At 36.9% G+C, this 72089-nt stretch overlaps 2 protein-coding genes across 3 annotated transcripts in view; both read right to left on the bottom strand.

The window, feature by feature from the left end:
- Positions 1-17914: 17914 nt before the first annotated feature.
- LOC114463668 (lysine-specific demethylase phf2) lies at positions 17915-58617 on the bottom strand. Of its 2 annotated transcripts, none has more exons than XM_028447366.1 (22): positions 58265-58617; positions 40870-40955; positions 37681-37795; positions 36520-36680; positions 35336-35477; positions 35076-35262; positions 34141-34303; positions 33980-34067; positions 32644-32750; positions 31603-31694; positions 31415-31504; positions 30067-30420; positions 28303-28419; positions 26664-26779; positions 25663-25841; positions 25519-25586; positions 24121-24287; positions 22831-23123; positions 22607-22702; positions 22404-22513; positions 22008-22335; positions 17915-19737 (listed from the first exon to the last, which is right to left on the bottom strand). In XM_028447366.1, the coding sequence occupies exons 1-22, from the start codon at positions 58360-58362 to the stop codon at positions 19649-19651; spliced, it is 3246 nt and encodes a 1081-aa protein (XP_028303167.1). In that variant the 5' UTR covers positions 58363-58617; the 3' UTR covers positions 17915-19648. The 2 variants fall into 2 exon arrangements, with proteins under 2 accessions (XP_028303167.1, XP_028303166.1); XM_028447365.1 differs by having other exon boundaries at positions 17916-19737; positions 22831-23144; positions 58265-58615.
- Positions 58618-68594: 9977 nt separating this feature from the next.
- LOC114463697 (cas scaffolding protein family member 4-like) overlaps positions 68595-72089 on the bottom strand; it is a 13644-nt gene continuing 10149 nt past the window's right edge. Inside the window, exons 5-7 of the mRNA XM_028447413.1 lie at positions 71303-72089; positions 70779-70859; positions 68595-69220 (exon numbers count right to left, since the gene is read on the bottom strand). The exon at positions 71303-72089 is cut by the window's right edge and continues 452 nt beyond it. Of these exons, the coding sequence (XP_028303214.1) occupies positions 68834-69220; positions 70779-70859; positions 71303-72089 (1255 nt within the window). The 3' untranslated portion in view covers positions 68595-68833. The remainder of the gene's footprint in view (positions 69221-70778; positions 70860-71302) is intronic.

The raw sequence follows: 72089 nt of genomic DNA, 5'->3' as shown, positions 1-72089 counted from the left end.
AGAACAACTGATGAAGATGATGAATTTAGTCTGAAATAGTTTTTCTACATAACAGTTGATAAGTTTGGTCAGACGATGCTATCTGTAGCAGCGCTTCTAGCCCCGCCCACATCCTCTACCACAGAGTGGTCGACTGTCACTACAATCATTTATCACTGACTTTGTTCATTTGTCACTCATGGATTTATTATTGGTTCTGAACCCTGTCTGAGTGTCAGTGTGGATTGGAGACACTGTCTGCTCCACTAGGACCATTGTCCCTGCTAGCTGCTACATGTTAGCATTGAGGTGCTAGCTGCTACATGTTAGCATTGATGTGTTAGCTGCTACATGTTAGCATTGAGGTGCTAGCTGCTACATGTTAGCATTGAGGTGTTAGCTGCTACATGTTAGCATTGAGGTGCTAGCTGCTACATGTTAGCATTGATGTGTTAGCTGCTACATGTTAGCATTGAGGTGCTAGCTGCTACATGTTATCATTGAGGTGCTAGCTGCTACATGTTAGCATTGAGGTGATAGTTGCTATATGTTAGCATTAAGGTGATAGTTGCTACATGTTTACATTGATGTGCTAGCTGCTACACGTTAGCATTGAGGTGATAGTTGCTACATGTTAGCATTGAGGTGATAGTTGCTACATGTTTACATTGATGTGCTAGCTGCTACATGTTAGCATTGATGTGTTAGCTGCTACATGTTAGCATTTAGGTGATAGCTGCTACATGTTAACATTGAGGTGATAGCTGCTACATGTTAGCATTGAGATGATAGCTGCTACATGTTTACATTGAGGTGCTAGCTGCTACATGTTAGCATTGAGATGTTAGCTGCTATATGTTAGCATTGAGGTGTTAGCTGCTACATGTTAGCATTGAGGTGGTAGATGCTACATGTTAGCATTGAGGTGATAGCTGCTACATGTTTGCATTGAGGTGGTAGTTGCTACATGTTAGCATTGAGGTGATAGCTGCTACATGTTAGCATTGAGGTGTTAACTGCAACATGTTTGCATTGAGATGCTAGCTGCTACATGTTAGCATTGAGGTAACATGTAGCAGCTACAAGTTAGCATTGAGGTGCTAGCTGCTCCATGTTAACATTGAGGTGCTAGCTGCTACATGTTTAGCATTGGGGTGATAGCTGCTACATGTTTAGCATTGAGAAGTTAGTTGCTACAAGTTTAGCATTTCCATCATTATTTTACGAGGATCAATGACGTATAAGGATTTTCACAGCATGATATTTCCAAAAATGTCCATCATTGGCCAAGGTTTGCATGATTATTATGATGGAAATAAAAATGCTTATACAGGACTATAATAGAACTACAATAGGACAGAAATTACATCGTAATAGTATTATATTGCACTAGAAATATGAACTTAGTTACATTTGAAGCCACACGGACTCGTGCGTCGTGCAGCAGCAGCTGTGATCACTCAGCTGCTGCTGCACGATGAATTAAAACTGACAGACACAGACTTCTGTCCACGTTGGTCACAGTGATTCAACTATTTTCATACTATGTCCAACGTAAAGTCACAGTTTGATCCACTACAGAGTGAAACATGCTGTCATATGCAGATGAGGATGGATCATAAACTGTTCCCACACATATTTAATGAGGCTCAGCTCAGGTCACTTTAAACTTTTTATATTTAAAACTGTGTATTATGGAAGTTAATAGTTCTGTTTCACTGTAAACATCCCTCTGTATTAAAGCAGGACGCTCTGTGGCCGGTGTCACACACTGAGTTTACCTCCGTACTGAGATTATAACTCTAACATAATCCAATAAACAAGTCAAACACGTGTCCGTTCACTTTAAAACAGAAACAAACAAAAAAATATATATATATTATTTAAGCAAAACTGTATTTTTCCGTAGTGGGCATGTGCCCACCGATGATGATGTTGTTGATGATAATCATGATGGAGTGAGATTTTAATTGTGACTCAGTCACACTGCAATAATCTGATCAATAATCTGATCAAATCAACCTGTTACATTGTTTATCAATGAAGGTGTTTCAAACTAAAAGTGAACTTTATCATTTTCACAGATTTCAATGATATTTACCAGCGTTGGTAAAACTCCATGTTCCGTGATTTCTAGACAGCCCAAAAGAATGACATCACCACCTCCTTCAGCCCGCCTTCATTCACAGATTACGCACGGTGGGCGTGTCAGGAGAAAAGTGCGTAACTGCAGTTGCGCAAAAAAACGCTTAAGTCCAGACGGGACAATAAAACCCCAAGTTACTACATATTTGGAATCTTTTTATGCATTTAAACCTTTTTTTAAGTAAAAGAAATATATATTTAATTATGGCTCATGCAAACCTTGCCCGATGATGAACATTTGATGAAAAACTTTATACGTCATTAACCAATTAGTTTTACTACTGATTATGAAAAACTGATATACTGATATATATTAAAAATAAATATGGCACTTTTTCATAATTGAAGTGGAATATGTATTATTTTTGTGATTTATAATGTTCATTTGTGAAAAACATTGAGTGGGGAATTACATTAAAAGTGGCCTTAACCTGTGTTTATATCAGTATCAGTTAATAATTAGTGTTGGATAATATCAGATATAAAGAAAAATATAACATTGAACATCCCTAATTTTAAATATTACATTCACTTTGTAGCATTTATTAAAATAAATGCATTTTAAACAAATTAAACTAAAACTTCAGTTAAATACTATAAACATATTGACTTATTTTGAATGAAATGCTTGAATGAATGTGTCACAGAAACAGGAAGTCGTGTTTCAGTGAATGTGTGACGTCCTGGTCCAAATATTTAAATATGAAATATAAAGACTGAGGTTTAAACTCATCCAGCAGCTTTTATTCACCACATGTTTAACTTCTTTTCTTTGGTTTCAAAGTGTCGGCGATGATGAAAGATGATCGTTCAAACACTTTGAGCGAGTGTTGTTGTTCCAGGCCGTGGAACAAACACGAGACGTTTCATCTCTACATGGATTTAAGAGCTTCGTCCTCCACGATGTGTCACAGCTGCACAGAAACCTGCTCATGGAAAGCAGATGTTTACAGATGTTAGCGTTTCAATGGGAGCAGGCCTCACATGTGATTAAACTACAGCTTTAAACTGTGTGTGTGTGTGTGTGTGTGTGTGTGTGTGTGTGTGTGTGTGTGTGTGTGTGTGTGTGTGTGTGTGTGTGTGTGTGTGTGTGCTCTGCAGAATAAGGACTTCTTCACTTTAGATTCACATCAGCCAGGCCACACACTTGCATGTGTTTTCACCAGGAAACCTCGCTCAACGAGCTCCAAGTGTGTGTGTGTGTGTGTGTGTGTGTGTGTGTGTGTGTGTGTGTGTGAAGGACCCAGCAGTGACACAGTCCTGATTGCAGGCATCTTGAACAGATCTGGTCGGCTCAGGCCTCACCACAGCTCTGCTTTCAGTGGGCTGTCATTTCCTCACACACACACACACACACACACACACACACACACACACACACACACACACACACACACGATGAATGAGTGAGTGTAATGAAACCCCCTCCTCTACCTCCATGCTGGAGCATCAAAGCTGTGAAGGCTGCATGTGTTTCACCTCCACTAAACACTGTTGCTTTAATCCTTCTATAAATATGTTTAATATGTTAGCCTTATTAAGCTAAACAACTCTTATTTACCCTTTAACAGAATATTCTGTGTCTAAACGACTAATTGTGTTTGCGAGCGTTAATCATCAGGAAGTAATAAGAGGTAAAGTGAACGAGCCGAGGAAAGGAAAGGAGAGGCCCCACAGCAGCTCTTTAGCTCCTGTTAGCTCCTGTTAGCTCCTGTTAGCTCCCGTTAGCTCCTGTCTGCTCATCTTTAGCTCCTATTGGCTCGTGTTAGCTTGCGTCTTTATTTCTCTTCTTAACTCCCCTTAGCTTGTGTCTGCGTTCTTCTTTATCTCCTGTTAGCTCATGTTAGCTCTTGTTAGCTCCAATTACATCTCCTTAGCTTGAGTCTCCGTCCCTCTTTAGCTCTGTTGGCTGATGTTAGCTTGCGTCTCCATTTCTCTTAACCCCGATTATCTTGTGTCTCAGTTCCTCTTTAGCTCCTGTTTGCCCATGTTAGCTTGTGTTAGCTCCTATTAGCTTGCTAGCTCCCGTTAGCTTGCGTCTCCATTCCTATTTATCTCCTGTTGGCTTGTGTTAGCTTGCGTCTCCGTTTCTCGTAACTCCCCTTAGCTTGTGTCTCCGTTCCTCTTTAGCTCCTGTTAGCCCATGTTAGCTCCTATTAGCTTGTCAGCTCTTGCTAGCTTGTGTCTCTGTTCCTCTTTAGCTCCTGTTGGCTCATGTTAGTTGTGTCTTTCCTTCTCTTAACTCCCCTTAGTTTATGTCTCCGTTTCTCTTTAGCTGTTGTTAGCTCTTGTTAGCTCATGCTAGCTCGTCTTAGCTCCTATTAGCTCCTATTGGCTCGTGTTAGCTTGCGTCTTTATTTCTCTTCTTAACTCCCCTTAGCTTGTGTCTTCGTTCCTCTTTAGCTCCTGTTAGCTTGTGTTAGCTCCTATTAGCTTGTTAGCTAACATTTGCTTGCGTCTCCGTTCTTTTTTTAGCTCCTGTTGGCTTGTGTTAGCTCATGTTAGATTGTGTTAGCTTCTATTAGCTTGTTAGCTCCCGTTATCTTGCATCTCCGTTCCTCTTTAGGTCCTGTTGGCTAGTGTTAGCTTGCGTCTCCGTTTCTCTTAACTCCCCTTAGCTTGTGTCTCCGTTCCTCTTTAGCGCCTCTTAGCTCCTGTTATCTCATGTTAGCTTGTGTTAGCTCTTCATAGCTCTTGTTAGCTTGCGTCTCCATTCCTCTTTAGCTCCTGTTGGCTTGTGTTAGCTTGTGTCTCTGTTCCTCTTTAGCTCCTATTAGCTCGTGTTAGCTCCTATTAGCCTGCATCTCAGTTTCTCTCTATCTCTTGTTAGCTTATGTCTCAGTTTTTCTTTAGCTCCTGTTAGCTTGCGTCTGCTTTCCTCTTTAGATCTTAAGATGTGTTTCCGTTCCAGTTAGATGATCACTGAGTACGTCCTAAACAAGCCACACTACCCTCACTCACACGTGCTGTCCCTTAGAGCAGAAAAAGACTAAAGTGGAACATATTGTGCAGCTGTTTGTTAATAATAGTGTCAGAAATACAAAGGACAACAAAAATACAAATGACAAAAAAAAAAATAAGAAAAGGAGTGACAAAAACAACACAATAAGTTACTCCAAAAATACACAAAACTACTGTTTGTTAATAAATGTGTCTGTGTTGCATTTTGCATCAGCAAAATTAACCTAAAAATGTCTCACTGATCAGACTTTATTGAGTTTAAAATATCGAGGTCTATTAAATATGGAGATATGAGTTTTGGTTAATATCGTCCAGCTCTACGTGTTTAGACTGTGTCAAATATTAAAGCTGTCTTTCATTCTCAGCATCATTTGCTGGAATTTAAAGCTTCAGAAGATGTTTGAAGAAGAAGAGTTAAGTGTAGCTAAGTGTGTGTAATGGCCGTGCTACAGATGTCTCTTTATTGTGGCCATGGAACAGGTTTCTTCTTTTTTTTAGACGCTAGTTTATTCTAAAGTGTGTGTGTGTGTGTGTGTGTGTGTGTCCTTAATCAGTCCGTCACACACCACTGCCCTCCTGTCAGAGGCTGATCTGCTCCCACTTACTCAGAAATGCTACAAATTCAGTCGTAATGAGCTGAAATATTGTTGTGTTTGTAGCGCTGAGGCTCTGACAGTTCATTTATTATTGGCTTTGATTGTTGGAGCCGTTTTTAGCAGAAGAACCAGAGTTAGAGAAGAGAAGAGGGAGAGGATTACTGTTGTTTACACTGAGTGAATGTGGCTGTAATGGACCAGTATTAACATTAGGATAGAATTCATCCTGCTCTGCTTAGAAAGAAAGAAAGAAAGAAAGAAAGAAAGAAAGAAAGAAAGAAAGAAAGAAAGAAAGAAAGAAAGAAAGAAAATCCAAATGCATGAACACCAGTGTTGCCACAGTTACCTTGAAAGAGTAATCTGATTACTGTATATGAGGGGTTACATTGCCATAAATTTGACAATATGATACAATTCACGATTTGCATGCCATGATATATCCCAATACTAAACATAATTGCGATATATCACGAAATCAATAATTACAAATCATCTTTACAAGTACAAAATAGTATGAAAAACAATTTATTTAATTTTTTTTTAACTTATCAGAACAACGGTATTACTATTTTATGTTTTGCTTTTGCTTTTTATTTTTACTGTCAGGGAAATGTGAGCCTGTAATTAAGATAATGTTTAAAATTTTACTGAAAGGGAAACATCATATATTGATATTTCTACATTATATATATATATATATATATATATATATATATATATATATATATATATATATATAGTGGTTGTTCTGACATCATCAGAATGAGAAAACAGAGAAATAAATGTTGAATAATCTGCTCAGAGAACATTAAAAACAGCAGGAAGTGATCAGACAATCAAGTGTAAAGAAACAAATCAATTATAAATGGTATTTATAATTAATTATTTATAGATAATAAATCCACTGTGACCATGAAAAAAAGGAGCAATCAGGTAAGAAAATGGATGGATAATAAATCAATATTATTAATAAACACATTCATATTCTAATTTATTCTTCAATGAAGTTTTTTTTTCCAATCATTTGTATTTTTGTGGAAAAAATGATACAATAAGGTATTGGGGAACAATAAGTAATTATTAATAATTATTAAAAAGTCTAAATTCCATCGATCAATAAGTTGATTATTATAAACATTAGAAACGTCAAAAATATTATAAACGTTAGAAACATAATAAACAAACATTATAAATATCATAAATGTTAGAAACATTAGAAACATCAGAAATATCATGAATATTATAAATATTATGAATATTATAAACATTGAGTGAATTATTAAATCAGAACGTTTGTGTTTAATGATGAAATGAGTGTGTGCGTTCAGAGATAAGTGCTGCGCTCTGATTGGTCGCCCTGGTTGAGCCAGGTTAAAGCCATGTGAGTCATGTGACCTCCAGGTTTGATGATGGAGGCCTTGACTTCCTCTGGCTGTCATTATTCCCTCAGTGGAGCCACTTCTCAGCGCCTCCTCTGATTGGCTGATTACCTAATGCACCAGTGTTCTATATCAGGACGTTTGACGACATAACTACTGCGTTAACGTTAATATGGGCAGGAAGCGCTGGGGGTCAGGAGGCCCTGAGCCGCTTGACCCCTGGCTGCAGGAACCCGATCGTTGGAGAGTGGCACATGGCACTAAATGAGCTCTAATGATTTAGAACGTATCTGTTACAGCCTCCAGAAACCAATCTGAGGTCCAATCTGTGGGAGACAAAAAGCAGATCCTGGAATAAGCTCTGCTTGTTTCACAGAGTTTACACCGCCTTAGCCAAGTTAGCCAAGTTAGCCAAGTTAGCCAAGTTAGCCAAGTTAGCCAAGTTTGTGCGCAAATAAGAGGACGGGTCGCATCCTCTTAAAAAATGCGTGTGACTTTTGACCAGATTTACAGCAATATTTGTGAAATTTGTGACATTATTTTTTCTTGGGAAAATACAATGTCAAATCTAAATGTTAAATGGGCTTTTATTTTGGTACTTCCAGTGAATTTACACTATTTAGTTTCACCTGTACCATGTAAATTTAGATTTTACATTTAACATTACAAATTTAGATGTAACATTTATAATTTAGAGTTAACATTTATATTTAATATTTAACATTTAGATTTAATCTTTAGATTTAATCTTTAGATTTAATCTTTAGATTTACATTTCATACTTACCATTTAGATTTAGATTTACATTTAGGTTCACGGTTTTTTATTGTCATTTTTGTGTTTCCATAGAAACACCATTTGTTTCTCGGGACCAGCAGCATACAAGAAAGGAAATATTAATGGAAACAGTGCAATATAAATGCAATACAACAGAAATAAATCATAGAAATAAATAAATTACACAGAATACACAGTAAAAATAAAAGTGCAGGTACAAAGCAGCATGAAAGCTTTTTAACATTTAGATTTACATTTAATAACAATCATATTATATTTTTACAAGAAAAGCAAATATCACAAATTTAAAGTTTTAAATCTGGTCAAAAGTAACACGTTTTTTAAATGTGGTTTGTTGCTAAATGATGCAAAAAGTTGCTGTTAATATTATTTTAGCATTTGGCTGCGTTATCCTCCAAGGGTTTATATTTGTTTAGTGTTTGATGTTAATTTAGAAATAAAGATGTCTCTGCACTTAAAACATCCATAAAAACCTGATATTATCATTAATAAAATACTATGCATACATCCTCACAAAGGAATCATTTCAAAATAAAAGCTTTTGTATTTCTGCTTACATTGAAAAATAAAGTTACAGTCCTGTTGTTTAGACTCTACTCACAGAATTACATCAAAGCAACGATTTTATGAATTGTCCGTTACAAATCACTTTGATCTATAGCTCGTCTCTATTGTGAAGCACCGCCCCCTACTGGTGAAACTTCTGTTTAAAAAAAAAAATCCATTAGATTAGATTAGAAGCCATTAGATCTCATTTAAAGCAAATATTTACTGTCAATAAGAAATCACTCTTATGGTGGATTTTATGGTCATTTCTGCAGTTATTGTTAATATTACTTTTATTATTATTGCTGCTAAGTTTTGTGTCTTGTGCTTTTCTTTTTCTATTTCTGTCATTTTTTACATCCCTTAAACATAATTAATATTAGGGTTAAAATTGTTGCTATTTTTTATCTTTATGAGAAAAGACAAAATTTTTCCACAGTTGTGAATATTTCATATATTTTAGTTCCCATCTTTCTACACCAAATGATTTTTCATGTTGAATAAGAGAACAAACCCTCAATAACGCTGTTACTCTGCATTTAGACTTTTATAATATTTGTAATATTTGCAGCATTCTTTTGGTAGAATATAATGTAATAAAACAGATGAAGTCTATGATGATTGAAGTGAGTTTGTATTGATGTGGGATAGTCATGTGACTTTAATGATGATTCTGATCATATCTTATTACAGTTCATCAGGTTAATCTTCAGATTAGTTTCACTTCTCTTCATGTTTTCGATCTGGTCCAGTTTTTATGTCACTAACCTGTTTGGTTCTATCTGCAGGTTCCTGTTGGTTCCTGATGGTTCTCATCAGTGCAGCTGAGCTTCATTCACTGATTATCTCAGTGTTTCCACTCTGTGTATCAGTGTCTATGTTAGATTTTGTAACTTTGATCACGGTTAATAAACTTTTATTTGATTTCACTACTAAAAACATGAAATGAACAATAATATGATGATAAATCTCCGAGTCAGTAAAGCCTGATTTAAAAATGTTCCATGTGACTGAAGATGTTCTTTAGGTGCTAGAAGCTGTTTTAGTGATTGATTTGATCAGATCTGAGTCCATCAGAACATTAAGGTTGGACTTGGTTTTTATCTTTTAAAGATGGACTGAAGGTCCTTTTTTCACTGTTATCAAAGACCTTCATCTCCATCTGATCAGGATTTAGTTAAAGGAAGTTTTCACTAATTCATCTTTTCTAATCAGTCACACAACAATTCTATGGACCATCTGGGTTCAGTCATAGATATGTGTCATCTGCATAGCTCTGATAATCATCCATCCATCCATCCATCCATCCATCTTCTCCCACCTATCCATAGTCAGGTTGTGGGGGCAGCATCCTTAGCAGGGATGCCCAGACTTCCCTCTCCTTTCCCACTTCTTCCAGCTCTTCCAAAGGATCTTGAGGCGTTCCCAGACCAGCTCAGAGACATAGTCTCTCCAGCATGTCCTGGGTCTTCCTCAGGGTCTCCAACCAGAGGGATGTGCCCTGAACGCCTCACTAGGGAGGCGTCCTAATCAGGTGGCTCTTCTCAATGATGAGGAGCAGCGGCTCTACTCTGAGCTCCTCCTGATGACCGAGCTTCTCACCCTATCTCTTAAGGTTCAAACATACTCAGGTGGACCCTACACACAACGTTGACTGTTGGCTCTCCTCAGAGCTAACGTACCACCACGTAGTAGTTCCATGTACTCCGTGATTCTTAGCGGTTCTCTGTCGTCCTTGTTCTCCTGGGACGTGTTCTAAAGGTGTTGCTACTGTAGCTCGTCCGCTAGTCTCTCCTCTGAGCTTGTGTTTCATCAGGAGGTAAAATACAAGTCTGTGTTACATTGAATGAGTGAAGAAGTCCTCGTAGATGTCCACCTGAGTATGTCCACCTGAGTATGTTCCAGTCTTAAGGGAGAGCCCAGACACCCTATGGAGGAAAGTCAATTCGGCCGCTTGTACCCGAAACATCTAAAACATGCTGATAGGGGCTCTTGAGGACCAGGATTGGGGACCCCTGCCCTACAGGAACAGTTTTGTTCCAGCCACAGCTGTTCTTTTAAATATACAGATATTTATGGTACTTTTATCCTTTTATGTTGTTTTACTCTGATGCTGTAACGATCTGAAATTGCTGAGCTGTGCACGAATACGTGGTTTTAATGTCAATGCAGAGGCCATCCTCTGTTTTCACTGCAAAACAAATCTACCTACGAGTACTAATAAATCACCTCAACCTGAACCTCATCTTGTTCTTTAGGTCACGACCCAAAGCTCATGACCATAGGTGGGGGTAGGAACCAAGATTCAGCGGTAAATCCAGACGCCGCACCAATCCTCCTGTTCACCTCCCACTCCATCCTTCCCTCACTCGTGAACCAGACCCAGAGGTATTTTAACTCCTCCACTTGTGGCAGGACCTCATCTCAAACCCGGAGAAGACACTCCACCTTTTTCTGGTCGAGAACCATGGATTCATGTTTGGAGGTGCTGATTGTGATCCAGATTGCTTCACACTGGGCTGTGAACTGATCCAGAGAGAGTTGAAGGTCACGGCTTGATAGAGCCAACAGAACCACATCATCTGTAAAAAGTAGTGACCCAATCCTTAGTGGACTAAAGCAGACCTTCTCAACACCCTGTGGGTGGGTGTAGAGCTGGTCCACAGTTTAAGAAACCTTACAGTTGAATCATATAAAGGCTAAACAGAAAGGGTCCAAGAACAGAACCCTGAGGAACCCCATAGGACATTGCAATAAACAAACAAATCCTAGAACCTAGAAAATGTTCTAGAAGAAATATGAGAGCGATGTGTTTTGGCAGCTTTGACAGTTAGTGATTGAAATATCTAGAATATATCAGTAAAGCTATGGTACTATGGTAGCAGATTTTTTACGTTATTGATTATTTTTCTCACTATGGATCAGGTGCATTGACGTAGATGACGTAGAATCAAACACATAGAAAAGGTGAATAATAAATATCACAGACATTGGAGGAAAGAGTTGGAAGCTCGGTTTCCGTTACATATTTTCACAAACGACGACGAGGCACATGATGCTTTCCAGCCTCCCTGTAGTCTTCCACCAGGTCTCCATACTCCGCTGGTTAGCAGCCTCCATACCCTCCTCCCAAGGAACAGTGAGCTCCACCAATATAAGGGTCTTCTCTGACCACATGACCACATGACCAGGGGCCCATGTACAAAGACTTGCGTATAAAATGGTGTAAAAAAAGCGTACGTCTCAATCCAGTGAAAGGCGTACGCTCGAAAAAATTCAGATGTTCAAATCTGTGAGTACGACTGGATCCACGCACCTGTCATTAGAACATCTGATTCAACGCAGAGCGCACATATGTCCCCTCCCTGTTCACGCCCACATTTACATATGCAAATCATATTAAAATGAGATCGTCACGGGGATTCCCCTCAACGTCATCAGAAAAAGCTGCTCTTACCACCAGCAACAACATTTTAGACCAACAGCAACATGTGAGACAGAGATGATTCTACAGTGAAGATACTGGAATTCATGTAAATATTAATATAAAAACACAGTTCACTGAATGTTTTTACTGTGTGTGTTATGAAGTGGATAGTGAATTAAGGATGACAGTGTCCCCACAGTGTAATAGTGTCCCCACAGTGTAACAGTGTAACAGTGTCCCCACAGTGTAATAGTGTCCCCACAGTGTAACAGTGTAATAGTGTCCCCACAGTGTAATAGTGTCCCCACAGTGTAACAGTGTAATAGTGTCCCCACAGTGTAACAGTGTAATAGTGTCCCCACAGTGTAATAGTGTCCCCACAGTGTAACAGTGTAATAGTGTCCCCACAGTGTAACAGTGTAATAGTGTCCCCACAGTGTAATAGTGTCCCCACAGTGTAACAGGTAATAGTTCCCACAGTGTAATTGTTCCCCACAGTGTAATAGTGTCCCCACAGTGTACATGTATAGTGTCCCACAGTGTACAGTGTAATAGTGTCCCCACAGTGTATTGTTCCCCACAGTGTAATAGTGTCCCCACAGTGTAATAGTGTCCCCACAGTGTAATAGTGTCCCCACAGTGTAATAGTGTCCCCACAGTGTAACAGTGTAATAGTGTCCCCACAGTGTAATAGTGTCCCCACAGTGTAATAGTGTCCCCACAGTGTAACAGTGTAATAGTGTCCCCACAGTGTAATAGTGTCCCCACAGTGTAATAGTGTCCCCACAGTGTAAGAGTGTCCCCACAGTGTAACAGTGTAATAGTGTCCCCACAGTGTAATAGTTGTCCCCACAGTGTAATAGTGTCCCCACAGTGTAAACAGTGTAATAGTGTCCCCACAGTGTAATAGTGTCCCCACAGTGTAACAGTGTAAATAGTGTCCCACAGTGGAATAGTGTCCCACAGTGTAATAGTGTCCCCACAGTGTAATAGTGTCCCCACAGTGTAATAGTGTCCCCACAGTGTAATAGTGTCCCCACAGTGTAACAGTGTAATAGTGTCCCCACAGTGTAATAGTGTCCCCACAGTGTAACAGTGTAATAGTGTCCCCACAGTGTAACAGTGTAATAGTGTCCCCACAGTGTAATAGTGTCCCCACAGTGTAACAGTGTAATAGTGTCCCCACAGTGTAACAGTGTAATAGTGTCCCCACAGTGTAACAGTGTAATAGTGTCCCCACAGTGTAATAGTGTCCCCACAGTGTAACAGTGTAATAGTGTCCCCACAGTGTAATAGTGTCCCCACAGTGTAATAGTGTCCCCACAGTGTAACAGTGTAATAGTGTCCCCACAGTGTAACAGTGTAATAGTGTCCCCACAGTGTAATAGTGTCCCCACAGTGTAATAGTGTCCCCACAGTGTAACAGTGTAATAGTGTCCCCACAGTGTAATAGTGTCCCCACAGTGTAATAGTGTCCCCACAGTGAACAGTGTAATAGTGTCCCCACAGTGTAACAGTGTAATAGTGTCCCCTACAGTGTAATAGTGTCCCCACAGTGTAAAAGTGTAATAGTGTCCCCACAGTGTAATAGTGTCCCCACAGTGTAATAGTGTCCCCACAGTGTAACAGTGTAATAGTGTCCCCACAGTGTAATAGTGTCCCACAGTGTAACAGTGTAATAGTGTCCCCACAGTGTAATAGTGTCCCCACAGTGTAATAGTGTCCCCACAGTGTAATAGTGTCCCAACAGTGTAATAGTGTCCCCACAGTGTAATAGTGTCCCCACAGTGTAACAGTGTAATAGTGTCACCACAGTGTAATAGTGTCCCCACAGTGTAACAGTGTAATAGTGTCCCCACAGTGTAACAGTGTAATAGTGTCCCCACAGTGTAATAGTGTCCCCACAGTGTAACAGTGTAATAGTGTCCCCACAGTGTAATAGTGTCCCCACAGTGTAACAGTGTCTCCACAGTGTAACAGTGTAACAGTGTCCCCACAGTGTAACAGTGTAACAGTGTCCCCACAGTGTAACAGTGTAATAGTGTCCCCACAGTGTAACAGTGTAATAGTGTCCCCACAGTGTAATAGTGTCCCCACAGTGTAACAGTGTAATAGTGTCCCCACAGTGTAATAGTGTCCCCACAGTGTAATAGTGTCCCCACAGTGTAACAGTGTCCCCACAGTGTAACAGTGTAATAGTGTCCCCACAGTGTAACAGTGTAATAGTGTCCCCACAGTGTAATAGTGTCCCCACAGTGTAACAGTGTCTCCACAGTGTAACAGTGTAACAGTGTCCCCACAGTGTAACAGTGTAACAGTGTCCCCACAGTGTAACAGTGTAATAGTGTCCCCACAGTGTAACAGTGTAATAGTGTCCCCACAGTGTAACAGTGTAATAGTGTCCCCACAGTGTAACAGTGTAATAGTGTCCCCACAGTGTAATAGTGTCCCCACAGTGTAATAGTGTCCCCACAGTGTAACAGTGTCTCCACAGTGTAACAGTGTAATAGTGTCCCCACAGTGTAACAGTGTAACAGTGTCCCCACAGTGTAACAGTGTAATAGTGTCCCCATGGTGTCCTAGTGCCGCCAAGTATTTTAGTTGTAGATTGTGTTTGAGTTACGTTGTATGTTTTTGTTGATATTTCGTGTGTTTTTCAGTTATTTTATAGATTTGTCTGTTATAAGTGTCATTTTGTGTGTGTTTTTGGTTGTTTGAGTCTTTTTGTGCCTTTTAAAAAAAAAACATAACTTTGTGTATACTGTCATTGTGTGTTTGTTAACAATAATTTTACAGAAATATGAATAAATGCTGAGTCAGACATATTTACTCAGCTTAATTCACATCTAAAAGATGATTTTTCTCATTAAAATTCCGAATAAAAAAAACTGAAAGTTGTGAAACATGAATATATTTAGAAAACGTTGCTGCCCTCTAGTGGTTGCTCACTGTCACTGATTTAGAAATCTTTATTATTGACTAATTAATAAATATAACAGGCTTTTTAGAGGTGAAAAAACTTAACAATTCAAATATATTCATATATTTTTTATGCTGCATTTTGGGCAGAAATAGATCACAGACCTGAGTCCAGTATGTGGGTGTCTGAGTTAGGGTTGGCTCAATTGATAATTATTTACAATCTGTTTTTCTGTTTGTAATTGGAATTTAAATTCAATAAAAACGGTCAAATACAATGTAATTAAACTGGGGAAACAGAGCAACTAATACCAAAAACACGTTAGCATTAGAGATGCTAACAGAAAGCTAACACAAGAGTGAGGCTAAGTTTTATGGGTTTATTTATTAAAGGCTCAGTAATTGGCATTAATTGTATTTGAACTTTAATAATTGAGAATGTAATTGTAATCAACTTTTAGGGGAAAAAATAATAATTGTACTTATAGTTGTAATTGGAAAAAATGCTGGTCACTGTATTTAAGTTCTAATTGACATTGGGATAAAAACAATAATTGAAATTTTAGAAGTAATTGGAAAAAATGCTGTTTAACGTTATCGTAATTGAGTTGTAAATGAACATAGATAATTGAAGACATAATTGTAATTGACTTTTAGGGGGAAATAACAATTGTAATTTTAGTTAATTGGAAAAAATGGTGGTAGCTATAATTAAGTTGTATTTGGCCTTGGGATAATTGAAGACGTAATTGCAATTGAATTTTAGGGGAAAAATAATAATTGTAATTGGAAAAAATGCTGGTTACTGTAATCATAATTAAGTTGTAATTGTACATGGATAATTGAAACAGTAATTGTAATTTACTTTTTGGTGAAAAATAATAATTGTAATTTTAGTTGTAATTGGAAAAAATGCTTTAAGTTGTAACTGAACATGGATGATAGAGGACGTAATTGTAATTGACTTTTAGGGGGAAATAATTGTATTTATAATTAGAAAAATGATGGAATTGTAATAGAAAAATGTAATTGAATCCAATCCTGGTGCAGCAGTGACTCACCTCGATCAGTGGTGACGACTTCCTTCTTATTACTAGTAAGCTAACAAATGTATGCTAACAAACACATGCTAACTAACATCTGTAGGAAAAATAATGATTAAAGTCGCGAGTGACGTCGTAGGGTCCGAAGGAGTGGGCGGGGTCGGTAACTCAAGGTTGCTTATTTCCATTAACCTAGCACTAGCATTAACGTATACCTAGCATTAGCATTCACCTAACGTGGTGTGCTAAATGGCACCAGTCGAGAACGCAAGGCATGATGGGTAATGTTCACATTGAGTCTTGTTTAGGGATGGACAACCATCATGTGTATCAAATATGAGGCAGTTTGAACTTTGTATATGAGTTATATGCATTTTTTAATTATGGAGTGCCATAGTTCCTGACAGTGAACATGACCGTAAATGGCGCTAGTCAAAAACGCAAGGCATGATGGGAAATGTTTCTGGGCAAATGTCATTTGGGGCTGATTGAACTGTGTGTGTCAGTTTTATGGGTTTTTTGAAATTGTGGCGTGCTTACGAAAATTAGCATAGCAACTTTGCGGCGGCGCCACATCCAAATCGTTATGGAAATTCCTTCGGATTTTGAATCTTCGGTGGGTCCTAAGTTTTATGGCTGAGTTTGAAGCGAAACGGATGAAGCCCCTCAGACGAGTTCCAGCAAATGCGTTTCCAGGGCGATTCATTTCATAGGAATCAGACAAACCTTCCATCGCATTTTTGCCGTCTATAACGCGCCCTGGGTGCATATTTTTTTCATTGCGCCAAATTATCAAACTGGTCTGAGGCGCGTGCAAATTTTGGTGAGACTTCGGTCATTGTCAGGGGGTCAAACTAGCGATAAAAGGGCAGTTTTAGAATAATAATAAAAGCAATTATAATAGGGTCCTTCTGGCCTTCGGACCCTAATAATAATATTAATAACGTACAAAGAGTGTTTTCCACATTTACTGTATTGCAAAAGTAAACAAGGTGGACGATCATATCATTGAACAATATGTTTCTCCATGTCTTTAGAAAGTGAACCAATGACCTCCAACAGAAATCATCTACATACAGAAAAATAGAGATTCAGGATTAAGTACATACTACGTAGTGTAGAGGGAAGACGGCTACAGCAGGCGTACAAAAATAAAACACCACAGAAGAACAAAAACACATTTAGTACAAAAAGAAAAGAAGCTGGAAATGTGTGTGTGTGTGTGTGTGAGGTGGAGGATGAGCTCAGAGACAGGATGGAGACGTGTGTGTGTGTGTGTGTCCCACATCCACGTTAAAAATAATAATAATAATAATAATAAGGAAGGAAGCGGGAACTTTACAAGTCGATGAAATATTTAAAAAAACTCTTTAAGAATTGTACAAGTATAAAAAGGCTACAAACAATAATAATAAATTACATCACTGACACAAACACTTCACAAGGTGCTAAAAAAACAAGTCCCGCCTCCAGGAGACGAGACGCTGATTTATAATGTTTTTATCAACGTTTCCTCCTCAGAAGATTCACACAGTCATGATATTACAATACACTGTGTGTGTGTGTGTGTGTGTGTGTGTGTGTGTAAGGCCTTATGACAACAACAACAACAACAACATGGTGGAGTTCTTCTTCTTCTTCTTCTTCTGTGGTTTTACAGGCAACACCTTCAACTTCACTCATTAAAAAAATCAAATAAAATAAGGAGTAAAAATAGTTCCAGTCAGTTTTACTAATATGGATTTTTATTTACAAACGATTCCAAGAGTAAAAGCTGCCAGGGTTGGGTTTAATTATAACTGTAATTGTGTAATTGATTAATTACACTTATGATGTAATTATAAAATGAAATTGTAATTGAAAAAAACTTTTCTGTTCTAATCATAATTAAATTATACAATTATTACAATTTACATTAAACAAAAAACTGGGTACTATGTTACAGTTCTATGTCATACACACATGTAGTTATTAATTATTAAAATTATGTTTTATAACAAGTTTTCCCACTATCATAAAAAAAAAGAAAACTCAAGGGAAACTGACAGAAAAAAGGCTCAGACGTTCACACCATAAATATTAATACTAATATATTCATTGATTATGAATCCTAACAAGGTAATCAATAGACGAGAAATGAATTAGATGATAAACAATATTTATTTTACAGCTGATTATAGACATGGGTCAAACTGACCCGTTAGCATTACAGATGCTAACAGAAAGCTAACACAAAAGAAAGGTTATGTTTGATAAGGGTTGTTTATTAAAGGATAGATAATTGTAATTTAAATTCAATAATTGAGAAAATAATTGTAATTTACTTCCAGGGGGAGAATAATAATAATAATTTTAATTGTAATTGAAAGTGTAATTGAGCCCAACCCTGCCAGCTGCTCACAGAGCTTCAAACTGATGGAATCATCAACATCGTGAGTCTACAGTTTAGTGTCCTGATCAAAGTATGGATCACATATTTACAATGAATGAATGATTTAATGAGTGCAGCTTTAAAACATGTTGGATTGATATAAACTAAGGGTTTAATGGAGAGAATAAAGAAAACACCTTTATTGATCAACACCAGACCAACTAATATAGGTTTAAACAGACAAGAGTAATTTCCAATATGTGTGGCCTCTAAATTAAATGCACTAAAGATACAAAAACACACAAAAACAGACAAAATGACTGAAAAAAAGGACAAAAATTATAGAAAAATACACAAAAAGACAACAAAAATACACAGAACAAAAAGAGTAGAAACGACTTAAAAATGCACCAAACGACGCCAAAAAACATACAAATCTATAAGTAAATACAAAAGAGTTGCCAAAAACAGACAAAATGACTGAAAAACACACTTAATGACTCCAAAAAATAAACAAAAATACACAAAATGACAACAAAAAATAAAGATTTATAGGCAAATACACAAAAGGACAACAAAAATTACACAATGAGTGTATGAATCCAGAAACATACAATATATAATATAATGCTCAGGTTGGTCATTAATCTAATGGTGACATGAATATTGTGTTGATGTGATAAAATCATCTTTATAAAATTTATCACTGACTAAGTGCTTTATTTTATCATCATTACTTTAACTTTATTTCATTAATTAAATAATTCTTAATTTTTTTCCTACAAATCAAATATTTCCTGATCCAACATTAATATTGATATTGATCCAATATCATCAAAAATAATTGTAAATAATGTAATTGATGGTCTGGTTGTCAAGCTGCATTGTTCCTGTCACATGTCCCACAATGCTTTGTAAAGTGGGCGGAGCTACATTCTAAACACTGATGGTGCTGCCTGTGAAAGCAAAAGAAGAAGGAAAGTATCGCCTCGTACGTGCACGCGTACGTGCACACCTGACGTGGAGGAGGCTCTTCGTCGGCTGCAGGTCCCACCACCAGTCCCAGAGGCTCCACCCCCTGGGCTTTGTGCTTTCCTATAGGACGAGCCCTGCTCTCCATGTCGGCTCAGAGTGCTTTAGGCCACGCCCCCTCCCGCCCTGCACACGTGCGAGGGAATACTCTCTCTCACAGATGTTGGAATGACTACAAAGCACTTCTACGTGGAGCGAGCCCTGATAAACGACAGCTGCTGTAAAATGACTCTTAAAAAATATTTATAGTCGTCTGTACATTTTTATCTGTGAAATTTATAAAGTATAAGGAGAGGAAAAGTCCATGAGAGGGACGTCCTTACAAATTGAAAAATGCATGAATCTCCTCCTCTTCTTGGAGTCACATGGCTGGAGTCACATGGTCAGAGTCCCATGGTTGTCTCTGTCATTGAGCAGGCAGCTGATCCAGTCTATTAAGTCCCGCCCTCCTGCTACAGGAGCAGTTTTCCATTTCGATGAATCTTTAAAATCTTTCCAAGTCTCTGTTTGGCTGTGGCCATTCCTTTCTTTAACCGCTTTGCTGCAAAATACATGAGAAGACATGAGTTATGAGACATAAAACATAAGATATGAGACATAAAACATGAGATATGAGAAATGGACATGAGATATGAGACATAAAACATGAGATATGAGACATAGGACATGATATATGAGACATAGGACATGATACATGAGATATAGGACATGATACATGAGATATAGGACATGATATATGAGACATAGGACATGAGATATGAGACATCAAACATGAGATATGAGATATAGGACATGATATAGGAGACATAGGACATGAGATATGAGACATGGATATGAGACATGGACATGAGATATGAGACATCAAACATGAGATATGAAACATCAAACATGAGATATGAGACATCAGACATGAGATATGAGACATAAGACATGAGATATGAGACATAAAACATGAGATATGAGACATAAAACATGAGATATGAAACATGGACATGAGATATGAAACATGGACATGAGATATGAAACATAAAACATGAGATATGAAACATCAAACATGAGATATGAGACATCAAACATGAGATATGAGACATCAAACATGAGATATGAGACATCAAACATGAGCTATGAGACATAAGACATGAGATATGAGACATAAAACATGAGATATGAGACATAAAACATGAGACATAGGACATGAGATATGAGACATAAAACATGAAATATGAGACATAAAACATGAGATATGAGACAAAACATGAGATATGAGACATAAAACATGAGATATGAGACATAAAACATGAGACATGAGACATAAAACATAAAACATGAGATATGAGACATAAGACATGAGATATGAGACATAAAACATGAAATATGAGACATAAAACATGAGATATGAGACATAAAACATGAGATATGAGACATAGGACATGAGATATGAGACATAAAACATGAGATATGAGAAATGGACATGAGATATGAGACATAAAACATGAGATATGAGACATAGGACATGATATATGAGACATAGGACATGATACATGAGATATAGGACATGATACATGAGATATAGGACATGATATATGAGACATAGGACATGAGATATGAGACATCAAACATGAGATATGAGATATAGGACATGATATAGGAGACACAGGACATGAGATATGAGACATGGATATGAGACATGGACATGAGATATGAGACATCAAACATGAGATATGAAACATCAAACATGAGATATGAGACATCAGACATGAGATATGAGACATAAAACATGAGATATGAGACATAAAACATGAGATATGAAACATGGACATGAGATATGAAACATAAAACATGAGATATGAAACATCAAACATGAGATATGAAACATCAAACATGAGATATGAGACATCAAACATGAGCTATGAGACATAAGACATGAGATATGAGACATAAAACATGAGACATAGGACATGAGATATGAGACATAAAACATGAAATATGAGACATAAAACATGAGATATGAGACATGGACATGATATATGAGACAAAACATGAGATATGAGACATAAAACAGGTGATAAGAGAAAGGATATGAGACATGAGATATGAGATATGAAACATGGACACTAAATATGACACATGAACATGAGATGTGAGAAATTATATACGAGACATGAGATGTTAGACATGACACGAGATATGAGACTAGGAGTGTGACAATATCTCGATATGACGATATATCGCAATATTTTACACACGATCGATTATCGATAAGTATCGTTTTTTTTTTTTATTTAAAAATTATTTTCTTATTTTCAAAAAATTTTCTGCTTTTTCACTAAAATGTGCAGATACGTCTTCACAGAAATGTTGTCACTGTTTGTTGAAGGAACCAATATATTGTTTACTGTAATATTTCACTATAATGATGTCACTGGTAATAAAGACCATATTAAGTGTTTACATAAAGCACTATTGGAGATACTTATTAGTTTACATTGGTATGTTGACACTTATTTACAGTAATGTTGCACTAAAATAGTGTCACTGTTCATAGAACACTTTTTATATTTATTGTCTTTCAGAGATATAAAATAAAAATTGTATTTTTTCACTTAATCTTTTTTTTCGTAGATTAATTTCTGACCAATATATCGATAATCACAGTATCGTCATATCTTGAGATAATCGTTATCGTGAGCTTTGTATCGCGTATCGTATCGTGAGGTACACAGAGGTTCCCACCCCTATATGAGACATGAGGTGAGATATGGACATGAGCTATGAATGGTGTGACACAATGAATTATGTCAGTGTTTGTACCTTTGGCGTCCGCTAGCCCCGCCCTCTCCGCTCTGGTCATGCTGCTGCTGCTGTTGGTGCTGGTAGAGTTGGTACTGTTGTTGGGGGACGACATGGATGGCCTCCTATGGCTGAGGAACACGCCCGGTGCCATGGGCTGGGCCCCTCCCCCTCCTGGTGACTTGACACTTCCTGTGGTGAAGTCGTGTTCCGTGGAGCTTCCGTCCTGTGAGTCAGCGTTCTGCTCTGATGAGCTGCTGTCATCCTGGGAGAACCTGGACGGCTCTTCCAACACGACCGCCGCCTTTTTGGTGCTTTTCTTCTTCTTCTTCGTCCTCTGCTGCTCCTCCTGACGACACAAGCAAAGTGTTTGAGTAACAGTGGTAGAACATGTGGGCGTGGCGTTCTCTGACGTACCTGATGAGAAAGCTTAGCAGCGGCAGCGGCCAGGCCCGTCTCTATGGAGGCCACGCGCGCACCGTCCCTCGCCGGACGCTCCTGCCTCGGCACCGAGGGTCCGACCCGAGCTGACGGAACGTCAGTGACAGAGGTCAGCACATGCTCAGTGTGTGTGTGCTCAGTGTGTGTGTGTGTGCAGTGTGTGTGTGTGTGTGACTTACCCGTGGGGCTGTACGGAGTGTCGTCACTGCTTTTCCGCTTTTTGGATCTGGATTTGAAAACAGGATTATCCTCCTCAGACTCCAACGACGGGTAGACTACCAACACAAAAACACATCATCCTCTGAACAACTGGAGATGAATTGTTAGAGAGCTGCAATGTGGGCGGGTTTTAAACAAAGCAGCTGTTTTTATAGGTCAGAAGAAGAAGAAGAAGATGTCCTACCGTAGTCTGAGTCCTTGAAGCAGGCGTCCATGTGGTCCTGGTCGTCGTAGTCCAGACTCTCCATGCTGCTGCTTTTCCTTGGTTTCTTGGGGAGGCGCTTGGACGGCCGTTTGCCGTTGTTTCCGTCCACTCTGGCTCCGCCCCCTAAGGCCTTCTTATTGGCCTGTGAGCCGTGCGAGTTGCTCTTGGACTGGCTGTTGTTCTTGGACTGGCCGTGGCTCCAGGGCTGCTGCAAACTCTCTGAAGACGACAGGTTGGCCATGGACAGCATGCCCTGAATGGCCTCCTGTGTGCTGGGAGACGCAGGTGGCTGACTGTAAGTACGTCGATAAGAAATACACAACACAGCCATTACACGGCAGGTTAGCACACAGGGCGGTGCTGAACACACAGAGAGAAAGAAACAACGGTGGAGCAGGATCCAAACCTCCAATTTACCGTGATCGCAGAAAACAGACGGAAAAATAACTGAATTCACGTTCTGTAACAAAAAAACAATCTGAACATTTTTTCTCTCTCTATTTAATAACAATCATGAAGCGGAATCCAACCCCTCTAAAAATATCACGCTACATGTGATCATGTGACTTAAGTGTGGATCCTCCACTGTTTTTACAAATATGTCCTTCTAAACCTTCTAAATGTCCTTATTAGTAGATCTGTCAAACAAAACACATAATTATGAACCATATTCATTTAATAAACTTTGAAAAATGGGACTACTTTACAGTTTTAGAACCTGTGTTCCTCCATCTTGAAATTACATGATTTACTCTCTAACTTCAGCTACCAGAGCGTGTCAACGTGCTGTTAAAGGGAGAGTAAAGGTCCCTTAGGCAAGCTCTTCTTCTCTGCTTCATTGTCTACAACCAGTTTTATCCTCTTTCTGTAAACAAAAGAGAGTTATATTTAAATGATCTAAAAATCAGGCTGAATGTTTCACTCCAATAGAAAACAATGGGATGTTTACAGGCAGTGGGGCCGTGTGACATCATCAATCATGTGATTTCAAAAAAAATTATAATTAGATTGTTTTCCCAATTGCATTTAAAAGTACAGTCACCGTATTCGTAATTGAGTTTTAATTGAACATGGATAATTGAAGATGTAATTGTAATTGAAAAAATGTAATTGACCCCAACCCTGCCACTGACAGATTCCTGGTGGATTCTTTCGTCCCTACAGGAGTTACATATAAAAACCATCATTGTGCTCATGCTAACATGCTAACTATGTGCTAGCCTGTGTCTCGTTGATGAAGAGGGAGGTGAATGGCGAGGAAGGCTCTACCTGTTGGTGCTGTAGTCGATCCCACCCACTTGCTTGCTGGCCTGCAGCAGGTCCAGGATTCCCGCGGCGCTGCCGGCCTTTTTCTTCACCTTAGAGTTCCTGCTTTTCCCCTCAGGCTTGGTCTCTGTGTCTATGTGGAGCGTCTCCTCATCAGATGACTCTATGCTCTGGGTTGGATGAGACACCATGCATCATTAACATTACAAGTAGATTCAGTTTAAGTTTCATCAGTAAAATGTTCATAGAATTATTACATATTATTTACATTTTAGCTCATATTTTCACCAGCGTTTATTCATTTTATTTGTTTGTGCTTCACTAATTTTGACACATTTGATGGAAGATTCCATTAAATTTTAGAAAGGTTCCAGATCAATATACTGAATCTGGATCAGTTTGTGAAATTTAAAAAATCTGTCTCTCATCATTGGAGAAATGTAAAAACTTCATATCTTGGTTCATAACTGACTGATCTTTATTAAATTAGACTCGGTTATGGTTGGTTCATCAATTATTATATTATTAAGTTTCATCTGGATCAGGATCAAATACTGCTCATTAAACATGAACACATCATTATTGATATTAATATTCGATTATTTGATGTATTAAAATAATCAGAAGAGTCAGTTAAACCTAATATGTATTTATATTGAAAACATATTGATTATTGAAAAGTTAATATCCTGTTCATTTAAACTGAAGTGTTGGTTGGACTTTATTCAAATAAAACGTGAATATATTTGACATTAAATGTTGTTTACTTGTTTATGTCCATCATTATTTATAAATGATTCCCTTATAATAAACATCAGTAATCTAGTAAAGCCTCACACTGTACACATTATTATTTAAAGTCATTGAATCATTCTGGATGGAATGGTTCTAAATCAGAGGTTTTGTTTAGTTCAGGGGCCAAAAACAGAGCAGTTTGGTCTAAAACATTAATGGTCCCTAGTTTAAACTTTCAGGTATAAATTACATATAATATAAGAGAACAACAATATCCAAGCATTAATGAACTAACATTTCCTTGATATTATGAACAATTATTAAATTTACAAAATTTAGAAAAATTTGAGTTTTTTTTCATCAATTTGAGATAAAAAAAAATGACTTCCATCATGTCTATAAATGGGACATTTGTAAATGTGTATTTAGAGTGACTGCGATATCAACAACTGAACTATTCTGTAATTTACAGAAGAATAAGTGATTTTTTTTCTGTTCCATGAATCGAATCGGCAACAACGAATCGTGATTCAAATCAAATCGTGGTTACTCACAGAAAAGACGATTAAAACCAATAATCAACGTGAAATGAAATTGTCTGTGTTTTGTAGAATCTGTGGAGGTAATATTGAGGGAAAGCAGTGAAAGAACACGTGGTGTCTGTACCTTGGACACCAGCGGTTGGAACTTTGGTTTTTTGGTGGGCTGAATGGTTTCTCTGATGTCTGACAGCACTGGGGACAGAAAAAGCAGTTAATAGAAACCAGAAACAGCAGCTGATCAACGCTGAGCTGGTTTTAAACGTCCTACCAGAGAAGTCTCTTTTAAACGTGTTCTTTTTCCGTCTGATGGGGAACTCATCGATCTTCAGCTCTCCTTCATCAGACACGTACTCATACTCGTCTCTCACAGGCTTAGGTTTGTCCTCCTTTAGGTTCTGTAAGGATCCAAACACACTGGGGCTGGACTGGAGCTTCAGGGACTTGGAGCTGGAAAAAGGAGACCTAGCAGTGACCAACTTCACAGTGATTGGGCAGAAAAAAACATCACATTAATTACATAGAGTTATGGTCATTTTGTCCAGTGTCTAGTGCAGATGTGCAACTGGTGACCCCCAAAGTTAACACACAAAAATACACAAAATGACAATAAAATACGCAAAAAATAGACTAAAATAAGCAAAACCATTCTAAAAACACACAAGACGACTAATAAAATAGCACGAAATCTATAAAACAACAAAAATATAAAAAACAAAAACCATTTAGAAAAAACTTTGTTGTTCAGGCAATTTTTGTTATATTTACATTTCCACTGTTTTGTTGTTGGTTCTGCTGTCGTGATTGAATGTTACAGTAAATTATACTTTTTTTTTTTCAAACGAATGTTACCATTTATTTGGAACTAATTACAATCATGAAATTATACTTATGTGTTCATATTTAAGACTTAAAAAACATTGATTTAAGACATTTTAATGACAATTAAATTCTGTGTGTGTATATATATATATCTGCATTACTTTATTCAAACTATTATTATTACTTTTTCTGATTTATGGTTGGATGTGACCTGACTGATGCTAATTTGTTGAGTAATTAACTCTTAACTCTCCTTTCATGTAAAAAGACTGGGGTGGGGCTAAATGTGTTGTTTTATTTCATTTTGCCTTGGTTTCATGGAAATGTACAGTGTGTCTTTTGTGATTTGTTGGGTGATATAATAATAATAATTAAAAAAAGACTGAAAGGAATCCTTGAGTGTGTCCCTGATGGACCAATCACAGGGCTCTGTAGTCACATGACCAGTACCTTGTCAGCTTCCTGTGAGAGACGCTGAAGCTGAATCGATCTTTATTGGTGGACAGCGGCGCTCGGTCAAACCTACACTCCTCCTCCATCTTCAGCAGGGAGTCAGGTTTACTGTTCTGATAAACGACAAGGTCAAAGGTGAACGAGGTGATGACATCACAGCCAATCACAGTGACATCACAGAACTGAACAGCATCAGAAAATCTGAGGTTCAGACGCACGCACGCATGTGTTATTGTATTTATAGTGTCTGTGTGTGTTTTGCGTACGCTATAAATCTAGATTAGCTCTGATCACGCTAACTTCCAGGATTTAATCAGCGTGTGCTGGACTACAAAGCTGGCTGAAGCTTAATCACTATGGCAACTAATGCTGAACGCTAACCTGGTCGTGACCAGGTTTTTCTCTGGCTTAGATGTTAGTGAGTCCTAAAGCCCCGCCTCCTGACCAATCAGATCTCTTAGAAAACTACCTGCCCATTGATAGATGATCCTGGTTGGTTCAGATCTTACAGCTGAGTTTATAAAGAAGATTATTAATATAAATTAATCCTTTCATTTACTAATGACATCATTTAGGAAAGATATAGATTCATATCTGATGGACTGATTTACAGTCAGCTGATGAAACCTGTGTGTGCGGACAGTCATTAGTATTAATTAATAATTAATACGCTGGGGCTGATATTATCAACAGGAACATAAACAATGTGTTCTCATCCCAGTGTGTGATAAATAGATCTATATGAATAGAAACACGTGTGTGCTGTAATAAAGTTTAACTGCAGAGCTCTGTCTGTTTATCATCTAATGGATTAATATCATAAATAATCTCACACTTTTACACATTAACAGTATCAGCAGCTTCCTGTCTCAGTTCTATCATTACTGTCTTTTCTGTAACATCAGTGTTGTTTTTGGTCTGAATTATGGATTTTAATTATTCATCATTTTAAACTTCAGTGACCTGGTTGGTACCAAGTTATGAAGTGGATCAGATAAGCTCCGCCTCCTGCTGTGCACTGCACTAAAACTGTTGTTCTTCACTGTCATCATAAATTTATATTCATTATATTTATTTAAAATCATAAACTGTTCCTCCATTCATTGTAAAGATGTATTTTTGGTGTCATTTTATGTATTTCTGTAAATATTTGTTTTCCTGTCCTTTTCTGCATTTTTGTTTTTGTAATTCTTTGTTTTTGTTGCTGTTTTGTGTATTTTTGGTTTATTATTCTGTCATTAACAGAGGAAACAACAAAGACTTAGTGTGTTTTCATTGTTATTTTGTTTGTTTTTGTTGTTTTGTGTATTTTTGTGTATTTTTGTCTAATTTTTTGTGGTTTTGCTAAAATTATACTTTTTAGTCGTTTTGTGCGATTTTTGTTTATGTCTTGCATGTGTCATTTAGAGTTATTTTTTTGTATTGTTTCATATTCCTTCAATTTCTTGAATTGCATTTTTCATTGATGAATTAATGTGTGTGTGTGTGTGTGTGTGTGTGTGTGTGTGTGTGTGTGTGTGTGTGTGTTGTGTGTGTGTGTGTGTTTCCCAGGTTTAATGTTTGCATTGTTTGAAACAGAATGACTTTTTAAACATATCTGAGCAGGAAAAGTCAGAGTGAAGGCAACAAGCTTTACCTTATATTTCCATTTTGCTTCCGTCTTGTTTTTGTTCTGCTCTCTGATCTCAAACTTGTCCACGCTGTTCTGCTTTGATGTTTCTCTTTCTGACATGCTCAGGACGCTCTTCACCACCTGATGGTGATTGATGATGGTGATTGAATGATGGTGATGTGATGATGATGATGGTGACGATGATGGTGGTGATGGTGATGGCGATGATGATGGTGGAGGAAAACATCCAGTTAATACCAGATCAATCACAGATAGAACCATCACTAATGATTTAAACATACTTTTTACTTCCCTGCCCATTAGAAACACTATTATTAACCACAGTAAACGATTGGATAATAATAACTTTGTTTGTATTTGACCTAAACTACAATATTTCTACCTGAAATAATAAAGATGGGGAACAGAAGATAATTAATTATTATTAAAAAGTCAAGTTTCATAATGTTTGAACTGGAAGAGTTGAAGTTATAAGGTTGAGGGAAATTATATTTTTTAAGTATTTCTGTATAATATTTAGGTATCATAGTGGATGAGAATTTAAATTGTAAACATCATGTCACTTTATCCACAAAAAACCTGTAAAGTCATTAGGGATCATCAACAACCTGAGACATTCTGTACTTAAGGTGTGTTTATTATTATTATTATTATTATTATTATTTGATTTATGTAACATACTCTGTGCAAAAACAATCCCTTCCAACCAGGTTTGGGGCCAATTATAATTGTAAGTAAATTAGTTCTAAATGCCAAATACATTGTTCTCGTAGGAGTTATTAGTGTTTTTCTTCCATAACTTCTTTGTCATGTAACTCCTCCTAGATTATTAATGCAGCACTAATGATGTACAGTCCACCTTTTTTGGAGCCAAAATGTCAAGGTCAAGTCAAGTGTCAAAAACCAAAATTTACCAAATCTTTACGAATATTTATCATACATTTATGGAAAGCTCATCTAAAGTGGAATATTTATTTAACTGCACCAAAGTTGTACGACCTACCAGTAAAAAGATTGGTAGGGGTCAAAGTTCATGATGTCACAAAAAAATAAATAAATAAATATACTTTTGTCCCTATAACTTGTCCACTGGTACATTGTACCACATTTCCTTTCAATGTGTGACCTTGACCTTCACTCAGTCATTTTAAGGTCAAGGTCAGTCTTCTGTTGTTACTGTATTATTACTTTCACTTTCATTAGTAAAAACAACAAACTTGTCAACAAATCCAGATACAGGTTGTTATTTTTACCAATTTCAATAGCCACATAAGTATTGGCCTTGTGAATACAGGTCTAGCCTAGTTATTATTATCATTATTATTTTACCAACACTTTACAATTTCATGAAATTTGACGGCCGTGTAGTTTTTTGATTCACTAGCTAGCTGGATGGCATTCCATAGGTATATGCAGTAGACTGTGACTAGTAAAAATGTCATTTGGATCTATGACCTAAATTCAACAGAAAGTCGTGGGCCAAATTCGGCACTTTTTCTAACTTTTTGGCCAAACCACAAAGTCTTTAAAAACAAACTCCTCCTAGAGTTTATAATTTACACTTGAAATTTTGAATTTATGTTCTTGACAAGTTGGAGAAAAAATTGACTTGAAACTGAGTTTTCATTTTATTTTTCTCTCTCATAGAGACACATTTTTTGTATACTTTATGTTTCAAATTCAAGATATGTAATGTCTTATTGTGTGTTAAAGTAATAAAACAAAGCAGTGAGCTTTATAAACAACACATCTACAGTGTGGACTCACCTTAGCTTTCTTGGACTGGTCCATCTTACTCAGGATGTTCTTGGCGTGACTTTCCAAAGCTGCAAAGCTGGAGGTTTTTGGTGGAGGAGATGACTCCTTTTCTTTCTTCACCTTCTTCTTTCCTCCTTCTTTCTCCTTTGGCATCTTGGGAGCTTTGGGGATCTTGGTGATCTTGGGCGGTTTGGGGGTTTTGGGGGTTTTGGAGGGTTTGGAGGTTTTCTTGTATGATTTCTCTCTGCTGGGTGACGGGATGTCAGCGGGGGAAACGGGTTCTTCAGGCTCAGAGTGGCTGAACGGAGCGTCCTCCACGGGCGTCCTGCTGCTGGGTTCACTCTTTATTGCTTTAGTTGCACTCTGGAGGGAAAAGCAGAGATTATTAACCCTTTATTATGTTCTTCTGAATTATATTTAATTATTTGTACTTTTCTATGTGTAGCTGAAAGACTTAGACTAAACAACACATTATTCCATTCTAGTGTCAGCCTGATGTTGTAGAGTTTAAACTAAATAACTCAGATTAGTTCATGCGTGATTATATTTATTTTGTTTCTGAATCATTGGAACATTTAAAGCAGAGATCGGCAACTTTTATCACAGCAGGGGCCAGAAAAACAATGGGATTGTCTGATCTGAGGGCCACAAAATCAACATTTATGTCAGCATTTAAAACAATTATCATTCTGTGCATTAAATCAGATAAATGTATGTTTTTGTTGTAATTTTGTGTGAATTAGTTTGTTTTTTGTGTATTTTTGTTGTCATTTTATATGATTTTCTATTACTTTTGTAGTTGTCTTGTGGTTTTCTGGAAATTGTTTTGTATTTTAGTTTTTGTATTTTAAAAACAAGACACACTTTTTTGTGTCTTGTTTTTAAATTATTTGCCAAAAAATGGTGGAAAAGGTGGTGATTTTAAAAACCACAGGAATTGGTTAAAAGTTGCAAATTAGTGTGGACAAAAATGAACAGAAAAAGGAATAAAAATGGTTTAAAGTGTTAATATTGGAAATATTAGTTTAAACTGGTAAATAATGCCTAAATGTCCAACTAACAACTAATACACAAAATGAATGAAACTCTATAATATTTCACAGAGCTCAGAGTTTTCCCACGCTTATCACATGATGGCAGTGATTTTTTAACTCTCAATTTTGCCAAATTCTTGCCATTTTCCTCAAATTATTCCACAAAATGTCCCTAATTAATGTTCAAATAATCAAGGAAATGTAGTGATATCTGTCACTTCTTTTCTGTGCCTTACATATTTTATACTGTATATCTTTATATGTGGAAGTGGAAACAGGGAAACATTACAGTTGAAATGTGTAATAAATAATGATTAAAATACCTCTGACAGTCTGATCTCTTTGGCCAGATCCTTAATGAGCTGAGATGGTTTCATGTTCTCTGGAAGCTCGTCTTCATGTTCCAGAAGAGCCTGGAAACATTAAACACACATAGCAGCTCTGATACAGTAGAGACGTGTGTGTGTGTGTGTGTGTGTGTGTGTGTGTGTGTGTGTGTGTGTGTCCGTACCTGTTTTTTAGTCCAAGCTCTAAAGGCTCCGTTGATGATTTTGGCTCCATTGATCAGGTACGGAGCCGGCTGTTTATTACATTTATGTAAACCTTTGGACACAAACAGGGGAAAAAAAAAGAAAAATACTTTCATTTTTTATTAAATTACTTGAAAATATGTTCAACTGACGCACATTATTCTACCCTGTGAACATATTTTAAATTAATTTATTTATAAAAGCAGACAAAACACATTTATTAGCATAAATGAATGTAAACATGCAGGATCATAGAGAACAGCTAATTTTCTAAACTCAGTCTGACCAACACAGCCACAGAAAACACAATAAAACACGGAGTAAAAACATAAACAGGAAGTTGATTTAGTTATACAAGCAGATTTATTAACTCTATACCAGAGGAACATCAACAAATATGACCAAAGCTGAAATGCATCATGTTATTGCACAGTTCTCAGTTGTTTAAAGATTTCATTTAGTTTATTGCACATTTCCATATCATTAATATTATAAATAGATCATTTTAACTAATCACAATTAACTCTTAAGTCTTAATTCATTCATCCACAAAGTGAAAATATATCATTTAAAAACATGTTTGATAGAAGTAAGAGAAAAGACCTTTTTTTGAGAGTAAAATCTAATTAAAAATTATGCTTTTTTATTACATTTGCTAGTGTGTACTGAGGTACACTTTTAGAAACCCTTTCAAAATAAGATGCACAGAATTTTTTTTTTCTACCACATCTTGAGAAACTCAAACACAAAGTTGTAAAAACATAAATTTAGTCTCAACTTAATAAATGACATGATAACATAACGTAACATAAAATATTTAATTCATTCAGTTTTAAAAACACGGTTTCTGCAAAAGAACCTGATGAGTAATTATAGAATAAATGTTTTGCTTTTCCTCCCTTTCCCTTTTTTTAATTTCATACATTACTGATATGATGAACATTTATAGAGAGGATTATAGAAGCTAATGCTATATAATATTATATTATATATAATAAAATATTAGTGACTGATTCACTGACCCTTGAATCTCTCCAACAGGTGGCGTCCCACGTACCAACACGCCGTCTCAAAGTTGGGGAATGGGGTGAGAGTTTTGACGTTTAGCCGTTTCTCTATTTCATAGGCTCTGCAAAAACAACAGGAAATATTGAACATGAGCTCATTGTACAACAGTCAATGTCAGATATTGTTTTATTTTTATAAAATACAAATCAACAAAACTAACAAACTTAAAAAAAATGATGTAATTCTAGATTCTTGTAATTCCATAAATGAGCCTGTAGGTGGCGTGCACGCGCAGACCTCTAAACCATTAAAAAAAAAAGAAAAATCATGGTTTAAACCAGTGGTTCTCAAACCAGGGTCCAGGTTTCAAATAAAAGTGCACATATTTAGTTTATTGGGAACACATTAAACACATTGTATGTTAAATACAGATCAGTACATGTAATCTTTCATTTCTACTACAAATATTTTAAATAAATCATTCTTGTGGCGTTCAGGGACACAAATGGGATTAAATTGTGTTTAATTGACGTAAAGATTATGAGAAAGTCTGTAAAATATTCTCCCTATAACAAGGAAACGGATCCAAAAAGTTTGTGTAAACCACCTAAAAGTTTACTTTGAGTCGTAGTTATTTGCAAACACCTGTAGATTTAATCTAAGTTTTAAAAAAGTCCATTGGACACAAAATGAAATTGTTTTGAAGTTTGAAGATCCTTGAGTTAGTGAAATCTGTGACGCTCATTATTTACGTGTTCAAGTCCAAACTAGAGCCAATAAGGGCAAAATATACATTAGAGAAAAATATGTTCAGGCTCGCTACTTTTTAACATATTGTTTTCAGCAGAAATATCAAGTGTGTGTTGCTTAATAAAGCAGAAAAATCCTAGATTTTTAGTTCAGCTAGTTATAAATTAGACAAAGTATGGAAGGCATCAACAACACAAGTGACAGATACTTAAATGTCCTTTGATTGGTTTATTTTTGGGTCTTAGGGGAATAATATGTGAAAAAGTTTTCTTTTTCCTTAAATTTAGAGTTCTTTCAATAACTATTTTTCAACTGAATAATTTGGCAATTTATAGAATGATTCATGTTTTCTCCAGGACCAGTGGACCAAATAGGATGCTCTGAAGTGCTGGATCTGGCCCCCGGGCCATGAGTTTGACACGTGTGTCATTTATTGTTTGGATATTGGCGGTGCCTGATCAACTGTAAAAGGGTCAATGACATCACGCCTCAATATTCTGTTCAATGTTACACCAATTTAACATCTTAAATGTTCCCTGAATGAAAATCTCAATATTAAAGTGGGTCATGTGTGAAACATTAGAAACAGGAAGTGGAAACCTCATCTGCATCTCCACGCTCAGGTTGTGAACAAAGTGTCCAGAGAACGCCAGGCAGTCGACGGGCGTCAGTATTGCATTAATCCACCCTGAGGAGAAGACGTTAATACGTTTAGATAGTTATTTAGTGATTAGACACTGTTGGTGTCCACACACACTGACCTGAAGGGATGAACAGAGTCTGGCCTTGTTTCACGGTGCATTTGTAACATTTGTCCACCTGGTCAGCAAAGAACATCTCACTGTGATTGGACGAGGACCTCCAGCGCTCGTACAGCGACAGGTTAGCGGAGGTGGGTTTGATCAGGAAGAAGATCTTTTCTCCCTGGTAACAAACACACAGAGACACATCAAACCCTCCTGTTATTGATTATCAATTTGACCCCAATCAGTGTTTAGCAATCAAAAAACATTGTTTTTGCTTCATAATTCATGAATTTTACTAATTTAATGAATACAATTGATTAAACATAAAATGATTATGATGATATTTTTTCAGTGTGGTGAACATATTGCACACATTGGTGTTCCTCTGGGGTCAATTTGACCCTAAGCTGTTTTAGTTGTGTAAAACTTGTCTGTGGGTGATTAATGTTGTCACTAAATTTAAAAACATTTGGATGAAAATGATTCCAGATAAATTAATTGTAATGTAAAAGTTTGTCCTGATGGTGGCGCTAGAGAACATTTCACAGTTTTATTATTAAGGGCTAATTTATCAGATTGTCAGAATGACCCCAGGGTTAAATGTGTAAAACGTGATATTTGAGGATAATATGACTTGTTTTTATTTGGTTTGTTTCTGTTGTTTTGTGTATTTTTTTTTTGGCACTTTTCAAGTAATTTTTTGTGTTTTTGTGTAATTCGGTCTGTTGTTTTAATCAATTTTTGTAGTAATTTAGTGTAGTTCAAACATTCATCTATGTACTTTTTAAGTCAATTTGTGTGTATTTTGTTGTTATTTTGTATACTTTTGTTTGTTTTTTGCACTTTTCTGTCTATTTGTGTGTTTTTGGAGTTATTTTTTGTATTGAGCGTGATATTCATTCCAACTTCTTGACTTACAGTTCTTTAGGGATGCGTGTGTGTGTGTGTACCTTCAGTACGTGGTACCACACTGATGCTCCTCCACACTCTATGTGGAAGTCAGTGTAACTGTCTTTAACACAGATCAGACAGTATTTGGTGACTTTAGGTTTCCCCAGCAGGGCGTCGTCAGGCCAGTAGTTTGATACCCACGAGAGCTGCCGCACGATCTGAGGACTCTCCACTATGGTGTTCATCCTGCACACACACACACACACACACAGTGAGCCGTCTGCAGGAACACACACTCATAGAAGCAGCTCAGCGTTACCTGGTGTCAGAGAACTCCAGATTGATGACGTTTAACACTTTCTTTCTGTTGGTGCTGTAGTAAAAATCCACAAACTCTTTGAGCTTCATTTTGCTGTGAGTCTGTCTGGTCACGTCCACCACGTCTACGCCCACGTCAGGACCTTAGGTTGAGGACAGAGGACAGGATGAGACCACACTAACAAACACAACTACCTCATGGTCATGTTTAGTCAACATGTTCTATACAGTATATGTAAAGCTGCTGGAGATAAACACATACATCAATACATCAAAGATCATTTGCTCCAAAAAAAAGATGTAAAAGTTGAAATAGTTTCTCCAAAGTCAGTTTTGATCTCCACCGTAAACACTTTCTCATTGACATTGTGGGAAAAGTTAAGTGCATTGCATTGTGGGATGTCGAGTCCCATAGAAGTGTTTTTACTAGTGGTGGGACTAGATTAAAAATGTATTTAATTAATTAAAGACTTTGTAATTAATTAATCTAAATTAATGTCCAAACAATATTTGACACAAGAAGCAACGTTTTCTAGTTTAAATGTATCTTAATATATGACTAAATCAATGAAAACCATAAATGATCTTAAATAACTAAATAGTGTTTATTATTTTCATCCAAATAGTCACATTAAAGTCCCAGCCTGTGACTTCCCAACACAATTCTGATATTTTCACTAAAAGTGAATTTTGGGGTTTACACAGAAAGCTTAACATCTATTGTTTGAGCCAATAATCTTATTAGGATTTATTGATCAATGAGGCCCAAGCGTCGTCTTTATCTATTTAGAAAAATATTATCTCCAGCAACTTAAAAAAATCAAATAACTTCTGTAAAATAAACTACCAATCATTCCTCAAGAACAAGTGTGTTTGTGAACTTTAATGAAGCTAAACCATGATTTAGCTGCTCTCTCTCTCTCTCCTATACAGGGCTTGACTGAACACTGGGCTCAGGTGTGAGGGGGCGGGGCTACAACTATCAATCCAGTGAAGACCATCAGCTGAGCTCCTTCCATTCCTGGTTTAACACTGCAGTCACTTGTTGCCTTAATGTGTCCTCGTGGGTTTTATGTTGAACATGTTTTGATTACATTAAACTTGTCAGTTTTAGCAGCAGATTAGAGCAAAAAGAATGTTTCAGAAACACGTCTTTATTCCTAAATGTCTGTGAAAGCTTCTCACCAACGTAGTTCTCCACGTCACTGATGTAGAAGGTGGGCACGGGCATGGACATGCCCAGACCCTCCTTCTTCTGCACCAGGATGGGATCGTTGAAGCCGCTGTCCTCCAGGTATTCCAAAGATAGCTGAGAACCACTGAGCTTCACCACGATGTCCTCAGCACTGACAGGAAGTGAATAAAACACACAACTACTCAACAGCTCCCTCTAGTGGACAGTTTCACACATGAAAACTAAAAACTACTGCTTTTGTTTCTATCACTTTAATATGAAATGTAATATTATGACCACACTGTGTGCGTGAGCCTTCAGAGCTCTGAGTGTGTTTTAAAGTCTATGTTAGCGTTTCAACAGGTCAACACTTCACTGCTGTGCTTCATGTTCTCTGTTTCAGGCTCATGTTGTGATAAACATGTTCTTTGAGCTTTAGTGTGAGTTAGTGCAGTGATGATGGTCTATTGTTCTATGAATCTGTGATAACCACATTTATTTATTCATCTGAATAATATCCACTGTTATCCAGGAACGTTTATTATTATTATTATAGTCATCTTAAAGATGGAAATTCTGGTTTTAATCACTAAAAAAATTGGTGGAAAAGGTAGTGAAATGGGATTTTAAAAACCACAGAAATTGGTTAAAATTTGAAAATTGTGGGTAATGGAATTTAAAACTGTAGGAGAAATTAGTTTATCCTGGCAAATAATGGGCATTACAAATTGTATATGTGGTTAATTTGGCAAAAATATTTCTGAAATCTGGTGAAAAGAGGTTAAAAGTGACAATAATAGGTCAACATATGTGACATTAGGTGTAAAAGTGGTAGAAATGGTTTATAAGTGATGAACATGTCTGGAAAGTGGAAAAATGTGTAGAAAAGTCATTAAAATGTGATGTAGAAGTGTCAGAAATGTGAGAAATGTAGCAAAAATACATTGAAAGGAGCAAAAATATGGCAAGAAAAAATGATGAAAATATGTTAAAATATGGTGAGTTTGGTGGATTTGTAGAAAAAGGTAAAAATAACCAAAAATATGCTTAAATTGATCAGGAAATATTGTTTCTTGAAGGCATCTGGAGACCCCCTTCCAGTGTCTCATGACCCCAAGTTTGAGAACCCCTGGTGTAGATGATCTTAGTGATCTACTTGGTGTGAGACGTACCTGGGAAACGTTCTGCTGCGGAGCTCTTTGATGAACACCTGACTCCCGTTCTGAACGGCTTTGATGTCTGTGCTTTGTCCCGTGTCATGTTTAGTCCAGTTCTTTTTCTTCTTCACTGAAATCACACGCCAAGCACACGTGTGTGTGTGTGTGTGAATAAAACAGCAAGATTCCAGAAAACCAAACATTTACGTTTTAATTTCAGATAAAGCCCCAATATGACACAGAAATGCCTCACATACATGTTCAGGGACATTATCATACATTCACTCACTATTTTTCAGCATAAAACCAAAGACTGAGCAAACAGATCATGTCCAATTTCACTCAGTATCTTGTTCCAAATTCTCCTGCTACCGAATCACAGTCTTAAAACTTCAGGGTGATTCGCTGATTTTTGGTTATTTATAGAAATATTTCCATGACTAAAGCCTGTCTGTTATGTTTTGGGACCATGTCACACATGATTATGGTATTTTTTTTCTTGTAAAAGTGAAGAGCAAACGGTGTGATTCTCTACTTCCGTAAATCCTCTGAAGCATATAATTATAATATTAATAACAGTAGTTCTATGGTTCTTGCAGTTGAACATCGGGGTCCCTACGCTCTGATGTTGCACACTTGGACTCAAAGGAACTTCCAGGCGTGCACGGAATGTTTTAACTCTCTTTTTAATCAGAATAACCCAAAAACACATACATCAGCGACATCATCTATTTACGACAGGGGATCTGCCCCCATGCTGAGGACCCCTGCAGCCACTTAGCTGCCCCCAATTTATAACCCACAATCACCATCTAATATAAACAGTGTGCTCAACTCAATAAAACAATAGAAAAATATTTAATTAATTAATTGGGGGGGGGTCCATAATAGCCCCAATATTACTGCGGGTCCCTAATATGACCTCATTTAAATTAGAAATAAAATTCTCTTGGAGCAGGAACAGCTCAGAAAATAGAGAATAATGTCATTAACGGCCAAGCTCCTCCCCCTATAATGTGACAGAGGATGTTATTCACACCCTTATTTTATCCCGACACATGGGCGGCTTCTCCTTTGATGTTCTATTTTGTGAGAAAACGATGCAAATTATCCCCGTGGTATATGTGACTGACATGACGTTCATTGGTTGACAAATAGGAGGGGCCAGGGCGGGAGTTTTAGAATCAATCGTTATGTTATGTCTCTACAGAGTATTTATTAGTGGACGACTTTTACCAAGCATGATTAACGCTCCAATCACATTCATCATCACTGTTCAACTAATCACTTTTGACTTTAAACTAAGACTGGAACAAAAGTAAATAAAACTTTACCATTACTTCACAAAACTTGACCTCAAAATGAAGGGAATAGTGTTTCAGAGGGTTTGACTTTTCAGTGCGACACACTAAAGGTTGAACAGATTAGTCAACCAGTCGACTTTAGTGTTGTTTCGCGACTCTGTCCACGTCGTTGACTAATCGCAGTACCTGACTTTTGCCCAAGATGGCAGCACAACACAGCAAACGAGGGTCCTCATACCTCTATACGTCAAGGCAGCACAACTAGGGCTGGGATAAACTATTATTATTAAACGATTAATCTAACAATTCATTTGCGTGCGTGCGTGTGTGTGTTGTCCTTTAGGAAGTTTAAAGGAAAAATAAAAGGTCAGAATGCAAAGGATAAACTCCAATAGATGTCTATGTGTACAGAAAACATACATTGTGTTTAATTTACAAATCATAACGGACTACTAGGTTATCACAGTGATATGTACGTGTGTGTGTGTGTGTGTGTGTGTGTGTGTGTGTGTGTGTGTGTGTGTGTGTGTGTGTGCGTGCGGTGCTGCTTATGTCACGGCGGGTGTTTCCTCCTTATGCCGTCGACGCGCTGCCGTCCGGTCACACCCGGGATAAAGGACGAGGGTTACGGTGAACAGATACCTTTGACAAACGAGTGCGTCTTCACTGCCTTGCACTGATGAAACTTGGAGGACCCACTCACGTTAGTTATTCTCCGGCACCGCCATCTTTGTTTTGGTCAGACGACGCATCAGCGCGCATATTTTGCATCAGCGTTATTTTTGCATCTGGTAGGCAGATACTAAGGCTAATATACATGCTAACGTTAGCTGTAGTGGTAACATGTCTGTGTATTAAACAGATCTGGAAAACATCAGCAGTGCAGGACGGAGGCTCCGTTAGCGGAGGAAGACCGCTGTTGTGCCAAAATCTGTGACCCGAAAAAATTCGTGACCAGAGGTGGCGACAGTTCCAACCCCTGCAGCTTCTGGGGGGACATTTACTCCCCCTTAAACATGTTTGTAAATCTTCACCCACCGGAGCGTCATGTTTAAGGGGGAGTAAATAGCTCCTTAATAGCTACAAAGAGGTTTAAACTCTTCTTCTCTACTGCCGAGAAGCCACAGCGGTCACAAATTTCTTCGGGTCACAGACTTTGGCACAACAGCGGCATCGGTGAAGGAAGTCAAAGCTACAGTAAAAACAGCCCAAACAAAGTCTAAACGCCTGGCTCTGAGGAAGCCTCGGGGTTTAACAGTTAGCGTAGACTAGCAGCAGTGTTCCTGGGTTTACTTAGCTTCTATAGCGTGTTCCATGTCCCAGGGGCAGGTGGTGTTGTACTAAAGTCTGTGACCCAGAAAAATCTGTGACCGCTGCGGCTTCTCAGCGGTAGAGAAGAAGAGTGCTACGTCAACTGGGTAAACCTCTTCGTAGCTATTAAGGAGCTATTTACTCCCCCTTAAACATGATGCTCTGGTGGGTGAAGTAAATACAGACTGGAGAAGAATTACAAACGGCTTAATCAGCTTTTGGTGGCGTCATCGACTAGTCTACGTCGACTCAACTCGTATGCACATAAAGTCAACCTTTAAAATGATGAAATTGTTTAACCCCTACAACGCACTAAGCTTTGTGACCCCCTACACTGTGAAAAACTCCTGATGAGAACCCTGATCTGGTTTGATTCAAGCATAAATCATCTAAAGCATATATCATCTTATAACTTACTTGATCAACAATATTCTTCATGTTTAGTATGATTTCAGAAAGTTTACCAGCAGTAAAGTCAACTAAACAGGAAAATAAACTGATAACACAGGAAAGAATAAAGTCTGAAAACAGAATGAAAATGGTGAATAATCCCTGTGTGGTTTCATTTGGTGTTTGTGGAGTTACTCACTGGTAGATTTTCCGTGGGTTTTCTCACAGTTTGGACAGTGATAAATGTCGATATCTGGAGCATCATCTTCATCCACCTCCACACAGCTGAAACACAATAAAAACCTTTATTAACACAACGTTTACTGCACAAATTTACAAGAACCAAACAGAGATCTCTGATTTTATCAAGTAAAAATATCAATTCTGCACAACATCTTTACTCAGCTTTGATCCAGTTTACCTTCATTCTCTTCATTTAACAACATTATCATACAGCGTCTTTAAACATAAAATCATCTGTTTGTTCTTTAATGAAAAACTTTTAGTTTGACATCCATCCAATAATATCCTCAGTGTTTTCTTCTTATTTCATGTTTACATTGTTCTGTTGTTACTAGCTAGCGTTGGCTAATCTTCACTGTTTCATTGTTTTAAGCTTTTATTTTGAAACTGTGCATTAGGATGCATCGTTTAATTAAAATGACTAAGAGATGGAATCATGATCGATGCATTGACTAACAATCGTGGGTAATTCTGGATTAATTAGCATAACCAGCAATAATTACTGAAGTCTTAAACAAGTGAGGTCTTTGAACATCTTGTCGTTTATGAAAAGCTGTTAAAATAAACGAGTGACGACATCCTGGAGAAGAGACAAAGTTAGCAGCTGTTTGTAATAAATGAAAATAAAAGACGTTTGCTTCTTTTTCTTTCATTTCTCTGAGTTCAGCAGCTCATTTTGCAGCTTTGCTTCTTTTCTAAATAACTTCAGGAGCTTCTCTGACTGAAAGTGGATAGTGTGTATTTATGACACATGATCACATGCTTATTAATGGGGCGTCTAATACCTCATAAAAGCCTACTATAAATGACTGCTGTGTGATTTGATCACCTGTTGTAAAATACGGTCAGCATCTGGACAGAACAGATGTTAGAGATAGAGGAGGAAAAAATTATGTTTAATATTGTCACTGTTTACAGCTTCGTTCTAAATCAACACATTTCTGTTAAAATACAAGGATTTTTTAGTTAAAAATACAAACATTTTTTGGTACATTATAATAATAATACATTTTATTTATAAAGCAAATCTCAAAGTGTGACACTGGGTGCATAGGAGTAAAAGCAGGTTTAAATATATAAAACAGAAAGTGAGCTGTTCAATATTTAAAAAACAAATAAAAAGAAACAGCCGAGGGATATGTAGGATGTGACTTATTCAATAAAAATGATGTTCATAAATACAACAGCTTGTCATTTCTGATCAATTTTTTTTTAAATGACGTGGGGGATGATTTATGTTCTTTTTTTCTTAATAGCTCGATTATAGTATTTATTTGTATTGTCCATGGTGAAGAATGGGGGTAGGACTCTTCAAATGTGTATTACCGATATTTGGAAATTGTCTTTTTCTTATTTTATAGAAATTTCTGTAATTTTTTTCCATTTATGCATTTATTCAGTTCCATCAATTTTTAATCATTTGAAATAAATAAATACATACATAAATAAAAGAGAAGCCCAAGAGTCGGTTCAGCCTCAGTGTGTGGTTTTTAAACTTTTCATAGTAACTGTGCACATGTTTAATATAAAACACAGTCATGTTCTTGTTGTAATAATAATAATAATCCATCAATTTCATATAGCGCTTTATCATAGACACTCAGTCACTTTACAGAATTAAGGCATTATTCTTTCACGCCACTTAGTGGTGGTAAACTACTGTTGTAGCCACAGCTGCCCTGGGGCAGACTGACGGAGGCAAGGCTGCCATAGTGCGCCATAGGCCCCTCCCACCACCAACACTCACTCACACACTACATTCATACTAGACAATGTGGGTGAAGTGCCTTGCCCAAGGACACAATGACAGATACCACAGCAGTGACTGTCCACCACTGTGGCCCCAGGAAGTCTCAGTGGTCTCCATCATCTACTGACCAGGACCAGACCTGCTGATCTTCACAGATCTAACCAGATCAACCAATCAGAGGCTGGTAATCAGCTGCTAATGTTGACCTGGGGCTTCTGCTCTGATACCATGACACGAGGCCTCCCCCCTCCCCTGCCCCTCCCCCCTCCCCCTGCTGTCATCATCATCATCATCATCATCATTGTGCAGAAACAGATTCCTTTCGTTTGGCGCCGCTGTGACACACTTTACAAACAGGGAGTTTCCCATAAAAAATACAAGATGTTTGTTTCCTCCAGGGACCTCCAGGCTTTAGTGTGTGTGTGTGTGTGTGTGTGTGTGTTCCAGACTAATGAACACGTCTGACTCCAGTGGAAATACAAATGTTTTCTTCTCTTATTTTTATTTTAACTACATAATGTGAATTTAAAGTGTGTTCTTTGACTCACTGGAACCCAGTGGAGGACCTGGGGACCCTGGGAAATGTGGTCCATCTTCTTAGTATTACTGAGGAGCAGCATTTCCATGTCATTTTTACTGATATAAAATGTATCACCATGGCTATGTCCTTATTTTCAGCTAAAATAGAAACAATGATGTATTGAGGCCTAATGAAACACATTTTATGTTGTATTTAAATGCTTCTTTATACATTTATTATTGAACACATTCAGATACATAGGATGTATTAACTCTAAACCTCTGATCTGATCTGATCTGGGACCAGCAAGTATTGATTTGTTAAAGTGATCAGGTTTGGTTTTACATATAGAGTTTAACTTTTAAATGTTTTTGCAGCTTATTTTAATATTCTTATTGATTTTTAAGCTGTTGAAAGTTTTCTGTTGCACTTTTTCATCATGTAAAACACAATGAGTTGCCCAGTGTATGAAATGTGCTAAATAAATGTACCTTGTCTGACGTGTTAAATATTTCTAGTTAACAGAGCTGGATTATATTAATATAGAAACTCCTTTCCATTGAAGCCACATTTAAAATGTATTTGTTTGTTTTATTTTGGGAATTATTTGAAGTTGTTGCAGTAAATACCTAGACATTGATGTCAGTGTTATTAAACCCTGTTTCATTTATGTGGACATTTTTTTTTTCTTTTTTTATAAATACATTAAATATTTCATTTCATAACCCTAACCCTAACCCTTCCTTTCTGTAATGAGTTATGTACCAAGATTTATCATTTTGAAATGTGTTCAAAAGTTTGTTGGAATTATTCTGAAATAATGAGTGTAAAATATTCCACATTTTCAATCACTCCAAGAATGATTTTTATTTGTCATCGTGAACATGTACATAATGAAATAATGTCCCATTGTTCCCCATTAAGCCCAATAGAGTAAAGAACAATACTAGAAAAACATGACAATAGAAAAACTAATAAAAAATAGAGAAATTAAATTAATATAAATATAATATATACAAAAATAATACAAATATACAAAATAATACAATAATATACTTGGTGACATTCCCTTATTAAAAGGTTTGATTTCTAAATGTTGCTAAATATTGATTCAACACATTTTGAGATGAGACAATTATGTCATGTTATTCTTTTTACAATTGTAATTCTCTAAAACATTTATTCTTCCAATTCCATCATTTAGCTTGAGAACGATAAAGGCCAGAGATGAAGTTGTCATTAAATATGCTGTATTATGTTACAGTTTGTCATTTGAAAAGCTGAAAAACACTGCAGTAGACATTAATACATTGTTTCACATATCTTGTTATATTTCCAATAGCTGAATTTGTCCAGTATTTATAAAGTGTGTTTCATTGTTGCAGTGTGTTTCTGTTAAATAAATGCTAATGAGTTTGTTCCTCTGGGCGGGGCTACAGTCATCTAAAACAGTGGTTCTCAACATTTTTCAGCCCGTGACCCCCAAAATAAAGGTTCCAGTTTAGTATTATTTGGGCCATAGTATATAGTCATCTTAGAGATGGAAATCATTGTTTTAATCAGAAATATAATGGGTTCAAAGTGACCAAAAATAGTGGAAAAGGTGGTGAAATGAGATTATTTTTAAAAAGTACAGAAATTGGTTTTATTTAGCGTGGACAAAAACTGACAGAAAAAGGGTTCAAAGTGTCAATATTAGAACAATTAGTTTAAACTGGCAAACAATGTGCATGACAAATGGTGAATGCGGTTAAATTGGCAAAAATAATCATGAAATATGGTGAAAAGAGGTTAAAAGTGACAATACTGGGTCAACATATGTGACATTAGGTGTAAAAGTGGTAGAAATGGTTTATAAGTGATGAACATGTCTGGAAAGTGGAAAAAATGTGTAGAAAAAACATTAAAATGTGATGTAGAAGTATCAGAAATGAGAGAAATGTAGCAAAAATACATTAAAAGGAGCAAAAATCTGAAAAGAAAAAGTGATGAAAATAGGTTAAAATATGGTGAGCTTGGTGAAGTTGCAGAAAAACAAGATGTTTTGGTTATAAATGTGTGATGATCATTGAAACAAGGATGTGTGGTATATGAGACGACAACGTACAGATTAGTTACCAATAGAAATTAAAATATACAGTAGAACAGTTTAAAGCAGAGACGATGTGAGCATCCATGACTAGTTTAACCTGATTAGATTAGAGCGTTCATTAGTGACACACATCTGATTTATAACACAGTCCTGATTGTTTTCTTGTTATAAATGTAAACATTTTATTTTAAGTACGATAAACATTAGAATTCAGTGAAAAACAAAACAAGTGAAGCAGACACTGTGAAAGGCTTTAATTTTACAAAGTCATGTCCAAAATCACACTTAAACTTAAAAACCATATAAAAATATATATATAATTACACCATGATGATGGTGCCCCAAAATAAAGTATTTATAGAGTAAGCCTGGGCAATATATCGTGATTTCTATTATAGATTATAGGTGTTACAGAAAATTACACAATTACCTATAACGATGTATTTCTAATTTATAGCTTATTTTGAATAAAGTTCTGCTTTAGGAGTCACTAGTTTCTCTACTTCTTAGAACAACATGTAAAGCCCAGTTAGATAATCAATTCATCTAAACAAGCCACACTACTGAATGTACTCACATATTGATCAGCTTGTTTGTTAATAAATATTTATTTCATAAAAAGGTCGCCCCCTGGTCTGAATTGCGTCTCAGGCGTCACAAAAATGATAAAGGAAGTGTCTCTCCTCAAACATGGTAGAAGTTCATACTGTCTGGAGAGAAAGTTTAACTTATAAAAAAGCTCTTCATAAAGCTAGAACCTCCTATTATTCAACGTTAATAAAGGAAAACAAGAACAATCCTCAGTTTCTATTCAACACTGTAGCCACGCCCACTAAAAGCCACAGCTCTGTTGAACCCTCTATTCCTGTCAACCTGCAGTGACGACTTCATCAACTTCTTTACTGATAAAATTATAACAATTAGAAACAAAGCTAATGTCCTCCCTGCAGGAGTGATCAATAATTTATTAAACAACCTGAAAATATCCCCAACATGCTGCTTTTATTTACATAGTTTCACTGAACTGACCTCAATAGTTAGTGCTTCTAAACCAACAACCTGTCTTTTAGATCCAATCCCAACTCAACTATTTAAAGATGTTCTTCCACTAATCAGCACTAATATGATGAACTGGATTAACACATCTCTAGTAACAGGTTCCAAGTGATTGTCCAGTTATAGACCAATATCTAATCTCCCTTTTGTTTACAAAATTATTGAAAAAGTCATCACAGGTCAACTATGTGATCACCTACATAGGAACAATTTATACAGAGCTTTCAGTCTGGCTTTAGAGCCAATCACAGCACAGAGACTGCCTTAGTAAAAGTAACCAATGATCTCCTCTTAGCCTCAGACAGAGGGTTGGTCTCAGTTCTGGTGATCTTAGATCTCAGTGCAGCCTTCGATACAGTGGATCATCATCTACTGCTGCAGAGACTGGAAAGTGTTTTTAAAGAAACAGCGCTGGGTTGGTTTAAATCCTACCTATCAGACAGAACCCACTTTGTTCATGGTAATAATCTGTCCTCAGCCAGAGTTAATCATGGAGTTCCACAAGGTCAAGTTTTAGGACCAATACTCTTTACATTATATATGCTTCCACTCGGTAACATTATCAGAGAACATTATATACATTTCCATTGTTATGCAGATGATACACAGCTTTATAGCAGCTCTCAGGTCCAATGCACACAAAAGGTCATACTTTGGATTTGGTCTTTTCTTTTGGTTTAAAAATTGACTAAGTATTGACAATTTACAAATAAGTGACCACTGCTGTATTTTATTCAATCTGTCATTTACACTGGCACTATACTTCCACTGTGAAAAAAACAGAGACGCATTCTAAATGAAGCTGCAATCAGTGGGTTTTCTGCTTCGTTTGATCCAACTACCTTTTCTAGTTGTGTTGATGTTGACTCGTTTATGTCAAACTTCAATAATCATTGTCTGACTGTTTTGGACACAGTAGCACAGCTAAAAACACTCTAGGCCCTCATAAAAAACCATGTCCGTGGATAAATGAAGCTATTTTTAACTTCAGGAAAAGCTGCCAGAAGGTGGAGCGTTTGTGGAAAGCCACAAAATTAGAAGTACATAGACTCCATCTTAAAGATATGATGATGAAGCTAAATGAAAAAATAAAACACGCCCACTCTGCCTATTTCTCAGATCTTGTTTCACGAAATAAGGAAAGTCTTGTTTGAAACTATTGAAAACCTTATTGCATCCCCACCGCCACATGTGTTGGTGCACACACAGGATGACTGCAATATTTCTTTGAAATTTTTTGTAAACAAAGTTCAAAACATCAGGGCCAGTATCCCTCCTCCTTTAATCAGCTTGTGCACTACAGTAGCCCCTGTGAGCTCATGGTCCTCCTTCACTCCTGTCAGCCTGCAGGATGTTCAGGATTTAGTGGGAAAAATGAAACCCACATCGAGCCCTGTACACATTGTTTCTACTTCACTGCTCTTAAATGTTTTTGACGTTATCGGTCCTTGGGTGGTAAAACTGATTAATCTCTCACTTCTATCTGGCTCGGTTCCCAAATTTTTGTAACATGCTGTAATAAATCCCATTCTTAAAAAGCCTAATCTGGATCCTGGGAAGCCTATAAACTACCGGCCCATATCTAAACTTCCATTCCTTTCAAAAATCATGAAAAAAGTGGTTGCTAAGCAGCTGACCTCATTCATGGTACATGATTTTTATGATAAATATCAATCTGGTTTTAGATCAATCCACTCCACTGAAACTGCTCTTCTGACGTGATGATGTCACTGACTCTGGTCGTTACATAGTTTTGGTTTTACTTGATCTGACAGCTGCCCTTGATACAGTAGATCACAGTATACTGGTTGATCCACTTACATCTGAGATGGGTTTTCTGGAGCTGTTCTCCATTGGTTTACCTCTTATATAAATGAAAGAACTTTTAATGTTGCTCTTAACAATGTAATGTCTAATGTGTCTGACCAGTCATGTGGAGTAGCCCAGGGCTCTGTTCTGGGGCCCGTTTTGTTTTTATTGTACCTGATGCCTCTTGGTTGGTTGATCCGTGGTTTTAAAAATGTCTAATCATTTCTATGCAGATGATATTCAGCTGTATTGCTCTTTCAGGTTGTAGACAACCCCCCACTTCTGTCCCTCATTGTATAACCATCATACTGCTCACACTGCTTCACACCATTTACACTGATGTCGACCACATAGATCATTACATGTGACCAGTACAAGACGAAACCTCGTCTGTAGTAGTAACATTTCAGAGCATGGAGGATGCTGCAAGACGTTTAGTGTTAACCTAACCACTAGGAACGAGTGTATCATAGTGTATCATGTTTTTTCTGCAGTCTGTGTCTTCTCCTCTCCCTCTGAGGGTTCTCTTTTCTGTTTCAGGTGTTTTGATGCTGGAGCTGGTGGTTCCTGATCAATGGTTCACAGCTCAACTAGTTTAGAACATTCTGATGGTCTATCCTTCTATTCTGTTCTGTTTGTCCTTTTGTTCACTAACCCCAACCAGTCGAAGCGGATGTTCTCCAACTCTGAACCTGGTTCTAATGAAGATTTATTCCTATAAAAAACAGTTTTTTCTTCCCACTGTCACTAATTGCTTGTTCGTGTGGATCTTCTTGGGTTCTTTCTTTCTTACTACTTCTTGCTTTGAGATGACTTTGTTGTAATTTGCGCTATATAAATAAAGTTGATTTGAATTGAATAAATGTGACTGTGTGGCATTTTTGTATCAGCAAATTTGACCCAGAATTGTCTTTCTGGTCAGATTTTATCAAGTTTATTTTTTAATTACTATTTTTTTAAAGAAAAAACAGAGAAAATAAGAGGGGAGGTGAAAATATACGGGGAAAAGAAAAGAATTCTCAGACATTTCTGTCTGAGAACCTGCTTAACAAGACACAAATAGTGTGTAAATGTGTGATGTTTTCTGATAACATGCATGTGCAGCTTTATTCAGCATCAGATTCTTCATTTCTACTTGATTTTTTTTGTTAAAAAAAAAATATTCAAAAATTAATAAAAATTCATTTTTTTGAATCTGTTTTCCATGATCACATAAAATCAAAGTACCCAGATGTAAAATGGTATATTCATAATCTTAATGGTCTGTTTATAGTTTTCTATTCATTATTGTAATATTTTTTTTATTATTATTGATCCACTAAAGAGTTGATTTTCTTTTAATGTGAACATTTAAAAACCTTAATGTTTTGACATTTTTGAGGTTTAGTCTTTAACATTTACACATTTAGTGACTGCAGGTGTTACCAAGTGATGTGTTGAACTTCTACACATTGTGCAAATCAAAACTTTGTTTCACTTCTTAATATATTACATAAAATAAATTATTTTTCAAGAGCTGGGATGAAATTAAAAAAATAAATAAATTCTGAAGTCAGTACTTCTTCCCACTCCTTTTCAGAATTATAAACTAAATTGTGTTGAGAATCTTTTGATTTCTTAGTTTCTTATGATATTCTGTTTACATGTTTGAAATACATAAAAAATCAAATCAACAAAAATACCAAGATTTAATATCTTCAAAAACAAAAACGTGATTTATTGTGAATCGATATTTTTCCCTTCTAATTTCCAGCTCTGTATTTCTCACAGTTCAGGAACATGTACCAGTATAATATTATGTCTACTGTATACAGTATATATATAACCACCTTTTGTTTTACCTCAATTCATTAAAACTTTGGTCCAAGTGAAAGTTATTCAACACTTTGATTCCTTTCTAGGGGTTTTTCTGCATATAATTAATGTATGTTTCTTCTGCTAAAGACTGTTATTAATTATCAATCAGCTGATATCATCAATACATGAGCCTCACAGACATTTGTAACAATTGATTAACATGTAGAAATGATTAACTACATGTGTTTATTCGATCATTTTTATTAGAAAAACTATTCAAAGATTGAACTAAGAACAGTAACAGACCACAGAGGATGTCCAGGATTAATTTAAGAAGTACTAAAGAGGGAGATAATGTAGTCATGTCACACACACACACACACACACACACACACAAGTCAGTGAACCAACACTGGTTATTAATATTAATAATGCACTGAACACGCTCCTCAACTGTAGAACTGTGGGAGAACTGTTTGTAAGAGACGCTGCAAAAAGAAAATAGATGCAGAGAGTGATGCGTTCAGGTGTAAGAGGAAATCTGACACACCCGCAAAACCATCACATCAAACAACATATTAAACAGCCCTGTTAGTAATATGCCTTTCTATTATTATTATTATTATTATTATTATTATTATTATTATTATTATTATTATTATTATCTAATTTACACATGACTGGGGTTAAGTTAAACATTTAATTTTATATTGTCAGAGCTACATAAATATTTTCATGTTTTTTAATAGATTTATTCTTTGAAGCATTAATATTAATTTATGTAATTGTATAGCCTTATTTTTAGTGATGTTGGTACACAATCAGAGCCAGAAATGCAATAAGTAGCATCATCATTTTTAAGATGGAAAATTGTGTCTACCTAAATGTGTGATATAATAATAATTTCCTTATTTTCCTTAGTGTTGATTTTTTTTTTTTTTTGATACTTCTAATGTTTATAAATGTTAATATTTTGACATTTTTGTGGTTTAGTCTTTAATAGTCATTCACCGAAAATTCGGCCACCGGAAATATTTGGCTGAAAAAATGGCCCAAAAGTGTATTAAACTAATTAAAGTGTCTTCTTCACACAGTGAAAAGTTCAGTCTCAGGTGAGATTTCTGTTTCTGTGTCACGTCAACGCCACAGGTATACGCAGCTCATTGTGTGGACACACGGAACCCTACACCACATCAGAAGCATGACTTTAGCTTTGAAATTTTTAGCGCACGTTTCTCACAGATATCCTCTGAACTACGTCATGAAGGTACTTGGTCCAACTTATAAAGATCATTACTTGGATGGAATTAGAGCAACACACACAAGAAATGATCCACGCTGCAATGAATGGAGAGAATAGAGACGCACAGACAGTAGTAATGGATAGCAGAGCTCACACAGTCACTGTAATAAAGCAGAGAAGCTGATTTTCATCAACAACTTAATGTGATTTAATGAGAGAATAGATTTAATTAATGACTGTACATTATTATTTAGTGTATGAGTGGGGACAAGTTAAACATTTTATTTATTTATTTTATATTGCCCATTGTTGGAATGTCAGAGCTAAATAAATATTTACACATTTGATTGATTAATTATGTGAAGCATAATGTATCCTTTTTTAATTACTGTAGTGAAATTAATGAATATTACTTTAAACAACTAGTGCAGTTGTTGAAGGCCCTAATCCCGACGGTCAGTCCAACCATCACTCAATTTGTTCATCTGTCCTTCAAACTGCTCAAGTCCGTCTGTGCTGAAGGCTGCCATCATCCGTCCAACACTCAAAAAGCCTAGTTTGATCCGAATGACCTTGTGAATTATAGGCCAATCTCTAACCTTGCTTTTTTGTCCAAGGTCCTGGAGAAAGTTGTTGCCTAACAGCTCCAACATCATCTGAAGAGCCATAACTTATTTGAAAAGTTCCAGTCAGGCTTTGGGGTTATCGCTCAGCCCATAGCATGGAAACTGCTTTGCTTAGGGTACAAATAACTTTCTGATGGCAGCTGACGTAGGATCATCATCACTTCTGATTCTCCTCGACCTGTCAGCAGCCTTCGACACCGTAGACTACACGTTCTTCCTTGACCGCCTCCGCGCGCCCTGGAGTGGTTTAGATCTTACCTCTCTGACAGGACCGAATGTGTTTCGCTGGGAGCCTGCAAGTCAAGTTCCCTCCCTGTTACGTGCGGTGTTCCTCAGGGATCAGATCCTGGGCCCTATCCCTTTTATGACATACATGCTTCCACTCAGTCGAGTCATCGACAGACACAACTTGTCATTTCATTGTTATGCTACATCATATGATACATCAGAACTGCCCCCAACTCCTCCACAGCCTTTTCATGTGTTGCTGCTTGTCTTGAGGAGATAAAGTCATGAATGAGCAACAACTTCCTCCAGCTCAACAGTCATAAAACTGAGGCACTACTTGTTGGCACCCCTCACCAGATCACCAACTCCAATGGCCAGGTCATTGCTCTCTCCTCCTCCATAATCAACCTTGGCGTCAGGTTTGATCAACAAATCACCTTCGACGACCACATAAAAAACCTCTCTAAGACCTCATTCTACCACCTCCGAAACAACTCCAAGATCTGTTCACTCCTCACCCTCTCTGGATTACAGTAATTTACTTTTTACTGAGATCACCTACAAAAACATTCAAAGATTACAGTACATTCAGAACAGTGCCACAAGAATCCTCATCAGTCCCATTCTATACTCCTTTCACTGGCTCCCAGTCCCCTTCTGTATTCAATACAAAACTGTCCTTCTCACCCATAAATGTATCAGTGACCATGGTCCATCATACCTACAAGAACTCATCCCTCTCCAAAGCTCCACCCACACCCTGAGATCATCCAGCGGCTGGCTCCACCAGGTTTGAAGGTGGGATGTCATCACTGCAGAGGTAGGACTGATGACATCATCACTCCAGAGGTAGGACTGATGACATCATCACTGCAGAGGTAGGACTGATGACATCATCACTGCAGAGGTAGGACTGATGACATCACTGTGGAGGTAGGATTGATGACATCATCACTGTAGAGGTAGGACTGATGACATCATCACTGTAGAGGTAGGACTAATGGCATCATCAATGAGTCTGTCGACTCAGGAGGTGGGGCATGGGGGTAGTTCGTCCAAACAAATCCGATGTTACACACCCTTGAACCAAGCAGCAGCCATGTTGAAACTCTCAGGTCAGTCTGATCCTGATCCACAGAGATATTTGAGGAACACACACACACACACACACACACGGACAGACAGAGATTCCTTGCTTTATAGAGAGATAACAATGTTTCTAATTTTAGTGAAGTTAGTACACATATTATAGGACTAATAAAGTACACATAGTATAGGACTAATAATTGGCATAAATGTTTCTTTCTGTGTTTTGGTTTTTTTGCCAAGAATTTTCATTTGGGTGCATCTCTACACGTTATAACAAACATTAGGTGACTGCACTTATTAACAACTGAAGTGTTGAAGTTTGACACATTATTTTTATGCATATCAAAACTTTCCAAAAAACTCAACTCTTTCACCTCCAAATGAGCTCCAAAATTCTCCTCACTAAAATGATAGTTTCAACGTTAACAGTTTAATGTCTGCGACTAACTTTATTAACATGTTCAAATAAAAGCTTCTCATATTAGTGACTTGTTGCCTTTCACTCTGACTTTTCCTTTTCCTGCTCAGATATGTTTAAAAACTCATTCTGTTTCAAACAATGCAAACATTAAACCTCGGAAACACACACACACACACACACACACTGAACACACACACACACTGAACACAATAATGATATGTAGAACAAACAGGTTCCAGTTAGGAACAGTCAGTAGTGACCAGAGGTGAAAGTAATGGATTACAAGTTTACTGTAATTGAGTTGCTTTAATGGGTATTTGTACTTTTACTGAGTAAATGATTGTTTTGTTTTAAAATAATCAACAAACATTGTGAAACTACAAAAAATGAAATGACCAGACAACAATCAAATGTATCACATCATAGCTGACAATCAGATTAAACATAACGCATCACATCATAGCCAACCAATCAGATTAAACGTAACCCATCACATCATGGCTGATCAATCAGATTAAACGTTCATAGCCGATCAATCAGATTAAAGGTAACGCATCACATCATAGCTGATCAATCAGATTAAACATAACGCATCACATCATAGCCGATCAATCAGATAACGTAATGTATCACATCATAGCCGACCAATCAGATTAAACGTAACCCATCACATCATAGCTGATCAATCAGATTAAACGTTCATAGCCGATCAATCAGATTAAAAGTAACGCATCACATCATAGCTGATCAATCAGATTAAACGTAACACATCACATCATAGCTGATCAATCAGATTAAACGTAACACATCACATCATAGCTGATCAATCAGATTAAACGTAACACATCACATCATAGTTGATCAATCAGATTAAAAGTAACGCATCACATCATAGCCGACCAATCAGATTAAAGATAATGAACGGCACCAAAAACAGACACAAAACTCTAAAACATCAGTTTTAGAATTCATAAATGTAACTATACTTATAGCCTGAGAATGTATTATTTTTTTGAATTAAAATTGTTGGTTATTTTATTTATAAAATAATTGTACATGTTATTAAATGTTATTTTATACAGATGCCTTTGTGGAAAATAAATGAAGATCCAATTGTGGTAGATTGTCTCTTTGTTTTTAAGTTTCTGCATGAGATGTTTATTGTATGCAAGGGACCCGTACCAAGATTAATTACCAATAATAATAAACATGAAAAGTATGGGGTGAAAGTAACTCGTAATTTTTACTTAATTAAGCTACTTTTTACTTGTACTTGAGTATTTTATGTATGACTTACTTCTACTTGAGTAGAATTTCAATCAAATAACAGTACTTCTACTTGAGTAGATATATCAGTACTTTTTACACGTCTGATAATGACACAGTAGTAATGTAGTACTGATACAGTAGTAATGTAGTACTGATACAGTAGTAATGTAGTACTGATACAGTAGTAATGTATTACTGATACAGTAGTAATATAGTACTGATACAGTAGTAATGTAGTACTGATACAGTAGTAATGTAGTACTGATACAGTAGTAATACATTACTGATACAGTACTGATGATACAGTAGTAATGTAGTACTGATACAGTAGTAATGTAGTACTGATACAGTAGTAATACATTACTGATGCAGTAGTAATATAGTACTGATACAGTAGTAATACATTACTGATACAGTAGTAATATAGTACTGATACAGTAGTAATGTAGTACTGATACAGTAGTAATGTCGTACTGATACAGTAGTAATGTAGTACTGATACAGTAGTAATACATTACTGATACAGTAGTAATGTATTACTGATACAGTAGTAATGTATTACTGATACAGTAGTAATATAGTACTGATACAGTAGTAATACATTACTGATACAGTAGTAATATAGTACTGATACAGTAGTAATATAGTACTGATACAGTAGTAATGTATTACTGATACAGTAGTAATATAGTACTGATACAGTAGTAATATAGTACTGATACAGTAGTAATGTATTACTGATACAGTAGTAATGTATTACTGATACAGTAGTAATATAGTACTGATACAGTAGTAATACATTACTGATACAGTAGTAATATAGTACTGATACAGTAGTAATACAGTACTGATACAGTAGTAATGTATTACTGATACAGTAGTAATATAGTACTGATACAGTAGTAATGTCATACTGATACAGTAGTAATGTAGTACTGATACAGTAGTAATACATTACTGATACAGTAGTAATGTATTACTGATACAGTAGTAATATAGTACTGATACAGTAGTAATGTATTACTGATACAGTAGTAATGTATTACTGATTCAGTAGTAATGTATTACTGATACAGTAGTAATGTAGTACTGATACAGTAGTAATGTATTACTGATACAGTAGTAATATAGTACTGATACAGTAGTACTATAGTACTGATACAGTAGTAATGTATTTCTGATACAGTAGTAATATAGTACTGATACAGTAGTAATATAGTACTGATACAGTAGTAATGTATTACTGATACAGTAGTAATATAGTACTGATACAGTAGTAATACATTACTGATACAGTAGTAATACAGTACTGATACAGTAGTAATACAGTACTGATACAGTAGTAATATAGTACTGATACAGTAGTAATACAGTACTGATACAGTAGTAATATATTACTGATACAGTAGTAATGTATTACTGATACAGTAGTAATGTAGTACTGATACAGTAGTAATTATTACTGATACAGTAGTAATGTATTACTGATACAGTAGTAATACAGTACTGATACAGTAGTAATACAGTACTGATACAGTAGTAATATAGTACTGATGTTTACAGTGATTCTCCTCAATGAACCCCAAATAAATCAATAACCAAACAATAGTTTTGTTCTATTCGTTTTTGTTGTTATATTTTGCTTGATTTTTTATTTTGATGTGAAATTTTTATTTTTCCTCTTTTCTGATCTGTTTCAAAGTTTTGCTGTCTTGACGTTCCTTTATTTTGTCTTGACTTTATTTTATTATCATGATTACAATTCTTTTTGTCTTTAGTAGAACTATAAATGTTATATCGGGAGTCTTCTTCTCCTCTTTTTTCAGGTATCTGTAGTACTTTACTTGAGTATTTATTTTTTTGCTGACTTATTACTTTATGAAACAAATATCTGTACTTTCTACTCCTTACATTTTAAAAATGAGCTCATTACTTTTAAGACCTTCCAAGGTGACGTAAAAGACTCAAACCAACAATGGTTTCTTCTGCTTTTCATCACAACACGACTCATTTTCAGCCCAAAAAGGTCAAGTCTCCATTCCACAAACCTGAAGAACATGATTCACTTTAGGCTAAATCAAAAAATGTTGGTAGTTGGAGGTTTTTTTTTTTTTTTTTACTGTTAGACAGGTCCCTTAGTTTTATGGTTAATATTTTCAACTCAAAGATGCTGAGCATTGGCATTTTTTTTTTAATCAACTGTATTGCATTAATTAACAACATATCATTTTCACAGACAACTGTCATCAAAAGTACACTGTATTTTTTGGTTTTTAAATTATATACACATGTATATATAACAAAACAAAACCGATCAGAACAGAACAAACAAAGAAAACCATGAGAAATAATAAAATTAAAATTAAAAAAAGACAGATTTAACTTATTTCCATCTACCAGTGTTCTACAAGTTCTATAAAAAAAAATGAGACGTTTCATTTTCTGGTTTAAAAACCCTGTCTTATTATTGAAAGGACATGTATTTTTGCTTTTTTACTAAAGTATATTTAGTAGCATGTACTTTTTTACTTTTACTCAAGCAAGGGAGCAACTTCAATACTTTTACTATTACCAGAGTCGTTTTTTATTCAAGTATCTACACTTTTACTCGAGTATTAAGACTAGTACTCTGTTGGACTGACACTGACACATGGACTGACCACCACAGTCTGTTCTGACTCCACCAGTAAGAAAGGGTTAATGTTCAGGCGGGTAAACAGCGGACCAGGACCACAGACCAGGGACCACAGGGATTTAAAGCTTATCTACGGCGGGGATAACTAAGTGATGAGACCCAGACACGGTCCACATAAACACAAACACACCCTAACGAGCAGCTGGAAGCGGCTCGGTTCATAGAACAACCAGCCCGGGCTGGAGGAACCTAAACCCGGGCTGTGTGTCCTCCAACCCGGGCTATCGTCCACCATAGCCGGACTCATGTTATGATTTTCAGCCACACTGTGAGAACCATCCGCTAACAGTCATGGCTGTGTTCTATCCGTGTGTGGGTGAGTGATTCTGCGGTACATCGGAGCTCAGAAGGCGGTAACGCTCCCGCTCTATCCCGGCTCTGACAGCGGAAGGACGGCTCCGCGGCGGCGGGCTTCAGGGGCTCGTTCCTCGGTCTTTCTACCAGCGAACACCGCCCCCGTACCTCCACAAACCACACGGCTCCACTATCAATAAAAGCGCCGTGTTAGTCTCTTATTTTTCGGTATAAAATGTCCCCAGCTCCAGTAACTCCTCCTCCCCCTCAGAGCGGCCTGTGGTCGGATGAAGACACGGAGCCGGAGCCACAAAGCTGTCAAACACGGAGCACAGACTCCTCGCCATTTTTGTTCGTTTCGCCTCCGCTGCGAACCCCGCATTAACAACAACAACAACAACAACACACACACACACATAGACACACACAGACACAGATATACACACAATGGTTCGGCCTTACCTGCCGTGGAACCAGTCCTTACAAGCATCGCACTCGATCATGAACTGGGTCACGTCGTAGGGTAACCTACAGATGCAGTACACTGGTACGGTCGCCATGTTCACCACAGCCGCAGCACAAGCACCGGGGACCGGGGGTGGGGGGGGCTGCAGGAGGATCCACGTCCTGCCCGCCGCTTATCATCCGATACGAGGGAGGAAAGAAGGAGCCAGGGGCCGTCCCGCCGGACGCATCAAGCTACGCGCACGGCTCCATCAGCGGCCCGGGCAGGAGGGGGGGCATGGGGGGGGGGTGTGCAACGTTATTATTAGGAGGGTTAGAGCACGCGCCTCGTGCCCCCTGCTGACTGCGCGTGCACGTTAGAGTGAGCACATGCAAACGTCACAGAGAAGCTCTCCCGTGTGTCTCCGTCACATCTACTACACAACTATTACATAATCACACATTACGTCACACACACAGAAGAGGGAAAACAAAGCAGAGTAATGGACATGGTGCATGATTCATGAAACAAACTAAAAACTAAAGGTGTGCTGTGGTATCAGAATCAGAATTCCTTTATTGATCCCAGGGGGAAATTGCTTTTGTTTCAGCCACAGAACACATCACAAAGAAAGAATATAAACATTAACAAAGACAAAGAATAAACAATAAATAAGTGTATAATTAAGTAAAGACTCTTAAAAATAGGGGTCAGAAACACACACATTACAGTAGTCGAAAAAAGTAGGATAGATAATAATAATAATAATAATAGTAGTAATAATAATGATAATAATAATAATATACAAATATATACCAATATGATTCAGATATTTACAAAATAATACAAATATACAAATATGATTTAGATATATACAACAATCAAGCTGTGAAGGTACAAAGATAAATTATACAGTTTGATCAATTGCAATTTTCAAATACAATTCCGTCTTCAATTATCCATGTTCAATTGCAACTTAATTACGATCATGACCGGTAATTTTTTCAAATTTCAATTAAAATAGTTTTCCCCATGGAAGTGAATTACAATTACGTTATCAATTGCTAAAGTTAATTTCAATGACATTTACTGAATCCCCATAAAATGTACAGTTTACATCTTCATGTTCAATTACAACTCATTTATAATTAAAGCCGCGAGCGGCGTCGTAGAGTCCGAAATAGTGGCGTGGGACGGTAACCCATGTGTATCAAATATGAGATTGTTTGAACTTTGTATTATGAGAGTTACCGTGGTTTTCTATCATGGCATGTGCCATCTGAGAATGCAAAGCATAATGGGTAATTTTCACATTGATTCTTGTTTAGGGCTGTAGAGTCATCATATGTATCAAATATTAGGCTTTTTGAACTTTGTATGTGAGAGTTAAAGCGGTTTTAACTTTTTGCTCATCTTGGGGGTAAAAATACATGTATATTTGATGCAAATCCATTGAAAAATAGCCAAGATACAGCATTTACAATGTGATGGTGAAGGATTTTCCAGTAACATTATAGGCCCCTCCCACTGATCACAGAATCATTTTTCTTCATCAGTGACCTGCTCCCATCTTATAAGATTCATCCAACACTATTTTGAAGTCCACATGACATATCTTCTTACCGCTAGAGCTGTTAGCGTCTGACGCCTCTAAAAATGGCGCCCTCTGAGAAAGCAAGGCATGATGGGTAATTTTTACATTGAGTCTTGTTTAGGGATGGACAGTCATCAAGTGTATCAAATATGAAACAGTTTGAACTTTGTCTATTAGAGTTATATGCATTTTCCTATTATGGCGTGCTAAATGATAGATTATTTTAATTTAAATCTTCAATGGGTCCTTAGTGTTCTGGCCCAGTCTGAAGCGAATTGAGTAAAGTCCCTCAGACCAGTTTGTGCAAGAACGAAACGCCATTAACCCAAGATGTCCGACTTCCTGTTTGGTTTTGGGCAGGGTCATCTGGAAACTTTTTGCTCATCTTGGGGTCAAGAATACATGTGGCCAATTTTGCATAAATAGGACAAACCTGCTGGTCGTGCAGTTCCATCGCATTTTGTACGCATTTTTGCATTGTATTTGTAATGCACGCACGACCAAACCGTTAAAGATACGCAAATTCTTTTGATGTTTTTTAATTTTCAGTGGGTCCCAAGTGTTCTGGCCAAGTTTGAAGCAAATCGCATGGAGCTCCTCAGACTAGTTCGCGCAAATGCAATTCCAGAGCGAAATGCCATTTATTGACCAGATAGCTGACTTCCTGTTTGATTTGTGAGTGATCATAAATTAACGTTTCACTCATCTTTTTTGCAATTTTTTTCTTTGTGCTAAATTGTCTGTTTTTTCAGCAGGTCTGAGGTGCGTGCAAATTTTGGTGAGACTTTGGGCATTCTAAGGGGCAAAACCAAAGAGAACAATAGGGACCTAATTACTAGGGATGCACTGAAATTTTAAGTTTTTAAGTTTTATATAACGCTTTATCATAGACACTCAGTCACTTTACAGAATTAAGGCATTATTCTTTCACGCCACACTTAGTGGTGGTAAGCTACTATTGTAGCCACAGCTGCCCTGGGGCAGACTGACAGAAGCAAGGCTGCCATAGTCAACCATAGGCCCCTCCCACCACCACCAACACTCACTCACACTCTACATTCATACTAGACAATGTGGGTGAAGTGCCTTGCCCAAGGACACAATGACAGATACCACAGCAGTGACTGTCCACCACTGTGGCCCCAGGAAGTCTCAGTGTCTCCATCATCTACTGACCAGGACCAGACCTGCTGATCTTCACAGATCTAACCAGATCAACCAATCAGAGGCTGGTATGGACACATACCAAATGAGATGTGTGTGTGTGTGTGTGTGTGTGTGTGTGTGTGTGTGTGTGTGTGTGTGTGTGTGTGTGTGTGTGTGTGTGTGTGTGTGTGTGTGTGTGTGTGTGTGTGTGTGTATGTAATGGACCACCATTTAGTCCGGTTACAGTCTGTGTCACGACACCCGTCCATTAGGTGGTAGTGACTGTAGTGTTGAGTCAGATCAGTAAACGGTGCTACATGGTGAAGCCTGATGATTACTGCAGCTTCACTCACGACACACCTGCCACTACACCTAACTAGTGAAAATAGATACGTTTAGTGAAAGTTAGGCAGGCACACACACACTAAACAAAAAATATGAAAATGACTCAAAATACACAAAACTAAACATTTATACAAAAATTACACAAAACAGAAAAATACACCAAACGACAACAAAAACATGAAAATGACTCAAAATACAGTAAACTAAATACGTATAATCCCATATGAATGCATATTTCCGACGGGCACTGTACATTACAGAAAAAAACACCAAACGAAAAAAATGAAAAAATGAGTTAAAAAAAAACAAAACACATTTATCATGCGCATGTCATATAGAATTAAACCAGGGAAATTGCACACGCTATTTTACGTACCTGCAAATATACCCCTTTATAATGCTACGGAGTATGTTATTATTATGCCCATAATTGACAACTCTTCTTAAGCTCTCACTATATGAATACATACTTCCGACGGGCACTGTACTCAACTTAAAAAAAACATACACAAAATTACTCCTGATTCACACTACAATAGCAACAAAAACAATAATTATACACAAATACACATGACTCCAAAAAACATACGTTACAGAAAAATACACCATACAAAACAATGTGTGTGCGTGTGTGTGTGTAGCAAATATCTCACCAACGCAGTGCCAGTTCAACCTGAAACTTGGTCAACGGGTTCCAAATACCCCATGTGTGTTAATCTGTTATTTTGGAGTAATTTGGTCATTTCAAAATGTTTATTTTAATTTTATTTAACTTCTGGACGACCCCGAAATGAAATCTATTCAACTTTTGACCTCAGGGTGTGAGGGGGCGCTAGCGCACCATCTATATCTATCGCCACTTAAAAAAGGTCAATATTAAAAACGTTTTTGTACCACTAAAAGTAATTTAAGTTAATATTTCATGGTTATTTAATATTATTCCCGTGATTACAAACTTTCTTTAAATCTCAGGTCACAGACGTCACTTCCTCCTTCAGCTCCATGACTGTGGGCGGTGCCTGTGCTGATGGTCGTTAGTCGATTACGTCACAAACATTCTGATTGTTCAGACAGAGGATTGTGACGTTAATGTGAGCGGATGGATCTACTATGATTATTGTTTGTTCTGTGCAACGGTGAGTGTTTCTAACTATATTATTATATGTGCTAAGAAAGATGCTAGCAGCTACAATGTAAACACACGTACACACACACACACACACACACACACACACACACACACACACACACACACACACACCCACACACACACACACACACACACACACCCACACACATTGTATTATATTATCTCTATCTGATCGTACTACTACCGTATTATTGCTATTGCTATTCTTATATTATTCTTTTTTTGTATTATTCTTTTATTATTGCTATTACCTTATTATTTTATGTTGTTATTGTTTTTATTGTATTACAGTTACTGGATGTTCATTTTATTATTTTGTTATTGTTATTGTATAATTTTACTACTATTGTATTAAAGTTATTGCTATTCTTATAATTACCATTATATTCTTTTTCATTATTAATATATATTTTTATTATAGTTACTGGTGTTCTCATTGTATTATTAGCATTGCTATATTATCATTAAATTACCTTATAATTATTTAATATTGTTTATTATTAATATTGTTTTTAGTGCATTATTATATTATTTTGTTATTGCAATTATTACCATTAATATTACAACATTACTTTTATTACTATTACTACTTTCACTATTAATATTATATTCCTATCAACATATTAATTATTATCAGGGCTCTACACAAACTTATCCAGTGGTGGCACTGGTGTGACAAACTTTCTGTTAGTCGAGGAGTTGTACAGCATAGACATATATGATGATGAACAGTTGACTTAACTGGCTACCGTAGTTACCAGAGGAGATGGCTGGCACACACACACACACACACACACACACACACACACACACACACACACACACACACACACACACACACACACACACACACACACACACACACACACACACACACACACACAGTATTTATAATAAAATAAATACTACTAATAAACTAACAAAATTAAAAACTAAACAATATTTATATAAAAAGTACACAAAATGACAACAGAAATGCATAAAAATATTCAAAAAGGCTCCAAAAACACACAAAATTACTCCAAAATACATACATTACAGAAAAATACACCAAACAACAAAAACATATGAAAATGACAAAACTGAATATTTATACAAAAATACACAAAATAACAACAGAAATGCACAAAACTACACTAAAAAGATACAAAAATACACAAAAATATTCCAGAATCACACTGCAATGGTAACAAAAAACAATAATTATACAAAAAATGCACAAAAAGACAACAGAGTGATACAAAAATAAACATAATGACTCCAAAAACATACATTACAGAAAAATACATCAAACAAAAAATATAAAAATGAGTAACAAAAACAATAATTATACAAAAAATGCACAAAAACACAACAGAAAGATACAAAAATACGCAATTATACCCCTTATGCTCCCACATGAATGCATACTTCCGACAGGCACTGTACTAGTGCTATTTAATTTAAATGTTCATCTCCACTACTCATCACTGCACGACTGCACTATTATTATTATTATTATTATTATTATTATTATTATTATCTTGTTATATTATTTTATTTAGTTTTCCACATCTTAGTCTTTAACTACCGTTTATATTTATGTTTATATTTTTTATAGTTGACTGTTATTATTTAATGTTTACATTGTCAGAGAGAGGACAGTTCACTAAGTCAAATTCCTCGTGTGTATAACATACATTACATGATCAATAAAGTTGATTCGGATTCTGATTTTGATTCTATTGTATTAATAGTTTGGAAGGGGGGGGGGGGGGGGGTGATTAATAAGTGTTAAACTTCATCAAACTCCTTTTCGAGCAGCAGTGAATTTTTCTGTATTCTGTGGATTATTGTCGTATGTTGTACAGCTGTACATACTGTACACTTTTTCATTGTGTGCTTGAAATAAAACTAAACTAAACTAAAATAATAACTAAACTAAACCGACTACCAGCCTGTGTAGCTACACACATGTTCCTTTGATCCTCTACGTCAGCTTCAAAGACTTTATACAGAACTGAAGTTTTCTGTTTTAAGCTTGTTTTTTTTTTCTTTGTTTTTTTTTTTGGCTGCTTTGAAACTGCAGAGAACACGATCAACCACCAGAGGGAGAGAGAGAGCTGTAGAGACAGTCAGAGGAGGAGAGGTTCTGTTAGTGGATAGGAGTTATTATCAATAAGCGGGAATAAAGGGGAGAGATTTTTGGGGTCCATCCATAAAGTCAGCAACATGATGGTTCATTGTTCTATGAATCTGTGATAACCACATTTATTTATTCATCTGATTAATATCCACTGTTATCAGGAACGTTTATTATTATTATTATTATAGTCATCTTAAAGATGGAAATCCTGCTTTTAATTACTAATAAAATGGTTCAAAGTGACCAAAAAGTGGTGAAAAAACAGACAGAACAAGTTCGGATGAATTACGTCCAGGCCCGCGGAACGTCTCCATGTAGCACTTACCACATTACAGAGAATTCAGTCAAATGATTTGGTTCCACTGAGTAAAGGCCTCCTGGCATGTACGGAGTAATGAGCCCCATTCATATACTGGTATGTGTCAATGATTCGGTACCACCAACTGTCGCAATATTTAATTTGAACTTAAATGCAATTTGTCAAAATAAAGGGGGGTGGTTGGGGTTCGGGCCCCTAATCAAATTGTGTGAAGCATAATTGTAATTATTATTATTATTGTAATATATCACACAACTATGTTCCCATAGTTGTGTGATATTGGAAATTACTGGAAATGGAAATTTTCCCATTTAAAAAAAAAAAAAAAAAAAAAGGGCTCTGAGCTTCTCATCATATTTATTCATAGAGTATTTACACCAAACTGCATTCCCTTCTAACAACAACTAACGGAGTAGTAGTCATTTGAACAATGGGGTCCCTTGACACGTACAAGGTAATGGGCCACGTTTATATACTGGTATGTGTCAATGATTCGGTACCACCAACCGTTGTAATATTTGACTAGCAAATGGCTCAGAGCGTTGATGCGTACACATCTATAGATTATAGCTACCACATTTCAGCCTGATCCGTTCACTAATAACAGAGGAATAGTGATTTTAACTAGTGTACACAACTAGAAGAACAAAGTGAGGGCGTTTTGAGTCCGGTAGCCCCGCCCTAATAATCTTAGTTTCTTGGAGGCGTCTGGCAACCATCTCCCCGAATGGGTCCCGACCCCCAAGATTGAGAACCCTGCTCTAATGGGCTGGATTTGGCCCCTGGGCCTCGAGTTTGTGTCTGGAGACATGCACGTCAGTAGAAGAAGAAGAATGTTAAAAAGTACTGAGCTGAATGTATTATTTATTAATACATACTGTAATGACGAGCCAGAACAACACAAACACAGGACCCAGTCCGTTACACTACGCTAAAACCAGTTGATCAAATATTAAAGAATCTGTTATCTATTATCTAAATATTGGAAGCTAATGTACAGCTTAGATGATAATAAGAGCCATAACGTAAGGTTTAGTAGTTCATAAAGGTCTGTTCTGTGTCTAACGAGTATTGACTGATAATTAATTAAAATCTACACTGGAATGAGGCTAGCGTTAGCCACATGCTAACACACAGCAGGGAGCCTGTGATCAGCTCCTATAATGAGCTGTTTGAGGGACCAAAGGAAGGAGAGCTGACTCAGCACATTTACACACACGCACACACAGGACCCCTGAAAGAACTCCTGACCCCCCATGAACAGAGACATAAACTAGTGAAACTTAAGGTCAAATTAAAGCTGCTACACTATAGAGAACTCCTAGAGTAAAGCCAGTGACATACAGTAGTGAAGTGAAATCAACAGTGTGGGGGTTTATGTGATCATCATGTGACTGTGACACACTGAGGATGATGATGTTGCAACGCTCGAGCTTTTCACTTCTACTTTTTACCCAAACTCTGTAAACCTGGAGGATTGGAAATCAGTGCAAATCTTTCCTAAAAGCATCAAATTAACAATTTATAAAATAAAAAAACATATGATCACATAGACCAGGGGTTCTCAACCTTGTGGTCAGGACCCCAGTTTGGGTCACGAGACACTGGGAGGGGGTCGCCAGATGCCTTCAAAAAAAACTAAGAATATTTTCTCAACAATTTCAACCCTTTTATTTTTACCCTTTTTTTGCAACTTCACCAAACCTATTTTTATTATTTTTTCTTGCCATATTTTTGTTCAATGCCTTTTGTGCACATTTTTTTTCCTATTTTCCAGACTTGTTCAGCACTTTTAAACCCTTTCCACCACTTTTACACCTAATATCACACATGTTGAACCATTATTCTCACTTTTAACCTCGTTTCACCAGATTTCATGATTATTTTTGCCAATTTAACCATTTGTCATGTTCATTATTTGCCAGTTTAAACTAATTATTTCATCCAATGTGTCTCACAGGAGAAAGTAAAAATGACTGAAACATGAATCATTGTGTAAATCACCATCTAATTCAGTTGTAAATATTTCACACCCTCCAGATACAAAAATGTAATGATATTATTTGCAGATATTCTCACAGTTTTCCAATGATTATATCATCATATGATGGCAGATATTTTTCATTGAAATTTTTTCTTTTAAATCCTGCAATTTTCCTCAAATTGTTCAGCAAAATTTCTCAAATTTATAAAATTTGGTCACAAAATTGAAGTAAAGCTCTCGCATGGACTGAAATCAGTCACTTATTGATGAATATTGTCTACGTCTAACATACTTTGCAAACTAGGTTGAAATAGCTCATTTTAAGTGAAGCTTTACTTTTTTATACTTTTACACTTCTTTTATACTAAGTATTAAACTTATCAAACTAAGCTGTTTTAAAGTCCACCATTGTGTTCCCACTCTTCCTCACAATTTAAGTCATTATATAATCATTGAAAATCATTTAAATGACTTTTACATCACAGTGGAGTCTGTTTGTTACTGACTGTTCAGACTCTAAGAACGAAGATACTAATTAATGTTTCTAACAAGTATTGAAACTGGTGGGAAAAAAAAATCAAAATTCTTTCAAAATCTTTCAATTTTCCTCAAATTATTACGTAACATTTAACTTAATTTAATATTCATTGGTCAGAAAATCTAGGAAATGTGAAGTGTAGATCCTGTTGGGACTAATATCTGTCACTTATTGCTTGGATATGTTGGGTTTCATACATATTTAGTGTTTTATGTAGACGTAGAAGTGTAAACTCGGGTGAAATAATGTTGAAATGACTTGTTTCCCACTTGAGATCAAGCTGCTCCGTATTTGGCCCCTGAACTAAAATGAGTTTAACACCTTCATGTATTTACTCAAGAATATGAAGAAGAATTTTAAGGAAAAGTCAAAGATAGACATGACAAAGGGAAATATGAAGAGTGCAATTTATTGTTATAGTAATTGTGCGTGAGTACAAGCTGTGTTTGTTTTAGCAATGCTGACTCAGTAGTATTTTTATGAAACATGTTTAATGTAACTGTAACTACAGAATTGTTTGCTCAGCAGATCTCTAAAGACGTCAAGTTGCAGGATTGAAACGTAACAAACAGTAACATACGACAAAAAAAGGACAAAAACAATTAAAAAAGGACAATAATGTTTGCCTCAGCCAGGGTTGGGGTCAGTTACATTTTTCAGTTACAATTATGTTTTCAACTACCTGTGTTTAATTACAATTCAATTACAATTTCAGTGACCAGCATTTTTTCCAATGACAATTAAATGACAATATTTTCTTATCCCCAGGAAGTCAATTACAATTACGTTCTCAATTTTTTCATAAATAACCAAATAAAAGTTAACCTTTGTCTTGTGTTAGCTTTCTGTTAGCATCTCTAATGCTAACTGGTCCTACATCAGCTGTAAAATACACTAAAAACAATCATTTATTCCTATCTATTGGTTTCCTTGTTGGGCATTCTAATCAATGAAAATATTTGTAAAAGAACGTTGATATGAAAATGTAATATTTTTGATGTGGGCGTCTGTGCCTTTGATGTGTCATTATAACACTTGATTTAATACATATTTTATTCATCAACTACATATGTGTAGAACTGTTCATAGAACTGTAACATGGTTCACCAGTTTTGAGTTAGAATTCACAATTTTTATAGAATTTTCATGGCAATTACAATTACAAAGTCAATTACCTGAACTCAATTACAAATTAATTGCAATTACAACAGAAATTACAATTATAATTAAGCCATAATTATAATTAATGATCAATTATGCAACTACAACTATAACTGATTCCAACCCTGGCCTCAGCACTGCAGCATTAAGCAGAATGAGCAGCTGATATAGTGACTCAGCAGTTTTTAGTCCATGTTGCTGTGATGTCAGACAGAGTTGTTGGTTTAAATCTCCAGTGAGAGCCTGAAGTGCTGAGCTTTCTGAGATAGTTCCTTAGCAAACTCCACAGCCTCGTGCAGAGCCTGCTGGTCTGGGAATCGCAGCGCGGCCTTTTTGGTGGACACGGCCAGCTGTTTGAGGAGCGCACACAGGTGACTGCTCCTGTACAGGAGGCTCTGGTTGGACCCTGAACGCCGTCTACACAGCGTCTCCACCAGCCTCTGACCCACCATGATCACCAGCTTACTCTGGGAGATGAACTTCTCTGGAGGTTGGTCTCCCTGTAGACTGCTCACAAACGCCCTGATGGCCTTCTGCAGAGCCCCGAAGTACAGACGACAGTGTTCAGAGAGGCCGTACTCCTCAGCACCCTCACACTCTTTGGTTTCAGTCTGAGAAGAAGAAGAGGAAGAAGAAATACGTTCATGTCAATTATTTGAGGTTCTAATGATTCCTGTGGAGTTCTAACCGTCCAGGGCAGGGGTTCTCAACCTGTTCAGCCCACGACCCCACAATACAAAATAAAGGTTCCAGAGGGGACCCTCCAAAATAAAGGTCCCAGAGAGCAGGGACCCCCACTGTAGCTGAAGGTGGTTGAACACAGACATGAACATTGAAGAACAGTCATGTGGAGACAGGACCATCTATAAGGGGGAATAAAGGAGAGATTTTTGGGGTCCATCCATAAAGTCAGTAAAATGATGGTCTATTGTTCTATGAATCTGCGATAACCACATTTATTTATTCATCTGAATAATATCCACTGTTATCCAGGAACGTTTATTATTATTATTATAGTCATCTTAAAGATGGAAATCATGGTTTTAATCACTAATAAAATGGTTCAAAGTGACCAAAAATGGTAGAAAAGGAGGTGAAATGTGATTTTAAAAACCACAGATTTAAAAAAATGTCATTAATTGCTTAAAAGTGGCAGAAAAAAACATTAAATCTGGTGAAAAGAGGTTAAAAATGACAATAAGTCAACATATGTGACATTAGGTGTAAAAGTGGTAGAAATGGTTTATAAGTGCTGAACATGTCTGGAAAGTGGAGAAAATATGTGCAGAAAAGACATTAAAATGTGATGTGGAAGTGTCAGAAAAAGGGTAAAAATAAGCAAAAATGGGCTCAAACTGTTTGAAAAAAATATCCTAAAGGCATCTGGTGACCCCCTCCCAGTGTCTCAAGACCCCAAGGTTGAGAACCCCTGGTCCGGGGGTTGTGAAACTGTCACGTTACATAATCCGTCATTCTGTGTGCGCCAACACATGTTCTGATTTGTTTCCATGTTGATTGGAATAAATTTCAAACTCATTGGAAGTTATTTATCCTCTGACTTTCATGTTTTGGTAGAAATGTTCAATTTAAATGTAAAGTTACTGTATTTTATGATCTCTATATTCCTTGTCTTGTATGTAATCCTTTTGTATATTGTTTTGTGTCTTGCCTGGTTTTATTGTTAAGTGTGAACGTTTTTACATCAGCCTGTTTAGAGACAACATATGGAAATAAGCCTTTGGCTATAATCTCACATAGTTACATTTGTTGAATGTTCATTGGTATGTACTTTCCCTACTTAAATAAAATTAAATAAATAAAATTAAATAAATAGCCTTTTGCTGATATCCAATATGCCGATATGGACCGATAGCGATACGTTAGCACCTGGGGGTGTACTTACTGACACACTTTAAATACTACAGTTTGACATTTGTTCCAAGCAGCACAAACAAAGTAAAATGTGATGCACACACAAAACAATAACAATAGTTAGATTAATTTATGTGACAGGTTGATGATCCCCAGTGAGACCTGGCTACACAGTGAACTCCATCTATCAATAAACCCTCTATGTACCAGTACCTGTACAGGTACTGGTACAGGTACTGGTACAGGTACAGGTACTGGTACAGGTACAGGTGAACCAGTAAACAAAGCTGTACTCACTGGTATTGGGTGGTTCTCTAAATTCACAGTTTCTTTACATTCTTCCTGCGTTTCTTTCCGATGTTTTTCTTCATCTTTGTTCTGAAAAAAGTCAAGGATCAAAAGAATTAATTTAATCAAGGTTCTTCCCTGTAGCTCAGACATAGGCAACTGGCGTCCCTCAGTCTAATATTGTGCGCCCCCTAAAACAAAATTGTAATTCATGAAGTTGAAAGTTATATGAATTTTAACATAACACACAAAACTCCAGAAACACAGAAAACAACAGCAAACGCACAAAATGTCAAAAGTACATAAAGTAACAACAAAAGCATAAAAAGAAAACAAAAAAAGATTCAGAAAACACACAAAAGGACTTCAAAGACCAAAACGGTTGTAGATTCCTGTATTAAGGCTCAGATCAGCCATTCTTCTAAATGCTGATATGAATGTTGATGATGTGGCTCTCACTGTGATAGAAGTTTCCATCTCTGCTCTAGAGTTATTATTCTAATGGGAATAAGATGAAGAATAAAAGTTTTCACCTGTAACTCTACATAGTCATTGTTGTCCTCCACTGACTCTTCTTCTTGTTCTGCCTCTTGGTGGTTCTTCTTCATCTCCTCAAGGCTCGTTGACTCCACAGAATCCAGATCTTTCTGCTGGGTTCTGAACAGAAGTCTAGCGTTGGCGTTGATGATGGAAACCAGTCGTTTGACGTCTTCAGGAACCGTGCGTGCCACCATGACGAAGCGTTCCAGCTGGTCCGGTGACTGGGCCTGACCCGGGTCTTGACTGAGCGTGTGCAGAGGCCATCCAGCCGTGTTCAGATTCACCACGGTTTGTTGTAGGATCAAACCCGAGTTCTCTACAACTGAGAACTGTTTGTAAAGTCTGGCCTGAAGGTTCCCGTCCGTCAAACGGCGAGCGTTGCCCTTCACGTTGAGGGCGAACTGTAGGAAGCACGTCAGAGAGCGTGTGACCTCCTTGGCCGACTCTTTGATCTCCTCCAGGTGTTTCTCCAGGTGTTCTCGGCACCTCCAGTTGCTGCTGACGTAGTCCATGAGGTGAGGAACCGCCCCACAGACGGAGTCCTGGAAGTGGACCAGTTTACGGCAGGTTTCCTCCAGACTGAGGGTCACCTCATGCATGGGCTCAGGAGATGAAGAACTCAGGGCCAGGGAGTCACAGGTGCTGGAGGAGGAGCTAATACTCTGACCTCCAGCCTTGGATTGGTTGGAGACTTTACCTCGTTCATCTTCCTGTACAGACTCACATCTTCCTGAAGGTTCACGGAATGACGCGCTCGTTAGACGCATCCTCGTATGCTTT

The sequence above is a fragment of the Gouania willdenowi genome, chromosome 5 (assembly GCF_900634775.1).
Source record: "Gouania willdenowi chromosome 5, fGouWil2.1, whole genome shotgun sequence".
Classification (NCBI taxonomy): Eukaryota; Metazoa; Chordata; class Actinopteri; order Blenniiformes; family Gobiesocidae; genus Gouania; species Gouania willdenowi.
This window is presented reverse-complemented; position numbering and strand designations above follow the sequence as displayed.

Bases quoted from the DNA above. Each gene is read 5' to 3' on its own strand.
- LOC114463668 (XM_028447365.1), bottom strand. From the start codon at position 58,362: ATGGCGACCGTACCAGTGTACTGCATCTGTAGGTTACCCTACGACGTG. The intron at 35,478-36,519 runs GTGAGAAGCTTT...CCTCAACCTAAG, and splicing joins TGACGTGGAGAACTACGTTG to GTCCTGACGTGGGCGTAGAC. The intron at 34,304-35,075 runs GTACACACACAC...GTTTGTTACCAG, and splicing joins TGTGGTACCACGTACTGAAG to GGAGAAAAGATCTTCTTCCT.